The sequence below is a fragment of the Neofelis nebulosa genome, chromosome X, assembly GCF_028018385.1.
Source record: "Neofelis nebulosa isolate mNeoNeb1 chromosome X, mNeoNeb1.pri, whole genome shotgun sequence".
NCBI classification, from domain to species: Eukaryota; Metazoa; Chordata; class Mammalia; order Carnivora; family Felidae; genus Neofelis; species Neofelis nebulosa.
The window spans coordinates 53,804,786-53,876,874 of NC_080800.1; the positions used below are offsets into that span (position 1 = coordinate 53,804,786).

Here is a 72,089-nt window from a genome sequence, read left to right on the forward strand (position 1 = left end):
CATTGTAAACATAAGCTTTCAAGAAGTTAATGAGCTTACTGAAGGTCACACAGCAAATGTCATTGCTGACAGTTGCTAAGAATCTCTTTACTATTGATGCTCTTAGCCACTACACTATGCTATCTCCTGTATGTGATAAAGTATATGAAAACAACACAGTACCCACTAAATTATGGGCATTCAGTAATGGTGATCCTTCCCTTCTTCATTTTGAAAGTTTTCACTGCAACCCCACACAGCAATTATTTCCAGTGTACAAATGAGGAAACTGGAGGTCAGCAAGTTTGGTGACGTGCTCAAAGATGCACTGCTAATACATAAAAACAATGGATTTGAAACCAGAAACAACTGGTTCCTGAGTCAATGTCATTTCTATATGATGTACAGTTCAAAAAACATTGAACTGCACATGAGCCTATACCACATATTAGGGATTCTTGTTTAAGGATACTCTTACATCCCTATCCACAAGCAGAAAAGAATGTGTTAGAAATAGGGGCTTCTGCCTACTTCCTAAGAGGGCGCTGTGTCTTTTACAACTGTTAAACAGACTCAGTGACAGGTGGCAGAAGAGCCCGAGTCTCATCACGCTCCAGGAAAGGAACCATGGCTTTCGGCTATCACCTTTTCCCTATTTGGGATGCCCTACATGATGTAATCTCTTCCCTATTGTACCATTCCCTTTCCCCATCCTCTCCCACTTCTTCCCTAATCCCTTCATCACCCTTCTACTCTTCTTCCTCATTACCTTCCTCCTTCCTCTTTCTTCCTCATTACCTTCCTCCTTCTTTTTCCTCCCCCTCTTTGTCCTCTCAGGAAGTCCCTCATAATCATTATTTTCTTCCTCATAGCTACCATTTACTGAATGCTTCTCAGATGCTATTCTAGGCACTTTACATGTATTAGCACATTTAGTCTTAACAATGTTATCAAGAGAGGGCTACCACTGCTCCTGCCCCACATTTGAGAAAATGGAGGCCAATAGAGGGTTAGTAACTAAGCTAGGTGAACCTGGACCTGAGTTAACAGACTTCCCAGAATTTATCTTGAGACATGTTGATCATTCCAAATATGCTCATAGCTGACGGCACAGTAGTAATAGGGGACTTTGAGAGATTTGCTAAAATTGCCTGGTCTTCTCCTGTAGAGTGAGCTCCTATTTTCAGCATAAAAGTAACCTCTGGCACAAAGCATGCAAAAAATTCATTCCCACTGTGTCAAACATGTAAAGAGGTCCCCAGATAGGGTTATTCCAAGATTGGAAGGCCTGAGTTCTAGTTGTGCCTTTAGTTCCTCTTAACTTGCTATATGACTTTGTGTAAGCAAGTTTCCCTCTCTGGGCCTCATTTATAAAATTTGAATGATAATAATATATTCTCTACCAACAGTACAGTGTTATTAGCATTATCATAAGATGAGAAGGTTGAAACAGGTGCTTTCATTGTAAAGGATTTTACCAATATAACAATTAACTTCCTTTATTCTCCTCCATCTTTTCTCTCTCTTTAATCTCCATTATCTTCTTCTTTCACTGTATTTTTATTCCTTCTCTTCCCTTATTCATTCTCCTTTAAGCAGGTCTTGGACTTACTTGCAGCACTGCACTTAGGCAGAAGGAACACAGGCTTCAGAGGCAGATGAACCTAGGTCTGACCTCTGGTTCTGCCTTTTTCCTAGTTGTTGGGCAATTACTTTATCATTTTGAGCCACAGTTTTATCATGTATAAAGTGGACAGACATCACACCTTCTTTGCAAGGTTGTTGCTGGAAGATGTGGTAGATTGTGTGTAAATATGGCCAATAATTCCTCCTATCTCTGACATGCATGCAGTTCTTCCCATCAGGATATGGAGTCCCTTTTCCTCACTCTTTAAACCTGGGCTTCCTGTGTTAGTTCAGCTGGGCTTGCTTAGACCAGTAGAGTATAGCAGCAGTGTTGCTGTATCATTTCTGGTCTTATGCCACAAAAGGCCTTGAAGCTCTGTTTTTTACCTTTTTGGAATCTGCTATCAGGTTAAAAATGTCTGACTACTCAACTTGGAATAGAGGCCATAGAGGATAAAATACTAACAAAGGAGTTGGGAGGCCCAGACAGCCCATAGCTCTTCCAGCCACCCCAGCTGAGGTGCCAGATCAAGAGTGCCGACATCTTGGATCCTCCAGCCCTAGCCAAGCTGTTTGAGTCAACACCACATGGAATAGAAATAAGCTATTCCCTGAAAGTCTTGCTCAAATTGAAGATCATGAGTAATGGTTGTTTTAAGCCACTAAGTTTTGAGGCAATTCGTTTCACAATAAATAAACCAGAAAAACTAAATGAGGTAGTAGCACCCCAACCAGTGGCTAGCAGGTGTAGGTGCTCAACACGTGACTGTTCCCTTCCCATTCAGAAGTGTCCCTGGGAAATGACTGACCTAGTGGCGCTACAACTGAATTTTATAATTGACAAATCTGAACTCCGGTGTGTCAAGGATGCAGAGCAATAACCACTCCTCATATACTTCCAGGACCTACTGAGGCCTATACAGGTTATACTCAAAGTCACATAGCTCAGTGTGCTCTTTTTGCCCACAATGAGCCTGCGACACCTCAAAAGCAGGCCTGTAGATGAAAAAAATCTTGGGTAAGGAAGTAATGTTAGGTTTGACAAACAGTATTTCTTTTGACTAGTCATTCAATCTACCTGAAGGAAATTAACACGTATTGAGTGCTTACTATGTACATAGCATTGTTTACAATAGTCCTGGAAGTGGGTACTATTATTTTACCCATTTTCCAGGTGAGGACACTAAGGCACAGAGAAATTTTTGTCAGCTACTTGGTTACTGGGAAACACTAGGACAGTTTAATGTACAAGATGTTAATTATGGAACCCTTGGGATCAACACTTGTAGAAGAGAAGCATTAGAGGAAGCAGTGTTGAACAGAGGGAGCTGTTGAGTTGAAAGTCTTTTCTTTATTTTTTAAGTTTACCTGTTTATTTTGAGAGAGAAAGAGAGCACAAGCAGGGGAGGGTCAGAGGGAAGGAGAGACATAATCCTAAGCAGGTTCCGCATCCATCAGTACAGAGCCCGATGTGGGGCTTGAACTCACAGTGAAATCATGACCTGAGCCAAGGCAAGATAAAGAGTCAGACGCTTAACTGCACCACCCAGGCACCCCTAACTGCAACACAGTGTTAATGGAAACCTTAGTCCACCCTATGGGGAGCTCTGAAACTAGATGGTTTTTCACTGTTGTTCCCTATTGTATCGCTGTATGGAAGGAGTCCTTTGTATTCCTGTATCAGTCACTGGATTCCTAGGCCCTATTTTCTAGTTTAGAGTTATTTCAACTACTCCTATCATCAAACCATCCCCAAAGGGAGAAAGGCTTAAAGAAAAAATAATAATTATAGAGAAAAAGTAGGGAAAAACAGGCTCTAGAACCAAATCTGGGTTCACATCTTAAAATTTCTCTTACCAGTTGTTTAACTCAGGACAAGTTATTTAACTTGTCTGAACTTTGGTTTATTTTTTGGAAAATGGTAATAAAAGTACTTAGCTTGAAACATTTTTGGGCACCTGGATGGCTCAGTGAGTTAAGCATCTGACTCTTGATTTCAGCTCAGCTCATTATCTCAGGGTTGTGAGATAGAGCACTGCATTACGCTCTGTGCACTGGGTGTGGAGCCTGCTTAAGATTCTCTCTCTCCCTTTCCTTCTACCCCTCCCCCACTTCCTCCTTCTCTCTCTCTCAAAAAAAACATTAAAATTAGAAAGATTGTTTTGAAAATCAAATACAATTATGTACATACAGCATCTTGCATAGAGACCTGGCACAGAGTGGGTAGAGAATAAATGGAAATTATAATAATAGGGTAAATTATTGTGCAGTGGTTTATTCAGTTTCCTTATTTATAGGGTGGAGACAATGAAAGGGAAGAAGAGCTGCCCAGAACAGGAAAAGGCACGTCTTTTATATTACTTGGTACTTAGAAGCATTCAGTCAGCATTCACTCCAATGAACAAATGTTTATTTAAAAGAATTTGTACAGACATAACACTCTACCTTCAAAGAGCAGAGGAACTTTTTATATTATGAACACATGAACACCAGCAACTTAAAACTACAGTTAAAGAAGGAAGAAAATATCCCCCTTTCCCCAGCCAGGGACTGAGATTGGAGTTAAAACTTTCTCACTCAGCCAACTCCCATCTCTGTCTTTAAGTATAAGAATAACTTGACTAGACATCTGATTTTGGTAGAGAGGAGAGATACAGGGTCTGGGGAGCCTACTGCTTTTTCTTTTGTAAGGGAAGGACACCTGGAGAATCTATAGGAAAGGGGTGGCCAGCAGTTGACCTGAGCTGAGGCCTCCTTACAGAAGAGGGCAGACCCAAGAGAGGGATGGATGGATGGAAGTCCCACCCTCTTGTCTGTGTAAAATGGTTATCACTCACTTGATTCTCATATATATCACTATGTAAGTGCCAGAATAATAGTTTTGAACAAAAATGGTTTTGTTCAAAATGTTTTTGAACATTTGGCAACACAGATGTCAGCATAGGGTCCCTCTCAACATAAGGCAGCTCCTACATTAGAGCCCAATGATTTAGGCAGCAAGTTATAAAGGACTTGTGGAGTGGGTGTGGCTCCCTAATTTCACCGTGGGGAACTTCTGCCACTGATTTGAAAAGCTAAGGTTATGGGAGAAAAACCCGTAAGTCTCAGAATCTCTAGACACACAGCCTGGTACCTGAGAACTTTAGTATATCTGGGAGACTAGGGTGAGAATGAACTCCAAAAGGAGGCCTTGTCCAAGTTACTTCTGGACTTTGATTAGATGAGATGAGATGAGGGTGGCAGTGGGGGAGAAATATACACCAAAGATACTGGAAAGTCCTGCAAGAAGACTATTGTCCTTTCAGAGCCTAAGGCAAAAGTACAAGGAGAGGGCACACTGGAGCCTTTACCTGAAGGAAGGGCCTCCTCCAACCCTCAGCCCTTAGGCCCCAGGCGTCAGACATAAGAGAATCACATCTGGGCTTTCTGTCCTTCCAACTTCAAACAAGGGCAAGGGTTGAAATGTGGATGGGAGAGAAGGGATCATCGGACACACTGTCGTTAGCACCTTCTTAAATCAGAAACTCCAAGAGAAAAAAGAAATAAGAGCAAAGTGAGAGTGGTTGTGTTTCCATCACATTAAATAGGAAACTTGGCAGAGGTAGGGGAGGGTGGTCTCAAATCAGGACATTAATCACTCTGGCCAAGGGGAAGGGTTATGAGCAGCAGAGCTCTATGTATTCACCATCTCTTCATTCATCCTGCTTCCGTTTTGGCTTTTTGGGGTTCCGGGACCGACTCTTGGCTTTGCACAGAGGACATATAGGTGCATTCCGATGAATTTGCTGATGACATGACAAGCAGGCCTAGTGAAAGGACACAGGACAAAGAAAGTTAGTAATCAGATTCTTTTAGCCTATAGTTCAGGCTTCTGATCCCCAGAAAGCAGTTGTGATTTTCCAACAGAAAGGAGTAGTAATCAATGACTGAGACTCAAGTAGAGAGATCGGTGCCAGATGTAACAGATGCAAGGGTTATAAAGGAAGGAGGGTCAAAGAAGGGTACTGAGGAAAAATATCCAAAGTTGGGAAATAACACAAAATGAGAATTATATATACATTTAATATTATGTTAAAGCATGGACCAACAGGCTGTGTCAAGGATTATTCAATTCTCTAGGACACATATTAGTAAACTTTCTCTACAAACGCCAAGAGAATAAATATTTTAGACTTTTTAGGTCACATGGTGGTAGTTAAAACTACTCAACTATAACTGCTATACATGAAAGAAGCTACAGAGAATACATAAACAAACAAGCATACATGTGCGCCAGTAAAACTTTATTTACAAAAACTGGGAGCAAATCAGACTTGGCCTGTGGGTTCTAGTTTGCTGACCCCTGCTCTAGGAGAATGTTCCTTTATTTGATTATTTACTATTGATCAGGGCCCAGCTCTGTGATTTATGGTAATAAGCAACAAATAGTTTTTGCCCAGTAGAGATGCAGATTATTTCTGTTCCAAAGGAAAGATAATTAAAGGTTATAGTTCATCAACCAGTCCTGTATTTAATTTTCCAAACTTATTTCAGCATTCCTTTCATTCCTTTACTATATATGTGTGTTTCTAAAATGCTTTTTGAACCGGCTTTGTAATCCTGTTGAATTCCTCATTAACAACACATGCTCACTATATATTTGCACAAGTTTTGTTTCTAACTTTTTAAAAATTATGCTTTGGCAGAGCCTGTTAATCTCCCTGCATTGTAGCCCCTCTGGGAATGTGAGGCTATAAAATCAGCTGGTATGCCACATAAACAAATGCTCAACACTAATCATCTTCAGAGAAATACAAATCAAAACCACAATAAGATCACACCTGTCAGAATGGCTAAAATTAACAACTTAGGAAACCACAGATGTTGACAAGGATGCAGAGAAAGGGCAACCATTTTTGCACTGTTGATGTGAATGGAAACTGGTGCAGCCACTCTGGAAAACAGTATGGGGCTTCCTCAAAAAAAATGAAAAACAGAACTACCCTATGACTCAGCAATTACACTACTAGGAATTTATCCAAAGGATACAAAAACGCAGATTCAAAGGGGGTGCATGGACCCCAATGTTTATAGCAGCACTATCAACAATAGGCAAATTATGGAAAGAGCACAAATGTCCATTGGCTGATGAATGGATAAAGATGTGTGTGTGTTTATATATATATATATATATATATATATATATATATATATATAGGAATACTACTCGACAATGAAAAAGAATGAAATCTTGTCATTTGCAATAATGTGGATGGAAGTAAAGGGTAGTATGCTAAGTGAAATGAGTCAGAGAAAGACAAATATCCTATGATTTAACTCATAGGTGGAATTTGAGAAACTCAACAGATGAACATAGGAGAAAGGAAGGAAAAATAAGATAAAAACAGAGAGGGAGGCAAACAATAAGAGATTGTTAAATACAGAGCACAAACTGAGGGTTGCTGCAGGTGAGGTGGATGGTGGGATGGGTTAAATGGATGATAGGCATTAAGGAGGTCACTTGTTGGGATAAGTACTGGGTGTCATATGTAAGAGATGAATCACTGGGTTCTACTCCTGAAGCCAAGACTACACTGTATGTTAACTAATTTGAATTAAAAAAAGTTAAAAATAGTTGGCCATACTTTTGTGGGTCCAGTTCTGGAGTCTCTATTCTATTCCATTGGTCTATGTGTCTGTTTTTGTGCCAATACCATGCTGTCTTAATGATTACAGCTTTGTAGTAGAGGCTAACGTCTGGGATTGTGATGCCTCCCACTTTGATCTTCTTCATCAATACTACTTGGGCTATTCAGGGTCTTTTGTGGTTCCATACAAATTTTAGGATTGCTTGTTCTAGCTTTGAGAAGAATGCTGGTGCTATTTTGATTGGGATTGCATTGAATGTGTAGATTGCTTTGGGTAGTATTGACATTTTAACAATATTTATTCTTCCAATCCACAAGCACGGCATGTTTTTCCATTTCTTTGTATCTTCTTCAATTTCCTTCATAAACTTTCCATAGTTTTTAGCATACAGATCTTTTACATCTTTGGTTAGGTTTATTCCTAGGTATTTTATGCTTCTTGGTGCAATTGTGAATGGGATCAGTTTCTTTATTTGTCTTTCTGTTGCTTCATTATTAGTGTATAAGAACGCAACTGATTTCTGTACATTAATTTTGTATTCTGCGACTTTGCTGAATTCATGTATCAGTTCTAGCAGACTTTTGGTGGAGCCTATTGAGTTTTCCATGTATAATATCATGTCATCTGCAAAAAGTGAAAGCTTGACTTCATCTTTGTCAATTTTGATGCCTTTGATTTCCTTTTGTTGTCTGATTGCTGATGCTACAACTTGCAACACTATGTGAAACAACAGAAGTGAGAGTGGACATCCCTGTCGTGTTCCTGATCTCAGGGGGAAAACTCTCAGTTTTTTCCCATTGAGGATGATATTAGCTGTGTGCTTTTCATAAATGGCTTTTATGATGTTTAAGTATGTTCCTTCTATCCCGAGTTTCTCGAGGGTTTTTATTAAGAAAGAATGCTGAATTTTTTCAATTGCTTTTTCTGCATCGATTGACAGGATCATTTGGTTCTTATCTTTTCTTTTATTAATGTGATGTATCACATTGATTGATTTGTGAATGTTGAACCAGCCCCGCAGCCCAGGAATGAATCCCACTTGATCATGGTGAATAATTCTTTTTATATGCTGTTGAATTTGATTTGCTAGCATCTTACTGAGAATTTTTGCATCCATATTCATCAGGGATAAACTACCTGATGATCCAGCAATTGCACTACTAGGTTATTTACCCCAAGGTTACAAAAATACTGATTCGAAGGGGTGCATGCACCACAATGTTTGTAGCAGCATTATCAACAATAGGCAAATTGTGGAAAGAGCCAAAATGTCCATCGACTGATGAATGGATAAAGAAGATGTAGTATATATATACAATGGAACATTACTCAGTCATCACAAAGTATGAAATCTTGCCATTTGCAACAACATGGATGGAACAAGTGTGTTATGCTGAGCGATATAGGTCAGTGAGAGAAAGACAAATACCATATGATTTCACTCATATGTGGAATTTAAGAAACAACAGATAAACATAGGGTAAAAGAATGAAATAAAATAAGATAAAACCAGAGAGGGAAGGATACAAACCATAAGAGATTCTTAAATACAGAGAACAAACTGAAGGTTGCTGGAAGGGAGGTAGGTGGGGGATGGGCTAAATGAGTGATGGGAATTAAGGAGGGCTCTTGTTATGATGAGGACTGGGAGTTACATGCACGTGATGAATCACTAAATTCTACTCCTAAAACAAATACTACATTATATGTTAACTAACTTACATTTAAATAAAATCTTGAAAGAAAAAAAAACAGTTGGTCTGCTACAGCACATATAAAACACCCCTTCTTCTGTGCCCTAAGCAAAGGCTGTTTTAAGAAGGCACCAAATAGGTAATTCCAAAGCCCCCGTCCCAGCCTTCCATGAGGTTGCTTGAAGACACCTTTCTTCCTCCACAACCCCTTCCCAGCTCACTTACTTTCATAGGTGGGGGCTGTTGCCTGAAGGTGGCTGTCTGTCGAGTGTCCTGCTTTCTAGCCACCTGGAGTTGTTGGGCAGCAGCGGCTGCAGCGGCCAGGGACTCAGGGATGGGGGGCTCCTGAGGCTCCGTCTGCCACTCTGCTTTCTGCTTCTCAAAGTAACTTTGGAGATGAAAGACATTAGCTGGATCATTCTGAAAGCAAGGAGAACCTTGCCCCTCTTAGAGACTCCATGCCACAGAACCAGTATGGCTCAGTATAGAAAGTTCCTACACCCTCCCCAGCACAAGGTTCCCCTTGGGTACCTGGCTCATTGTCTGCTGGGAAGGGTAATCCTTCTCCTCTCTGGCTCTGATAGACCCAGAAAATCAAGAATCCCAGGGCTATCAAAGTCCTTAAAGGGCATTTGCCTATTGTTTACCCCATGTACCTTTGCAATATTCCCATTAAGTATCCTCAGGCCTAAGCTGACATGCTTTTCAGAGTAAGAAGCTCAACATCCACAGGCAGCCTGCTCTACCTTATGGAAGTCTGCTTCCTTCTACTGAACTGAACTGTCTCTGTAAGGTGAGTGTAGTTCTTAATTCTGGGTCTTAAACAGAAGTTCCAAGGCTAGCCCCTAGAGACCATGAAAGCCCAGCCTTCTATATTTTCAAAGGTTTCTAGACATTCCTTCTGGACCTTGACTTGGGAAGTAACCTTGTAAGAGTCACAGACACACACACACACACACACACACACAAAGAGTCACAGACACAGTCACGTGTTACCAAAATTACACAAAGAATTTTAAAAGCCACCTAGAAATACTAGTCTAACTGTCCTTGTTTTGGTGCACAGAGACTTGCCCAAGGTCATACAATGAGTCAACCACTGACAGTCCTGGGGCTAGGACTGGGTACCATGACTTTTAAACCAGATTTTATGTTTGTATATGTGCCGCTACATGTGTGTGTCAGTATGTATGTGCTGTGTGTGTGTATGTTGCAAGGACAGGGAGCAAGCAGCTTACTCCAAGGACAGCTTCTCCTCCTCTTCACATAGGTCAGGGAGCCTCTGCAGGCCTAGAGTCATGCGCAGGGCATCCACATGTTCCTTCAGTGGCTTATACTCATCATGCAGCCGCCGTGTAGACTCTAGCAGCTTGTTTAGGTCATTCTCAGATTGTTTGATGGTGTTTTCCATCTGAAACATAGAGTGAGGTACGTACCAAGAAAAGACACCAACATTCTCCACAAGGGTCTATAGCTGAGTGGATAAAATAGCACAGGCTCCAGAGCCAGGCCAATCTATAGTCATGTCCTTAATTCACCATGTAGTCTATGTGACTCTCTTCAAGCCTCAGTTTTTTTCATCTGTATAATGGTGATAATAATAGTTCCTACCTCATATAATCTTAGGAAAATTCAGTGATTGAGTGCATATAAGCTTTAAGTACAGGGACTACCACAGAGTAAAGGGTCAATTAATGGTAGTTATTATTCAAATATAGCACCTTAAAGCTAGAATGGACCTTAGAGCTCATTTAGTCTGCCCCACCAACAATTTAGAGATCAGATAATTGAGACTCAGGAAGAAAAAAAAAACTTCCTCAGAGAAATACTTCTCAGGGGCAAAACCTAGACAAAAATTCAGGACTTCTGCTTCCCAGGCTAGTGGCTTTTCTCTTAGATCAGTGGTTTTCAAAATGTGGTCACCAAATCAGCAGCATTAGCACCACCTGAGAACTCATTAGGAATCCAAATTCTCAGACACCACCCCAGACATATAAAATCAGAAATTCTGGTGTGGAGTCCAATAATCTATGTTTTAAGAGCCTCTTCCATGTGACTTTGATGTATGTTTAAGTTTGAGATCCACTGGGTTAGATTCTCAGCCCCAGCTAATATTTTCTTAACTGAATTGACTTTGTATCCTTGGTTAGCTGGCAGCAGAAATGCCAACTCCTCATAAGACCCTGGAATCCTGTGATCTTGTGACACAAAAAATACCATTACTACTGTCTAAGTCACATCTATATTTCCTTTAAGGTTTTTGGCTTGGCAATATCAGGAAATAAGTATTGTCATAAAAATGAGTTTCCCAAGAATAGAAACTTAACTCCTTCAAATGTAATTTAAAAAATACTTTTTATTGTCATAAGCTCTAAGGATTAGAAAGGACATTATAAGTCAGCACCTCCAATTTTCCTCCTGGTGCAGGAATATCAATACTGCAGCTCAGACAGGTGATCATTCAGACCATATTTGAATAACTCCAAAAAGTGGGAAACTTATCACCTTAGCTGACAGTTTATTCTCCATGTTCCAAGTATCTCCAAAAGAGAGACTCTAATGAGGGAGCCTCACTTTAGTAGGCTGGCAGATATTATTTGTTTAGCCTACTTGGAAGCCTTGGAACCCTTTGAGCTAGACCCAAGAGGCAGTTGTCTGCTCTGCTTTACCCTAAGGCTAACTCTCAACTCCCAGAATGAGAGCACATCAGTGCTGAAAGAGACGTTAGAGGTGACTGACTCCCTGTCATAGTAAAGAGAAGGAAAATAGGGCCTAGCAGAAAAAGGGACTTGTCCAGTGATATACAATCAGTGACAGAGCCAAGACTAGATCTCAGAACTCCTGGATTCTTCCATTCCACTACAGCCTGATGCTTACTCTCCCAAGTTGGTTGGCCAAAGCCACATCACAAGAGGCCATGGTACTCACTACTGTCTATTTCTCAGAGGGCCTAGAGGTAGGCTTCTGGCCATCAGCTACATACCACATTGATATCAGCATGGATCAGTCGGAGTTCCTCCACATGGGCCATCTTCTCCTGTAGCAACAGGTCCATCTCTTGCTTGTATTCTTTCAGGTGCCTCTCCTCTGATTCAAGGGCCTCAAACTCAGCCTTCAAACGTGCCTTGATCTTCTCCATCTGCAGGGTCTTGTTCCTGCAATTACCAAAAAGCAAGAAACAGACCAGTAGGAGAAGGGAGAAAAATGGGAATAGAGTGCAGTTAGGCCCTGAACCAGGGTTATTTTTCTAAGCCACCTTTCTAAGCTTTTCTTTCTCCAGGCATAGCCAACCTAAAGCCAGGCACAAAAAGTTAGGAGATTCTCTATTCTAAGATAGAAGCTTCATGGGTCTCAAAGGGGATAGTTTTATTCTATTGTGGGACATTTGTAAATGTGGAAGACTTTTTGTTATTAGACTGATCCAAGAGAGAACACTACTGGCATGTAGTGAACATGGGCCAAAGATGCTAAACAGCCTCTCAAAGCACAGTAAAATCCCATACCACAAATAATTCCCAATCGAAATGCCAACCATGACCTTTTGAGACATTCTTAAAGGAGCACTGTCCATTAACTTTTGTACAATGATGGAAATGTTCTGTCTCTATGCTTTCCAATACACTAGCCACCAGGCATGTGTAGCTACTGGGTACTTGAAATGTTGGTAGTGCAACTGATGAACTGAATTTTGAATTTTATTTAATTTTGATTAATTTATCTTTAATTGAAACCACACATGTGGCTAATTGGAAAGCACAGCTCTACAGGGTCAACTACTCAGTTCCAGAAGAGGAAGAGGACTAGAAGAACTATAGCTCATTTCTTTTCCTAAAAAAATAAAACCTGTTATTGGTTGTTAAATCCCAATTGTATACTCTCTGGTTAAGTAATCCCACCCTTGTGAATTTATTCTAAGGAAATAATTAAAGAAAACAAAAGGTTAATACACAAGACTGTTCATTATGGATTATGGGCAAAATTGTAATATTTAGAATCCATTAAAATGAATCATTATGAAGACTTGTGACATGAAAAGTACTGAAGATATGATACTCAATAAAATGTATATGCACTCAGATTGCATTTTTCAAAATATACATGCACAAAATGGAAGGAGGCCCCTCTGCAGCACACTTTTGTCCTTCCCCTGGCTCTCTACTCTCTGGTTCTGAGGTACTTCCTAGCTGTTATCCATCACTAGCTGGGCTTGAAAAAAGCACAGAAGACACGAAGGAGTCCCTTATCTCAGGGACAAAAGAGCTTAAAATCATTCAGGCCAAAGTGAAAATACAATAGCTGAGATGCAAAATGGACTGATGCAATGAACACAAGGATGTTAGAAGTAGAGGAAAAATAAGTGAAAGAGAAGATAGAATAATGGAAAATAATGAAGCTGATCAAAAGAGGGAAAGAAAACTCTTGGATCATGAAAGTATACTTGGGAAATCAGTGACTCCATGAAATATAATAGCATTTGTATCATAGGAGTCCCAGAAGAAGAAGAGAGGGAAAAGAGAGCAGAAGGTTTATTTGAGGAAAATATAGCCGAAAAATTTTCTAATCTGAGGGAGGAAACAGACTACCAAAACCAGGAAGCTCAAAGAACTCCCACCAAAATCAAGAAAAGCAGGGAAACACCAGGGATATTGTACTTAAATTTGCCAAATATACAGATAAAGAAAAAAATCCTAAAAACATCAAGAGAAAAAAAATCCTAACTTACAAGGGAAGACAAATACGGTTAGCATCATCAGATCTCTCCACAGAAATGGCAGGGCAGAATGAAGTGGAATGATATACTCAATATGCTGAGTAGAAAAAACCTACAGCCAAGAATACCCTATCTAGCAAGCCTATCATTCAGAATAGAAAGAGAGGTAAAGAGTTTCCCAGACAAACAAAACCTGAAGGACTTTGACCATTAAAACAACCTTGCAAGGAATATTAAAGGGGACTCTTTGGGAAAAAGACTAGAAAGGAAATGAGAAAATCTCTGGAAATAAAGACAACAAGCAATAAGATGGCACTAAATTCATAACTATCAACATTTACTCAGAATATAAATGTACTAAATAGTCCATTCAAAAGAATGGGTGTTGGGGTGCCTGGGTTCCTCAGTTCATTGAGTGTCCAACTTTGGCTAAGGACATGATCACATGGTTCGTAAGTTCGAGCCCCACATTGGGCTCACTGCTATCAGCTCAGAGCATGCTTTGGATCCTCTGTCCCCCACCCCACCCCCCCGTCCTTCCAATGCTCGCTCTCTCTCTCTCTCTCTCAAAAATAAACATGAATAAACAAGAATAGGTGATGGGTATTTAGGACACTTGTTGGGATGAGCACTGGGTGTTGTATGTAAATGTTGATTCATGGGAATCTACCCCCAAAATCAAGAGGACACCATATACACTGTATATTAGCTAATTTGACAATAAGTTATATATATATATATATATATATATATATATATATATATACACACACACACACACATATAAAGAATGGGTGTCAAAATGAATAAAAAAAGAGAAAGATCTATCTACATGCTGCCTACCAGAGATTCATTTTAAACCTAAAAATGTCTGCAGATTGAAAGTGAGGGGATGGGGAAATATTTATCATGCTAATGGACATCAAAAGAAAGCTGAATACCCATACTTATATTAGACAAACTACCTTTTAAACAAAAGACTGTAAGAGATGAAGAAGGACACTATATCATAATGAGGGGGTCTAACAAGAAAATCTAAAAAAATGTAAACAGATATGTCCCCAACTTGGAGGAACCCAAATATATAAAATAATTAATAACAAGCATAATGGAACCCAATGATAATAATACAATCGTAGTAGGGCATTTTGACATCCCACTTACATCAATGGACAGATCATATAAGCAGAAAATCAGCAAGGAAACTATGAATGACACATTGAACCAGATGGAATTAGCAGCAGAATACACTTTCTTGTGAAGTGCACATGGGTGCACTTCTCAGTATAGATCACATACTAGGTCACAAATCAGGCCTCAACAAGTACAAAAAGATCGAGATCATACCATTACATATTTTCAGACCACAACACTATGAAACTTAACCCCCCACACACACACATGTGGAAAGAAAACAAATAAATGTCAATTAAATGGGTCAACCAGAAAATTAAAGAAGAAATAAAAAAAATACATGGAAACAAATGGTAATGAAAACATGATGATCCACATCTTTGGGATGCAGCAAAAGCAGTCATAAGAGGAAAGTATATAGCAATACAGGCCTATCTCAATAAGTAAAGAAAAATGTCAATTACACAACCTGAACTTACACCAAAAGGAGCTAAAAGAAGAACAACAAATGAAACCTGAAGCCAGCAGAAGGGAAATAAAGATTAGAGAGAAATTAATAATATAGAAACAAGAAAAAACATAACACAACAATAAAATCAGGAGTTGGTTCTTTAAAAAAAATAATAATAAAATTGATAAATCCCCAGTCAGACCTATCAAAAAGAAAAGAGAAAGGACCCAAATAAATAAAATCATGAATGAGAGAGGAGAGTTGACAATACCACAGAAATACAAACAATTATAAAAGAACACTATGCAAAAAACGTGTGTCAACAAATTGGACAATGTGGAAGAAATGGATAAAATACTTGAAACATATAAAGTACCAACACTGAAACAGGAAGAAATATAAAACTTGAACAGGCCTATAACCAGCAAGAAAATTGAATGAGTAATCAAAAAACTCCCAACAAACAAAATTCCAGGGCCAGATGGCGTCACAGGAGAATTCTCCAACACATTTGAAGAAGAGTTACTACTAATTCTTCTCAAACTGTTCCAAAAATAAAAATGGAATGAAATCTTGCAAACTTATTCTATGAAGGCAGCATTGTCTTGATTCCAAAAGAAAATACTCCATTAAAATGGAGAATTATATGCTAATATCCTTCATGAAGGTGAATGTAAAAATTCTCAACAAGATAATAGGAAATCAAACAAAACACCACAATCAAGAATTATTCACCACAATAAAGTAGGATTTATTCCTGGGCTGCAATGGTGGTTCAGTATTTGCAAATCAAGGAATCTGATACACCACATTAATAAAATAAAGGATAAGAACCATATGATTCTTGGGGAACCCAGGTGGCTCAGTCCATTGAGTGTCTGAATCTTGATTTCAGCTCAGGTCGTGATCTCAGGGTCATGGGATCAAGCACCATGTTGGGCTCCACACTAAGCATGGAGCCTACTTGGGATTCTTTCTCTCTCTCTCTGTCTCTCTCTCTCTCTCTGTCTCTCTTTCTGTCTTTCTCTCTCTCTCTCTCTCCCTCCCCTGCCCCTGTCTCCTGCTTGTGTGCTCTTTCTTTCCCTTTATCTCTAAAATAAAAGAAAATTTTACAATAACCATATGATTTTCTCAACAGATGCAGAAAATGCATTTGAAAAAGTCCAGTATCCATTTTTTTTTAAATAAAAGCCCTCAACAAAGTAGGGATAGAGGGAACATAAATGAACATCATAAAGGCCATATATGAAATATCCACAGGTGATATCATCCTCAATGGGTAAAAACTGTGAACTTCTCCTCTACAGTCAGGAATAAGACAGGGATGCCCATTCTCACCATTGTGATTTAACTTAGCACTGGAAGTCCTAGCCTCAGCATCAGACAACAGAAAGACATGAAAGGCATTCATATTGGCAAGGAAGAAGTCAAACTTTCAATATTTGCAGGTAACATGATAATATATGTAGAAAAGCTGAAAGACTCCACCAGAAAAGTGTTAGAACTGATACACGAATTCAGTAAAGTTGCAGGATGCAAAATAAACAAACAAAAATCTATTGAATTTCTATACATCAATAATGAAACAGTAGAAAAAGAAATCAAGGAACTGATTCCATTTACAATTGCACCAAAATCCATAAAATACCTAGGAGTAAAAATAACCAAAGAGGTAAAAGATCTCTACTCCAAATCTTTAGAACACTTATGAAAGAAATTGAAAAGAGCACAAATATTTGGAAAAATATTCATGTTCATGAATTACAGGAAGAAACACTGTTAAAATGTCTATACTACCCGAAGCAATCTACACATTTAATGCAATCCCTACCAAAATACCACCAGCATTTTTCAGAGCTAGAACAAACAACCCTAAATTTGTATGGAACCACGAAAGACCTCAAAGAGCAAAAGTGATCCTGAAAAGGAAGGAAAACAAAGCTGTAGACATCATAATTAAGGACCTGAAGCTATATTACAAAGTTGTAGTCATCAAGACAATACGGTACTGGCACAAAAAAAGACACATAGATCAACGAACAGAATAGAAAACCCAGAAATGGACACACAACCAAATGGTCAACTAATCTTTGAAAAAGCAGGAAAGAACATCCAATGGGGAGAAAAACAGTTTCTTCAATAAATTTTGGGAAAACTGGACAGCCACATGCAGAAGAATGAAACTGGACCACTTTCTTATACCAAACATAAAAATAAATTCAAAATAGATGAAAGACCTAAATGTGAGACAGGAAACAATCAAAATCCTAGAGGAAAACATAGACAGCAACCTCTTTGATTTTGGCTGCAGCAACTTCTTACTAGACACATCTCCAAAGGCAAGGGGAACAAAAGTAAAAATGAACTATTGGGACTTCATCAAGATAAAAAGCTTCTGCTCAGGGAAGGAAACAATCAATGAAACTAAAAGATGACTTATGGAATGGGAGAAAATATGTGCAAATGACATGTCTGATAAAGAGTTAGTATCCAAAAGCATAAAAAAATCTTATCAAAGTCCATACCCAAAAAAACAAGTAATCCAGTTAAGAAATGGCAGAACACAGGGTGCCTGGGAGTGTTAGTTGGATAAGCATGTGACTTTTGATTTCAGCTGAAGTCATGATCTCAAGATTCATGGGATCGAGCTTCGTGCCAGGCTCTGTGCAGTCAGTACAGAGTCTGCTTGAGATACTTTCACTCTACTTCTCTCTCTGCCCCTCTCCCTTCAAAATAAGTAAACAAATAAAAATTTTTTAAAAAGAAATGGGCAGAAGACATAAATAGACATTTTTCCCAAGAAGACATACAAACAGCTTACAGACAAATGAAAAGATGCTCGATATCACTCATCATCAGGGAAATACAAATCAAAACCACGATGAGATATCACTTCACACCTTTCAGAATGATAAAATTAACAACACAGGAAGCAACAGATATTGGTGAGGATAAGGAGAATGGGGAACACTCTTATACTCTTGGTCTGAATGCAAAGTGGTGAAGCCACTCTGGAAAACAATACGAAGGTTCCTTAAAAAGTTAAAAATAGAACTACCCTATGACCCAGAAATTATTATATTGACCCAAAGGATAAAAAAACACAGATTTTAAGGGACACATGCACACCCAATGTTTATAGCAGAATTATCAACAATACCCAACCTATGGAAAGAGCCCAAATGTCCATTGAGTGATGAATGGATAAAGAAGAGTGGTGTGTATGTATACATACACACACACACATACACACACACACACACACACACTAGAATATTACTCAGCCATAAAAAGAAGTGAAATTTTGCCATTAGCAAGGACATGGATGAAGCTCTAGCTTTCTTATGCTAATTATGTATTTATGTAATTATGTAATAATCAGCGTATTATGCTATGCAAAATAAGCCAGCCAGAGAAAGACAAATACCATATTATTTCCCTTACATGCGGAATTTAAGAAACAAAACAAATGAACATGGGGGAAGGGGAAAAAAGGAAGGGAAGGAAATTATAAGAGACTTCTAATATAGAGAACAAACTGCGGGCTTATGGAGAGAAGTGGGTGGAAGATAGGCTAAGTGGGTGATGGGCATTAAGGAGGGCACTTATTTTGATGAGTGCTGGCTGATATGTTGGCTGTGAACCACTAAATCTACACCTGAAACCAATTTTACCATATATTTTAACTAACTAGGATTTTTTTTAAATTGAAATAAAAATAATAAAACATTAAAAAAATTGCACAGTGAAGAAAACAATCAAAAAACTAAAAGGCAACCTTCTGAATGGGAAAAGATACTTTCAAATGGCATATATGATAAATAGTTACTATCCAAAATCTATAACAAACTTATCAAACTAAACACACAAAACAAATAACCCAGTTAACAAATGGGCAGAAGACATGAAGAGACATTTTTCCCATGAAGACATTCAGATGTCCAATAGACGTATGAAAAGATGCTGAACATCACTCATCATCAGGGAAACATGAATCAAAACTGCAATGAGATACAACTTCACATTGTCAGAATGGCTAAAACTAACAACACAGGAAACATGAATATAGGGGGGAAAGAGAGGAAATCTGTAAAACCTACTACTCTTAACTATAAAGAACAATCTGAGGGTTGCTGGAGATGAAGTGGACGGAGGATGTGTTAAATGTGTGATGGGTATTAAGGAGGGCAGTTGTGATGAGCAATGAGTGTTGTATGTAAGTGATGAATCTCTAAATCCTACACCTGAGACTAATATTAGAGTATATGTGAAGTAATTGGAAGTTTAATAAAAACTTGAAACTACAAAATATATATATATATATATATATATATATATATATAGACTCAACCATAGAGGCCAACCTGATGGTTACCAGAGGGGAGGCAGGTGGGGGGGGGTGTGTTCAATAAGTGATGGGGATAAAGAGTGCACTTGTGATGAGCACTGGTTGTATCAAGTGCTGAATATTGTATGAAGTGCTGAATATTGTACACCTAAAACTAATGTTATATACTTTATGTTTACTGACTGGAATTTGAATAAAAATTTAAAAACAAAACATATTTCCATGCAAAGACTTATACAATCCTATTCAGAGAAACATTATTCCTAGAAACTGAAAGGTGGACACAACCAAAATGTTTATTAATATGTCAGTGAATAAACAAAATGTGGTGTATCCATACAATGAAAAACCATTTGTCAATAAAAAAGGAAACAGTAGCATATGATACAGTGTGTGTGAACCTCAGAAACAATATGCTAAGATTTATGCAATGTTCTGAAAATGCAAATCTATAAAGACAGGAAGTACATTCCTGGTTGCCTGGGGCTGTGGGTGGGAATGGAAGTCAACTGAAATTGGGCATAAGGGTTCTTTATGGGGTGATGGAAATGTTCTAAAATTGTATTGTGATGATAGTTGTATAATTGCAAATTTACTAAAAGCTATTGAATTGTTCACTTATAATGGATGTTTTCTACAGTATATAAATTGCAAGTCAATAGAGCTGTTGAACATATATCCTCCAATGGATTCTTAACACACCTAGAATTAAATCTAAACTTACAACACTGTCAGAACTGAAATTCTAAGGTCTTTCTATTCCTCTGTCCCTGTTTCTCTTGGAAAATAAATGAATCGTCAAAAAGCTTGTGTGTAGGAAAATAGATTTTTTTTTCTTTTTTTAATATGAAATTTATTGTCAAATTGGTTTCCATACAACATCCAGTGCTCATCCCAACAGGTGCTCTCCTCAATACCCATCACCCACCCTCCGCTCCCTCCCACCCCCATCAACCCTCAGTTTGTTCTGTTTTTAAGAGTCTCTTAGATTTTTAATGAAGTTGGTCAACTGAAGTACCCAGGAAGACTAGGGAGGGGGTTAATGATGAAAACCAAAATGGAGACATTACCCTTGTGGTCAACTGCCTTTACTATGCTCTTCGGGCTTAGTATCTAGTGACCAACCTTCCATGCTCTGTCTAGTAAATGGGTAGTTTGAGCTTAAGATCAAATTTAAGTAAAATGTCCTCCCTTTCTCAAATCTAGAGTGAGCATCATGCTAGCTCCTTCTCTTTAAATTTTCTATCAATCAAGTGGACAAAGAAAGTTTATTAAGTAAATACCATTTACTCCAACAGTGTGCTGGATCCTGTGGGTGACTGAGGAGAAGATCCCTTCCTTCAAATAAAATAATTGTGATCCAATACAGAAAATAGAACAAAATGTAACTGTTATGGTTGAAGTGGAAGTGGGACCCCCAGAGTCCTTATTCTTTCTTCAAATCCAACTCTGCCTGACTGTATTAGAGTGACCCTTGATATACCTTTCTGGAACTCCCAGGGCTCCTCAGAACGTTATTTCAAAGCTACCAATCAAATCCATCCTCTTCGTTTCAGACATGAAGAAACAAATGTCCAGACTGGGAACAGAACTAGCCCAAGACCACACAGCTATGGTCCTCTGGGTCCTCTATGTGTATAGACTTACATATGAAGCAATTTAAAATCCAGATAATATACATACAAGAGCCTTCTAGAGACTGGCACAATTCCATAGTTCTCTCTGTAAATCCCACATCATCTATAACACTGCTTTCACCATAAGCAGGGCTCAGAAATTACATTTGGAGTGACAAAATGAATGCAAATATGTAGTAAGTTTAGGGTATTGAATGTAATTTCAGTAGCCTAAGAGAAAGAAAAACATTACCACAGGTGGGGAGGATTTGATTAATTCAGTCAACATTTATTAAGAATTCATAAGTGCCAGGAACTGGGAAGAAGAAACTGGGTATTCACAAGGTTCTGTTTATTTTTTATATTTTAATTCATTTCTTTATTTTTGAGAGAAAGTACATGCACACAAGAGTGGGGGAAGGCCAGAGGGAAAAGGAGAGAGAGAATCTTAAGCAGGATCCACACCCAGCATGGCATCTGACATGGGGCTCAATCTCATGACCATAAGATTATGACCTGAGCCAAAACCATGAGTCAGACACTTAACCGACTGAACCACCCAGATGCCCCCAGAAAGGTTCTGTTTAATAATAGTTATTTGTGTGTGTGTGTGTGTGTGTGTGTGTCTAGTATGTTCCTGCAATTGTTAGCTGTTTTATATGTCATCTAATTTAATCATTATCACCAGCATATAAATAGGTGTGTTTAGCTTCATTTTTGAAAAATCTGAGGCTGAGAGAAGTAAAGTGGCTTGTCAAAGCTCACAAACCAGGAGACAGAGAATTCATTGTGCTGAGCCTAATCAACCTTTGCACCATACCAAGGAACTTTCCTCATATGATATATTTCAAGTGACAGAAAACAAGCCAATGGGGGTGAATTCTTGTCCTAGTGCAGTCACCGATTTTTAGGGTGAAATAGGGCATATCCTGGAACCTCCTGTAACCATGGAAATTCTACCTGAGAAGTAGAATTCAGTGTAGACTTCCACAGAGGTCTTGGATGACTCCATGAAGTAGAATCTGTGTCACGTTTGGCTCAACAAGTGAGGAAAGCATTCAAGTCATTAAAGATGTTATTTTATGTAGAAAAATTACTAATGAAATCCTCCCAAGAGGCTAAAGTGCAGCTGGTATGGCCACAGAATTGCAAGAAAACCACCGGATACTTCCTTAGGGTTTCTCACAGTCACTGGGGCCACAGTGTTACTTAACTGTTAAACAAGGATACCTGACCTCCATAGGCCATAGCCTATCCAGACAGAATCCCAAGTCAAAATAAAAACATTCAGCTGGCTGACTTCTTTCCAATGGCTTTTTGCTGGCTAATGTGGAAGAAGAAGGGTAGAAAGAACGAGAGGTTCTAAGGCAATGGAACATCCATTCTTGGACCAGATGTGACAGGCTCATCCAACTTCGGAGGTTGCTTAGCCTCAACACTCACACAACAAGCAGGGTAGGACATCTGGGACCTGTAGGACTTGAGGATGGGCAGATCAAGTAAAGATATTGGCTAGTGAAGATGGATTAAAAAAAAGCTGCACAGATTTATTGATAAGGAAATGGTAAAAAATGGACAGATCCAGAATATATTATATACGTATAGCCCACCAGGTCTTACTTATGCAGTGATTTTTAAAGTGTGATCCCTGGACCAGCAGTAACAATATTGCCTAGGAACTTGTGAGAAATGCAAATGCTCAGGCTCCACCCCAGATCTACTTAATCAGACTCTGGAGACAGGACCCAGCAATCTGTTTCAAGGGTCCAGCAGGTAGAGCCTGATGCATAACCGGTATGCTAATGTTTAATAGTCACTGAACTAATGCTTCAGATGTAGGGAGTCGGAGAGGGAGGAATAAAAAATGATTCCAGATTTTGGGTTGGGGTGACATTTACTGATGGGGCAGACTAGGAAAGGGGGATATTTGGGATGGGGGTGGAATTGAAAGTTCTGTTGGGGCCTGTTTGAGATGCCAGTGGCACATTCAGTGGGGTTGGTTAAGTGGGAAGTTGGATATGTGAGTCTGGAACTCAGGAGACAGATCAGAGCTATTCATCTTGATTCTAAGATCCTTGAGAGAAGGTCTAATTTATCTTAATAGTTCCCACAGAATATCCCAGCCTGGTGTATAACACAGATCAGGCGGTTGGTAAATGTCACTTAATGAAGAAAAAAGAGCCAGCTTTTCTGGCTTACTCTAGTCTAGCTAGAACACTCCGTAAATACTGAGTGTTCTTCCATTTTATATTTATTTGCTAATCTGGGAAAACAGCTACTGTCAGAAAAGCAGGTATCTTAGAACAGTTCAGTTTGAAGACTTCATTACAGCTATCAAATGTCAACTCCTCTCCATTCTCTCTCCTGTGATGGGCATTGTTTGGCTTGACTTGCCCATTCCTAAATCACAGAGGTACCAGATCTCCTGTGATGAACTGTTGAGTGAGCACTGGGGATGTGTCAGTTCTCAAGCCAGGTGACAGAAGAACCTGCTGAAGCTGCCACAGCAATGACTGAATGAAGTAAGGAAAAGGAGATGTCAATTCAAAACTTTATCAAAAGGCAGAATAACTTGAGTGGAATAATAAATTTCTGTAAGTTTCCTTGTGGGAGCCCAAAAAGTTAGTGATCCATTTGGACTGGGGAATGTGGAAGGTTTTGAATAAGAGGCAGGGTTTGTTCTGGGTCTTCCCTGAAAAAAAAGAGTAGGACCTACAGGCTTAGAATGAGGGAAGGGAATTCAAGAATGAGGGACTGACACTGGCAAAGGCCTACAGGAATGAAAATTTGTGAGAGAGCAAGGAACATTCATGTAGATAAAGGATAGGTTGAATGAAAAGGAGTAGTAGCAGATAAGATTGGAAAGATGGGCCTGGGCCAGCCTTGGGGGGGGGGCATGAATATAACAATTGTAGGCAAATAGCGGTCCAGTAGACATACAGTAAGAAATGACCTACAGCAAGAAATGATTTTCATATTGTGACTCAATACACACATAGACAGATAAAAACTTGAAAACAAAAGTTTGTGAGAAGAACACCTACCATTTCTTATGTAATGTATGTTTTTATTTTCTATCTTATTTTATTATTTTTTAATTTTTTTAATGTTTATTTATTTTTGAGAGAGAGACAGAGACAGAGACAGAATGTGAGCTGGGGAAGGGACAGAGAGAGGGAGACACAGAATCCAAAGCAGGCTCCAGGCTCTGAGCTGCCAGCACAGAGCCTGATGCGGGGCTCAAACTCACAAGCGCGAGATCATGACCTGAGATGAAGACAGACGCTTAACCTACTGAGCCACCCAGGCCCCCCTTTATTTTACTTTTAAAAAAGGTTTTATAAATGTTACTGGAAACTGACTAATTTATTTCATGAAACATATGGCTCATGACCTGTGTTTTGAAAAAAAGAATTGCTATAGGCAATGGGAAGTCAGTAAATGTGTTTGAAGGATAACACAGTAACACCAGCACTTTAGGAAGGCAGTTCTTATAGCAATGTGGATGGCACTGAAGACAGGGAAGGAGAATGAAGACAGGAAAGTAATTCTGTAGGTACAAATGGATAAAACATTACAAAAACGCAGGACAGTCATGATGAAGGCATAATGGGGCAGTAAGTGTGGAAATGGAGAATGGGGCAGGAATTTGAGCCATATGGCAAATGTAGAAACAATAGGACTTACTAAGACATCAGAGATGAGTTATAAAAAAAAAAATGTAAGCAACACTGACATTTAGGTTTCAATCTGAGGTAACTATTCAGAAAATAATGGCACTAAACCTTTAGGGTAAGTACCTGGACTGGGGTAGGGGGAAACAAAGTCATAAGATTTGGCCAATGTAAGCATCATATGTGGAACAACCAGGTGGACAAGTCCAGGAGGCTGTGGGATGTATTGGGCTGAAGCTTGGAAGGATGCTAGGGGGTAGAGACTGGGGATTTGAAAGTAATATTTCAAGCCATAGGAGTATAGCTGGATGAAAGAAAGAAAAAAAGAGGACCCAGAGCAGAAACTTATACTTAAGAGAATCTCCTTCACACCACAAAACAGGCATGATTCTGACATATTATGGGTTCTGATTCAGACCACTGCAATACAATGAATATTACAATAATAAAAGCCAAATATTTTTTGTTTCCTAGTACATAAAAAGCTATGTTTACACTGTACTGTAGTCTATTAAGTATGCAATAACATTATGTCTAAAAAAGATGTACATACATTAAAAATATTTTATTGCTAAAAACAGCTAAACATCATGTGACATTTCAATGAATGATAATCTTTTTGCTAGTGGAGGGTCTTGCCTTGATGTTGATGTCTGCTGACTGATCAGGGTGATGGTTGGTGAAATGTGGGGTTGCTGTGGCAATTTCTTAAAACAAGACAATGAAGTTTGCTATATTAACTGACTCTTTACACGAACGATATCTCTGTAGCATGTGATGCTGTTTGGTGACATTTTATCCCAGAAGTTCTTTTAAAATTGCAGTTAATCCTCTCAAACACTGTTGCTTTATCAACTAATATTTATGTAATATCCTAAATCTTTTGTTGTCATTTCAACAATCTTCATGGCATCTTCACCAGGAGTATATTCCATCCCAAGAAACCACTTTCTTTGCTCATCCATAGGAAGCAACTCCTCATCTGTTAAAGTTTTATCATGAGATTGCAGCAATCCAGTCACATCTTCAGGTTCCACTTCTAATTCCAGTTTTCTTGCTATTTGCACCATATCTGCAGTTAGTTCCTCCAATGAAGTTTTAAATCCTTTAAAGTCATCCATAAGGGTGCAATTATTTCTTCTAAACTCCTGTCACTTTTGATATTTTGATCACTTCCCATGAACCATGAGTGTTCTTAATGACATCTAGAGTGGTTAACCTTTTCCAGAAGGTTTTCAATTTGCTTTACCCAGATCCACCAGAGGAATCACTATCTATGACAGCTATAGCCTTACAAAACGTATTTATTTTAAAAAAAATTTTTTGACATTTATGTATTATTTTTGAGAGACAGAAACAGAGCACGAATGGGGGAGGGGCAGAGAGAGAGAGGGGGAGACACAGAATCTGAAGCAGGCTCCAGGCTCTATCAGCACAGAGCCCAACATGGGGCTTGAACTCGCAAACTGTGAGATCATGACCTGAGCTGAAATTGGGTGCTTAACTGACTGAGCCACTCAGGTGCCCCACAAAATGTGTTTCTTAAGGGTGAAATTACTCCTTGATCCATGGGCTACAGATGGATGCTGTGTTAGCAAGTACAGAAACAACATTAATCTAGTTGTTCATTTCTATCAGATCTCTTGGGTGACCAGGTGCATTGTCAGTGAGCAGTAATATTTTGAAAGGACTTTTTTTTTCTCAACAGTAGCCTCAGTGGTAGGCTTAAAATATTCAGTAAACCATACTGTAAACAGATGTGCTTTCATCCAGGCTTTGTTGTTCTGTTTATAGAGCATAGGCAGAGTGGCTTTAGGATAATTCTTAAGGGCACTAGGATTTTCAGAATGGTAAATGAGCCCTGGCTTCAACCTACATTAGCCCATAACAAGGGAGTCAGCCTGTCTTTTGAAGCTTTGAAACTAGGAATTGACTTCTCCTCTTTAGCTATGAAAGTTCTAGATGGCATCTACTTCCAATATAAGGCTGTTACATCAACACTGCAAATCTATTGTTTAGTGTAGCCACCCTCATTAATGATCTTAGCAACATTTCTGGATAACTTGGTGAAGCTTTTACATCAGTACTTATTGCTTCACCTTGTACTTCTGTGTTATGGAGAATGCTTCTTTCCTTAAACCTCATGAACCAACCTCTGCTAGTTTCAAACTTTTCTTCTGCAGCTTTCTCACTTCTCTCAGTCTTCAAACAATTAAAAGTTTTTGGGCCTTGCTTTGGATTAGGCTTTGACTTAAGGGAGTGTTGTGGCTTGTTTTATCTTCTATCCAGACCACTAAAACTTTCCCAATATCAGCAACAAGGCTGTTTTCCTTTCTTATTGCTCACGTGTTTATTGGAACAACACTTTCAACTTCCATCAGGAAATTTTCCTTTGCATTCACAACTTAGCTAACTGGCACAACAAGCCTAGCTTTTGGCCTGTCTCATCTTTTGACTTACCTTCCTCAGTAAGCTTAATAATTTCTAGCTTTTGATTTAAAGTGAGAAATGTGTTTCTTTCAATTGAACACTTAGCGATCATTGTAGGTTTATTAATTGGTCTAATGTCAACATTGATGTATCTCATTTTATAGGGAGGCACAAGGATATGGGGAGAGATGGCAAAACATCTGGGCAGTGGAGAAGTCAGAATGGACACCATTTACTCATTAAGTCCACTATTTTATATGGCTGCAGTTCATGGCACCCTGAAACAATTACAATAATACATCACAGATCACTGACCACAGATCACCATAAGACATATAATAATAGTGAAAATTTTGAAATTTTACAAGAATTACCAAAATATGACATGGGAACATGAAGTGAGCAAATGATATGGGAATAATGGTACCCAAAATCTTGCTTGATGCAGGGGTGATACAAACCTTGAATTTGTAAAAAATGCACTATCTGCAAAGCACAAAATGAGGTATACCTGTATATACTTCCAAAATGTGTTTTCCCTTTTTAAGTGGGGAAAGCTCATTGTGTATAGATATGTGTGCATGGGTGAGTATAATGTGTGTGCATGAATGGAATGGGCATGTCAAAGAGGTACTAGTGTGCTCTGGTTCATCTAGTGGTGGCTGCATTCACTTTGCCTCATAATTTCTTTTATTCCCTTTTCCATCTCCCTTTTTTGTTCTATTCTCCTCTTCCCCTTTCTACATATCTGTGTGCTCTTTCACCACCACTTGAAAGCTTAATGATTGGGTGAGCAAAATAGACCAGTGTGAGATTTGGGGTCTGTGATCTGGAGCACAGTGTTGCTGTGTGGTTGGGATTGTGAGGAAAGACAAGGCTGGACACATGGTCAGAGTCACGAGTGAGAAATGGTCTGTGGTGGAAGAATCTATTCCTGAGGCATTTCCTATTTCAAATTCTGCTGTTGGTATACATGAGCACTGAGTATGAATGTACTTTTTGCTGGGCCTCCACCTGGGGAGTCTGTCTAGTTTCCAGCTTGTCTTAATCAGGTTTTTTGTTGATGTTGCTTGCCATCATCACTGCTACTTCAGCTTAGAAACAACATTATTGTTAGTTTTTAATCAAAATAGGCTGCTCTGCTCATACCTTCAAGGGATTTGAGAATAGTTAAAGAACTGCATAATGGTTAATCAGATTATCAGCATTTTTTTAAATGCATATGCCATGTGAATAGGATATATTCTCTCCCTTTGTTAGCTGTATGACCATAGATATGTTACCTAACCTCTCCGAGCCTCAGTATCCTTACTGTAAAGTGGGGAAAATAATTCCTACCAGATTTCCACTAGGAAGATTGAATATTAAATGACCCAAGAGCTTTGAAATTAGGTGATCAACAGATATGCTACCTCCTTTCTCCAGTTCTTTCTTCCCTTTCCTTTGTTCCCTCCTTCTCTTCACCTCCCATACATGTTTACCTATGTGTGAACATCAAATATTTGTAGTACTCTCCCCACTTTAAATTCTTAAACCAAGTGATGTAACCTTTGTATATTACTGTAAAGTTGTCAAAAGCAAGCTAATTTAAATGATTTGGGGGACAGACACACCTAGAATTATTATATCTTCTTGGTGGCTTGGCCCTTTCTTATTATGTAATATCCCACTCTGTTCCTGGGATTTGTCTTTGCTCTGAAATCTGCTTTATCTGACATTAACACAGCCATGCCTGGTTTCTTTAATTCAAGTTTCCATGGTATCTTTTCCCCTCCTTTTACTGTCAGCATATCTATATTATTATATTTGAAGTGCATTTTTTATAGATAGCATATGCTTGTATCATTTTTTAAATCCATTTTTAATTGGTGTGTTTAGACCACTTATATGCACATGATTATTGGTATGTTAAGCCGCAGGCTGCCATTTTATTTTGTGCTGTTTGTTCTCTCTGGTTTTAGTTTTTGTTTTTTCTTCTTTGTCCTGCTTTCCTATGGGTGACTTGCACATTTTTTTAATGTTTATTTTTGAGAGCGAGAGAGAGAGAGTGCGAGCAGGGTAGGGGCAGAGAGAGGGAGATAGAGAATCTGAAGCAGGCTCCAGGCTCTGAACTGTCACCACAGAGAACAACATGGGACTTAAACCCACAAACTGCAAGACTATGACCTGAGCTTAAGTCGACAACACAGGGCTTGAACCCACGAACAGTGAGACCATGACCTGAGCTGAAGTCAGATGCTTAACCAACTGATTCACCCAGGAGCCCCTTGAACATTTTTTTAAAATTCCACTTTGATTTATCTATGTTTTTGAGTGCATCTCTTTGTATAGCTTTTTTAGTGTTTCCTCTCATTATTACAGTATGTATGCATAATTTATCTCAGTCATCTGATGCCATCATTGTTATCAGCTCAAGTGAAATATACAAACATCATCCCACTTTTACATCCCTTTACACTCCCCTATTTATGACATGAATGTCTTAAACATTTCCTCTATGTACACGGAGAACTACATGAGACAGGGAGATAAATTTTGATCCAATCATCAAACATAATTCAGACAACTCAAGAGAAAAAAACTTTTCTTGTATTTACCCATGTTTTAGCTCACTGTGTTCTTCCTTGCAAGAGTCCTTTTACTGTTTATTTTGTGTTCAAATAACCTACTTTAGTCATTAGTCATTCTTATAAGGTAGACTTCCTACTGATAAATTCCCTGTTTCAATTCATTTTAGAATGTCTTACTCAATTAATCATTTTATTCATGTAGGATATTATCACTGGACATAAGATTTTGGGTTTCATCCAGGATTTCTTTCAGGGTTCATGATTCTCTTCCTTCAGCACTTGGAAAATGTTGTGCCAGTTCCCGCTAGGGTCTGGTCAATGTCTGATGAGAAATCTGTTGTCTTCTAATTTTTTCCCCCTGAATGTATAGGTAAGGTGTTGTTTGGTTGCTTTGGTCTTTGGTTGCTTCCTAGATCTTTTCTTTGCCTTTTGTTTTCAGAAGGTTGATTATAATGTATCTTGGTGTGAATTTCTTCACATTTATCCTGATGGTGTTTGCTTAGCTTGATGATTCTGGAGGTTCAAGTCCTTTGCTCAATTTGGGAAGTTTTAGCCAGTATTTCTTCAAGTACTTTCATAGTCCTCATTTCTCCTCAATTCCTGAGATTCTGTTGACATAGATGTTAGATCTTTTTTATAGTCCCACAGGTCTGGAGGCTGTGCTTAAGTCTTTCTTTTATCTTATTTTTTTGGAATCTAATTTTCCTTTGTTTGGATTTTGATTTCTATAGTTTGATGTTTAAATTGTCTGATTTGTTCCTCTGTCTTCCCCATCTTGCTGTGGAGCCCATCCACTCAGTGTGTGTGTGTGTGTGTGTGTGTGTGTGTGTGTATTTGTATATATGTATACAATTTAAAGTTGATTTTTAAAAATGATCAAACCATATGCTGTGTATTAAAAATGTACTTCAAATATAATGATAAAGGTAGGACGAGAGTAAAAAGAAATGATAACATGGAAGCTTGAATTAAAAGAATCCAGAAGTGACTATGTTAATATCAGATAAAGCAGATTTCAGAGCAAAGGAACAGAGTAGGATATTACATAATAAGAGAGGTGAGGCCACCAAGAAAATATAACAATTCTAGACGTGTATGCCCCCAATATGTATGTATGTATGTGGTATGTGTGCATGTGAGTGTGTGTGTGTGTGTGTGTGTGTACACATACATAATAATTTTCAGTTCATAAATTTCTGTTTAGTTCTCCTTTATGTTTTATATATCCTTGCTGGGACTTTCTATCTATATGCTGAGATATTCAATTTAATCATTTAAGTGTGGTGTAATCGCTTAGTGTATCATTTTTATGATAGCTGCTTTAAAATCCTTGTTGGGATGAGCACTGGGTATTGTATAAAAGCCAATTTGACAACAAATTATATTTTAAAAAATCCTTGCAAGATAATTCTAACATCTGTGTCATCTCAATGTTGGCATGTGTTTACTTTCTCTTGTCATTTAAGTTGATAATCTTGGTATGGCAAGTGATTTATCTAAAAATTAAATTTGGACAATAGATCTCTTTTAAATCTTTTGGTTTTGCAGACCTGACATGTGTTTTGTTTTGTTTTGTTTTGTTTTGTTTGTTTTGTAGGAAGTGATCAGTATAAGTCCAGGTTCTCCACTGGGCCCCTGGTTAACTGTCAGGTTTGCAAGGGGCTCCTTGCTACTGCTGGTTGCTGGTGGGACTTCAGCCCTTTCTGTAGGCCTCTGATGTACCCATCCCAGCTAGTGGTAAGAATGCCTGGTTTATACTGGTAAGGGTAGAGGTTCCCCATGTATTCTCCACTGGTAGGAGTTACTTCCCTTGCTCTCAATTGTACCTTCTTTTGGGGTTGGGCAGAGGTTTCTTTAAAGTCCAGTAAAAGTCTAGGTCTCCCACTTTCAGACCTAAGCTTCTTATTAGCTGTTATTAGCTTATTGTTATTATGATAGCTGGCCTTCTGACACACCAAAGTATCTCACTCCCTATCTTCTTATAATTTTGCAGAAAAATATTGCAACATAACCCCCCTCTCCAGCCTTTCCCATGGACCCTCCATGGGATACAGTGGGAAAACCAGAGCCTCTGCACACAAATTGACTGGGTTCCTGTCAAAATCTGGCATTTTCAAGCTGTTTGGCTCTGGGAAAGCTACTTAAATGTTCCGAGCTTCCATTTTCCCAGTTGTAAAAGAGATGTAGGAAGCTCTCCAGACTCTTGCTGAAATAAGCAATAGTGGGTCAGTGAGCTTGGCACACCAGGTGCTCAATAAATAATAGTTCCCTTCCCTTTAAACCCCTGTGGAAGAGATGCAGACCGTCCAAAGGATAAAAAAAGCTCAAGTGCTTCCCTACACTGCCTATATGCGTGAGTCTCACCTAAGGCATTCACTCCAAGGGTTAAATCTTTTGGTCCAATGTCTTATTTCTTAAAGGGACATACTTGCTATCCACTCTCCCCCACTGCTGCTTTTCCCCAGGTTCTGTGAAAACACTCAAGGGAGACTGCCCAACCCAGGCCAAGCTGGAGTGGGCGAAGGGGTGTGGTTCTGGCAAAGCATAGTAGGTGCAGGAAAGCCCAAGAAGTCCACTTGCCAGATGATACTGTGTTCTGAGCAAGGACAACATCATTGCCTTGCTAATGCTGCTCCTGGAGAGAAAGGGTCAGGACACAGGCAACTCCAACTTTGCTTGCCTACCTTACACCTCTGGAGTCTTAGAACTGCAGTTGAGTTCCCACTTTCTGGCACAGCCACCACTTCCCCAGTCTCCATTGATCCCATCCTCCTTACGGAGCACCGGGTAGGAGAGGAAGAAGATGGTGAGTGTGTGAATGCAAAAATGACACACTCTGGAGTGCTTGAGTGCTTGCCATCCTCCCAGTCCCAGCCTGCTGGATACTGCTGCACCCCCAACTCTCAGTCCCTGGCAGCCACCACCAGCCCCAATGCACTGGACTTTTCTCTCAAAAGGCTAGCCTGAGTTCCAGGTCCTGAGGTTGATCAGGAGACTGAAAACAAAACAAAACAAACAAACAAACAAACAAACAACATCTTGACTCTTAAAAAGCAAGGAGCCAAATACACCTTGGAGCCAACAAACACTAAAAAAATAATGGATTTTAGAATGCTGTCCCCCAACTCCCATCCCAAGATGAAAAAGGCTGTCTTGGAACCAACAACCCCCCCAACCCCCCTGTGTCTCCATCTGGCTTTTCTATGACACTGGCAAGAGAGACGTCTCTGTTGGTCATTCTCTCTGCTAGTCTCAGTTCCGACACTTTCCAGCCTCCCTTCCATCCTTGAATTCCGTGCATGGGTTCCTTTACAGCCCCTCTCCACAAGTAGCTTAACAATAGATACTTTCCATAGGTAACTCAGCTCCCTCCCGCAGCGGGGGATTTTGGGGGCTTCGAGGGGGTCTGGGAGGCGCTGCAACGTTCCACTTACCTGATCTCTTTAATGCTTTCCAATTTGCACATGATTTCTTGTTCATCTGTCATGCTTTTCACTCTCAATTTCTCGTCCTGAGAAATGTACAAACACACAAGTCCAGCGATACAATAGACACAACGTAACCACCTCCTCCGGGCAGGGGATCTGAGCCTGTGCGGTAGGGATTCTGAGCAGGCCTGGGAGCTGTAGTTCTTAGCTCCAAGAGAAGCCAGGCAGCGCAAGGACCAGCGAGACTACAACTCCCAGAAGGTCTAGCGAGACATGCCTATTTCGCTTCCTGCAGCCACATTTTAAATCAATTTGTCACAGATAATTATGTCAAAGGTTATGAGGTATTCTAGTGAACGGGGATATTCCTCTAGCCCCTGCGGAAAGAATGGGAAAAAAATACCCCGGAAGGCAACTGGAGAGATAAAAGACATACTCACTCACACCCCTCCAGGGGCCCTTACGCCCACTCATCCCCAAAAGGTAACCAGGAGTCAGTCGCTAATTAGTGGGCGCTTTGGGGCTGGAGAGAAACCCTGCAGAATTCTCTTTTGGGATGTTGAGTGTTCCGGTGGCAGCTAGGGGAATTAGTGGTTTTGGCATTCAGATGGAGATGCGGGAGGGCGGGGTTGGAGAAGAGGCAGGGGAGGAGGGAGTAGCTGCTAAAGCTGGGGGAGTGACCTAGTTCCTTCCAGCCTTCAATCCATTCTGAGCTCAGATTGTGCCAGTCAATGAAGGAGGCAAAAATGAATAAAAATAGGTCCTTGGCTTTGAGGAGCAGGAGAGCCTGTAAGGTGACCCATTAATTACAGTGCAGTGTTCTATCATAATACAGGAATGGATAAGGTGTAACCTGACCAGAAAAGATGTAAATAGGTCTCAAAAGGTGACGGAGAATTTGCCAGACCATTGGGGAAGATAGACTTTCCAGGAGAAGGCACAACACATATATATAAAGGAAAGGACAAGTGGACCACGGTGTCTGAAGTATAAGGTTCATATATGGGCTGTGGAGGTGGGAAAGAGAAGTGGGAAAAGTATGTAGAAAGCTGGGTTGGAGCCAGAATATGAAAGACCTTGAATATCACACTAAAAAGTTTAGACTTAATCATATAGGCACACATTTATTCAATTTACATTTATTAAGTGCTTACTATGTGCCAAATAATACCAAATTATTTTATGTTTCAAAGCATGGGAGTGATAAGATTGGAGGGATGTCTTAGGGAGGTAACTCTAGAGGCCAAGTGGAAAATGATTTGGAGGAGATGAGAGCTTGTAAGAAATAGTTACTTCCAAAGCACAGACTGGACCAGAGAGCTGGACTTTACAAAAAGAAGACTTTGGCTCACTCTCAACTAAAGGTGAATCAGAGTCTCTCTGAATGAGCTTTCCCTTTCTTTTTCTGGGCCTCAGTTTCCTTATTTGAAAAATGAACCTATTTAGCCCCACTTCAAAGGCTTGTTATAAGTATTCAATGAGATCATCCCAATGGTACTGAATACGGGCTTGGTAATTTTTAGGTGCTAGAGAAAAGTTAGTAGAATATATATCTCAGGACATTGTGGATGTCCACATTGATTTTTTAGAGGTTCTCTAGGGAAAAACGAAGTCCCTCTCTTCTTTGGATCCCAGAAATACCTTTCACAACCAGGAAATTCTCCATGGTGTCTAGCTCAATACTTTCTTGATGGTCTTTAAGATCCCTGTCATATAGTTCCACTAGTAAGCATTTGAAGACTATTGAGTTAACTTGTCACAAAGACTATGGGTCTGAGCTACCCTACCATAGAGTCCAGAGGCAAGAATTGGGCCAAGCTGTGTCCTGTAAGAGGAGGGCAAAGGGTACAAGTCTGTGTAAGTGCCTGGCACATATCAGCTACTGTGCTGAGAGCTGCATGTACAGTCCCTCATTTCATCCTCACAACCACTATGAAGGTGGTAAGTAGGTTCATCTCCTTTTACCAGGAAAAGAACGGACTCATATAGAGAAAGTGGCTTGGCCCAGTGGCCCAAGGCCAGCAATTCTTAGCTTCTATGAGTTTATCTTGGCTTCTTGACCTCTTCAATAACAGGTATCTCACCTGCTCTTTACTGAGTTGTAAGAAACCAGGGTAGTTAGGATAGGAAGGAAAATGTTATAGATAAACAAAGAGAAATAGAAATTATAGCCTTCTGCCCCTTTTCCTGAAGCAGTACTTAAAACAATATTCAAGCCAAACTGATAGTCTTCTTATAGTAAGTGTTCAATAACTCTCAATTGATTAGAAGTTTGTAATGGATGAGAGAATATTTAGGAGCTGTGCTAGCAGTGAGTTCTAATGCATTATTTTTTAACGTTTATTTATTTTTGAGACAGAGAGAGACAGAGCATGAACAGGGGAGGGTCAGAGAGAGAGGGAGACACAGACAGAATCTGAAATAGGCTCCGGGCTCTGAGCTGTCAGCACAGAGCCCGACGCAGGGCTCAAACTCACGGACCGCGAGATCATGACCTGAGCCGAAGTCGGACGCTCAACTGACTGAGCCACCTAGGCGCCCCTCTAATGCATTATTTTATTAGAAAAACTGATTGCTTTGAAGCGGTGGGAAAAAATCTTAGTCCTATCAGGACCAGCATTGTCTTCATTGCTATGAAACAGGTAAGGAGGGCAAGGAATGTTGGGGTGAATACCAGTAAAACACAAGGAATTAGTAAAGAAGAAGCCAGCCAGTTGCTTGTGGGCATGATACTTTCATGAAATAGATCAAGATTTAAAGAGTAGAGGCCAAACTGTTTGAATTTGTGTATCTTTTCCTGTATTTCAATAGTGAACTGAACACTAAGAGAGGAGGCAGAGATGCAATTGCCTTTCAAAACGTGCTGCAAAGTACTTATTAAATTTCTCAAACCATGTTTCTTTTTTTAAAAAAATTAATGTTTATTTATTTTTGAGACAGAGAGAGACAGAGCATGAACAGGGGAGGGTCAGAGAGAGGGAGACACAGAATCTGAAACAGGCTCCAGGCTCCGAGCTGTCAGCACAGGGTGCGACACGGGGCTCGAACTCACGGACCGCAAGATCGTGACCTGAGCCGAAGTCAGCCGCTCAACCGACTGAGCCACCCAGGCACCCCTCAAACAATGTTTCTTAATTAGAATTCCTAAGAGAAAAATTAGCCAAAGTTCTGGGGTCACTCAGCTAAAAACTATTCATTGTGTACCTTTTATGTCAGGCACTATGTTCTGCAGCAGAGGTCCCATAGTAGATAAAATAAGCTCTGCCCTCAGCAAGCTTGCAGTTTATTTGACCAGTTATATTACAAAGATCATACACAAATATATAGCTATACCCAGCAATTAAGGATTGGAAGAAGTCTGGGTTCTGTGAGTACACATAACAGGAAAATAAACTTAGTCCTGGGCAGAGGGCAAGGTTATAGTCAAAGAAAACCTTCCCAAAGGAAACTAAGCAGAAAAGGAGGGAAGGAACAGGAGGCATCAAGGATTAATTCATATAATCAGCTTTCAAATATTTCTTGGGCACCTACTACATGCCAGACACTCTTCTAGGTGCTGGGGATATAGTGCTTTGAATGTATTAATTCAGATTAATTTTTGCAACAACTCAAAGAAGTATTTCTGTTATTATCCCCATTTTATAGAAAAGGAAGCTAGAAGGCATAGAGAAGTTAGATAATTTTACCAGAGTCACTCAACTAATAAGTGGCAGAACTGAGATCCGAATTTAGATTGTCTGTCTCTGGAGGCCATGCCCCTAACCAGTATGTTCTGTTACTTTCCTAAGATTCCTGGCCCCATGAAATTTGCGTTATAGTGAGAGGAGCCAGACAATAATCATGGAAAAGAAAAAACAATTAAATATGATAATTTTAGGTGAAGATTAAGCCAATAAACAAACTAAAAGAGAGTAATGGAATTACAGTAGTGGCAGAAGAGAGGATATTTTAGATAGGGTGGCCAGGGAAGTCTCTACATTGGAGTAGAGACCTGAAAAGGAATCAGTCATGCAATGATCTGGAGAAAGAGTGTTCCAGGAAGAGGGAACAGCCAGTGTAATGGTCCTGAGGCAGAAACATGCTTGATCTATGAAAGAAAGTAGGTAGGATTCTGGCTGATTGAGGGGAACAGTAGTAGATTGAGGAGATGGGCAGAGACAATGTCTTGTAAACCCTAGTGAGAAATTTGGATTTTATTCTAATTACAATGGCATCCATTGAGGGTTTAAAGTAATGGAGTAACATGATCTAGTTTTTTTAATAAAAATTTTAATGTTTATTTATTTTTGAGAGAGAGAGAGAGACAAAGTGCGAACAAGGGAGGGGCACAGAGAGAGGGAGACATAATCTGAAGCAGGTTCCAGGTTCTGAGCTGTCAGCACAAAGCCTGATACAGGGCTCGAGCCCATGAACCATGAGATCATAACCTGAGCCAGTTGGACTCTTAACTGACCTAGCCACCCAGGCACCATGATCTAATTTTTAAAGATCACTCTGACTGCTATGAGAATAACAGATTGTACTGGGTCAAGAGTAGAAGCAGGAAGCTAGTGAAGGGCTATTGCAGTTATCCAGGAAATAGATGATGGTGGCTTGGATTGGGTTAGTAACAGTGGATATGAAGAAAAACAGACTAACTGGAAACATATTATTGGATCCAGAACTGGTATGATTTGCTCACTGGTTGGATAAAGAAGTATGGAGGAAAAGATAGGGCATCTAAAATGATGCCTGGAGTTTTAGACTGGATGATAGGGTAGTGCCAAGAACGGAAGAGAACTATAGGGTGTTAGTTAGAAGGGCTCCTACATGTGGCATATGGAAAATCTGAAGATCAGAAATGGTAATTCACCTGCCTGTGGTCAACCAGTAACTTGGGAGCAGAGATAAGCAGTCCGATTTTCACAGTCTTCCAGAAATTTTTATATTCTTCATCTCTTCAATTAATCTGGCCTAATAATTCTTATAATGTGTGTGGGGGTTAGAAATTGAAGACTTATTCAAGATTCCCTTAGGAGATGGGAACTGTGGGTGATTAGCATATAATTTGCATCTGCCTACATGGATTATGCTAGGTATTTTCAGGCCATGTTTCATCTGAGATTCTTGCTATGTTTTTTTTTTTTTTAGTTTTTTAACGTTTATTCATTTTTGAGAGAGAGAGAGAGAGCGAGCGAGCAAGCACAAATGGGGGAACGGCAGAGAGAGAGAGAGGAAGACGCAGAATATGAAGCAGGCTCCAAGCTCCAAGCTGTCAGCACAGAGCCAGATGCAGAGCTTGAACCCATGAACCGGGAGATCATGACCTGAGATGAAGTCGGACTGTTAACCGACTGAGCCACCCAGGTGCCCTGATTCTTGCTATTTTTGATGGCTTTGTGTCATTAAATATCTTGCTCCTCTACCCTTTCTCACCTACCCAATGTCACTGACCTAAATCCCCCAAATGAAAGCGCAGGGTATAAAGAAATGTTGTCAGAGTAGGGAAGGCCCACTCCAAATCTATAAACCATATTGTGAAAAAACCCTATTATAAAAGTAGCCTAGTGTACATCTACTGAATTTTCTTAGTAAACATTCATCAGCTTCCTCCAGAACTCAAGAGAGAAGGTACATTGACTGCTGAGTCTATGACTTTGGATTCAAAGTCCTTTCCCCTACTAGGTCTCAGTCTTCACATCTCTAAAATGATAAGATGGCACTAATATACCCAGGAACTTAAAAGAAAATATCTAACAGAGGATAGATGCTTAAAAGCCCCATTTTCTAAGCCCAACAAGATGTGAATCTAGGGCCCTCTCTTGTTTATTTCCCTGTGTTATCCATCCCCCCAACTCCCAGTAGATGTGAGTCATTTAAGCCATCTGCCCTTGCTCTTTCCTGTTTATCCTGTTCTAAAAGATGCAGTCATTCTCTCATTTCCTTGAACTTTCTTCTTATGTACTTGTTCGCACAGCACTTGCATTCTGACCAGGAGAGGCAAAAAATCATGTGAACAATTGCTTTTGTTGTATTTATTTCTGTAATGTATGCAGGGTTTCTAAATCTGTATGGATCAGCTTCCATGAAGAGGCAGGCTAAGGAAGCAGGGGAGCTGTGTTGAGGGACTGGCTGTACCACTTACCAGCCAAGCCCTTTCTGAGTCTCAGTTTCCTCATTTGTAAAATATCATCACACTAGATGAAGAATTCCAGGGCCTGCTCTGGTACTGATGTTCCGAGATTCTATTTTCTACCACATATACTTTTAAAAATTCATCAATTTAACTGGGAATATTTGCCACTAATTCTTTCCTCATTAGTTTCTCATTTACTCAGAACCACACAAATGAGAAAAGGAGGCAGGAGACCTGGCTTCTCTGCCCAGCTTTTCCATTCACTCTCGGTGTGACCTATGCAGGTCTGTTTCGTCTCTGTGCTTCCATTCCAACATTTTTAACACAAAGGGGTTAGGCTTTGTGTCTGGTATTCTAGGTCGGTTACTCTGGGATTCTACAATGTTATAATTGAGTATCTTTAAGGATTAATAGGTAGACAAAAATAACTGGATAACTATATTTGTAACTTTTCTGACTCCTTAGATATCCCCCTGAACACATAAGCTGATAATGGTCAGGACTTTCCAAGATGTGTGTTCACCTGTGTGTTAATATATTTGCTATTCTACTAAATGCTTTCATCTGTATGTTTCATTTTTGCTGAAACCTGTTCCAGTGTTCATTTAGCTCCTATGGTAGCAGAACAGAAGGCTTGTTGCTGGGCTCTATCTGTTGTTGCTTCCCAGAGAGATGGTCAGAGCCATGTTCTCAGAGTGATATCATACTGCAATGGCCTTCCTTGCTTTGGCTTTCAAGCCACAGCACTGCTTTTACTGCCTTTTTATTTGAGTGCATTTCTCCTCCTTTGCTTCTTTTCTTCCTCCTTACTTCAAAATAGAAGCTATCCCCAAGGTATTGACATCAAATTTCTTTTTTTTTCTTCTGCTTTCTCCATCAGAGAACTGATAACACCCCTCCCACTTCCTTCAATTCTTACCTCTTTGAGGAAGACCAAACTGTATGTCTAGTTCAAATGACCTTCAGGCTCCCATTACTAAGTGTCTGCTTTATATCTCAAGGGCCAAGTATGGAGCTGGGCTTGTAGAAGGGCTGAATCACATTTTTCCCAGTTTGGGGTATCTTGCAAGCATCCATAGGCTCCTCCTCCTCCTCCTCATACAGATGTTTAAGGATTAAATGAAAAAAGATAAGGTATGAAAAAGCACCCTGTACAATGACTGAAATATTGTAGGCATTCAGTACCTGTTAATACCTTTTACTGTCCTCTCCACTTCTCCAAATTCTCAGAGTTGCTTTGTTTCCCCAAATTTGGAGAGAATTTAGTGAACAGAAATAGGAGCAGAGCATAAAAAATGATAAATAGTTTTTCTTAATTTATGCATAAGAAAACAATGATAGAGGTTTATTTAGAGATGTCAAAATGGACAGGGCAGCATATGATGTGAAGGTTAGAGTCATTGTCTCCCCCTTAATATAGGGCCAAAAAAACACCACCTTTAATTATAGTAGAGCCTCAGAGGGATGATAACTCGTAAAGCCACCATGGCAAGAAAAATAACCCCGAAGGAAAATATGGACAGATTTAACTATATAAAGATTGAAGCTATATAATGCAAAGTTATATGCATAAAATACAAATAAAAACAGACTAGGAAAATAAAAATAACTCCTAATTCTTAGTGTTACCTCACCCAGGGGTTGGTTGCATTATGAACAGCAGACCAAATCTTAAGTGAAAGGAATGAATCTCAATAAATGAAACCTCAGGCATCTTTAAGTGAATAGTTTGGGAGATAAGTGAAAAGGCAAATATCTTTTCCTGAGTTTTCAAAATCCCCCTGCATAGACCCCATATAATTGCCCAACCTGACTGCCCCATATATCCTTTCCATTCTTAGCCCAGTAGTAGTATGCACGGTGGTGAGTCACCCAGACTCTGCAGTTAGGCTGCATGTCTGTGCTCCAATATGTTTAGCTGTTTGACTTATGGACAAATCACTTAGTTTATCTGAATTTTGTTTTTCTCATCTGGTATGATGGTCATTATAACTACCTTTCAGAGTTGCAATGAGAATTAACTTGAGTTAATATTTGGAACTGGCTTAAAACCAGTAAGCAATATAGAAATATTTGCTATTATATTAAGATGGATATTTTTCAATGAACTTTTCACCTTTTTATTTACCACCATTGACAACCTAGCTCCCCCACCAGTCAGGTTCCCATTATCCTCCAAATACGAAGTATTGAAAGGAATGATTGTGCCTATCTGCTTAGGAATGAAAATGCCAAATAAGTACATTAATGATGTGATCACCAATCTGTCATAAAATTGAAGATACAAAATATTTAAATTTCTGAGATTATTTTAAAATATGGAAATTATAGGGGCACCTGGGTGGCTCAGTCAGTTAACCATCTGACTCTTGATTTTGGCTCAGGTCATGACCTCACAATTTGTGAAATTGAGCCCTGCAATGGGCTCTGTGCTGACAGTACGGAGCCTGCTTGGGGTTTTCTCTCTCCCTCTCCCTCTCCCCGCCTCTCCCTCCCTCCCTCTCTTTTTCTCTCAAAAATAAATAAACTTTTAAAAAAAGTAGGGCAATTTTGTTCCTGGTCTTATAAAATGGCCATTAATATGCTATACACATTGATTATATGATCTACTATTTGGTATTGATCTATTATTTGGTATTAACCAAATAATGTTAGATAAACCCTACATATAGCACATTGGCACACAAAAATGCATCTCAACTTTATCATAAATCAGATTAAAAATCAATATTCTAACTCTATGGAAGACTAAATAATTAATATAGTTTGCTTTCTTTAAATTTAGACAAAATTTCTGCAGAATGATTTGGATGATTTGGGTTTCTTGGGGGGGGAAAGGTATTCAAGGATGGAACAAAAGCATTCAAGAAACACTTTTTTTTCTTGATCCAACATTTCACTTCAACAAATGTTTATTGAATAACCTCTCCATTTTGGGTGTTATTCTAAGGGCTGGAGGTCTAGAGAAATAAGACAGTTCCTACTTTCAGGAAGTTCATAGCCTAATTTGAGATGGGCTGGTAAACAAACAATGGTAATACATTGTTATTTGTGTTATAAGGGAGAAATTGATACCATGCTCTGGGTTCATATAGAAAGGACTAAGGAACTCCAAATGGGAGAACCACGAGGGTTTTCCCAGACAAGTATTATCAGAGCTAGGTCTTTTTCAGGCACTGGAAGAAAGCTTGAATCAATATCCTTCTGGCAGGCAAAGACATGCATGTTCCTAGAACCCACACCCCTCTAAACCAGCACATCTTGAATAAAGAATGACTCAACATTTCTACCCCTCTTGATCCTCATATTCCCTTGGTTTATTTAAGACACAAAGCCTTCTTTAATCATCAAGACAGCATGGTATTGGCACAAAAACAGACACATAGACCAATGTAATAGAATAGAGACTCCAGAATTGGACCCACAAATGTATGGCCAACTAATCTTCGACAAAGGAGGAAAGAGTATCCAGTGGAACAAAGACACTCTCTTTAACCAATGGTGCTCAGAAAACTGGACAGCAACATGCAGACAAATGAAACTAGACCACTTTCTTACACTATACCCAAAAATAAACTCAAAATAGATGTAGGACCTGAATGTGAGACAGGAAGCCATCAAAACCCTAGAGGAGAAAGCAGGAAAAAACCTCTCTGACCTCAGCTGCAGTAATTTCTTACTTGACACATCTCCAAAGGCAAGGGAATTAAAAGCAAAAATGAACTATTGGGACCTCATGAAGATAAAAAAACTTCTGAACTTCAAAGAAAACAATCAACAAAACTAAAAGGCAACTGACAGAATGGGAAAAGATATTTGCAAATGGCATATCAGATAAAGGGCTAGTATCCAAAATCTGCAAAGAACTCACCATACTCCACACCCAAAAAAACAAATAATCCAATTTGACAATAAATTTCATATTAAAGAAAAACACACAAAGGCTAGTGAATATCAGTTCTCCAAAAGCTTCTCAGAAATCAGCTAGATCAATGGTTTTCAAATTGGGTTTGAGAGAGCCCTAAAACTTAGAGTAAAGGGGAGCCACTGTACTCCTTGTTAAACTAGAGCTCAGCTGGTATTGTTTTCATTTTGGGGGTTTCATGAAAGAGATTTTTCAACATAGTGCTCTGTTGCTTAAAAATTACTGGATTTTGTAAAACAGTAATTTAGTCTTATTTGTCTTTATTTTAAATATAGGGAAACTGAGGATCAGAGTAAGCAGGACCTGGCTGAAGACCAAAGAAATGCAACAAGTAAAAAGTGCTATTAAGATAAGCATGCTTATCTTTAACTTGCCAAAAACAGCTTTGCCAAAGGGCCTTTTTAGACTATAAATCCTCCAGTCCCAAGCTACAAGCCCTGCCTAGTGTGGCCCTGTTAGGAGTGGAGGGTCAGGTAAGGCTGAAAAGGTCCAGAAACCAGGACCAAGAATTCTCCCCATTCACCTGATACCACATATTCACAAAGGTGTTAGATGGGTGTTTGGGGAAGACTCAGGCCCTACATAAAAAGCTGAACTTGTAACATTGACAAGCCACAGACCAGAGAGCTCATTGGAATGTGACATGAATTAACAGGAGTATCCCAAAAGGCAGGAGATGCAGAGCAAGAAGTCTCCAACAGAGTGCATATTTGGAAGATCCCAGAAGACAGCTACCTCCAGGATGGTGTGTCCATAGAGACAAGGGCTCCAGCCACCAGATTTCAGTTAGCTCTGATATGGAAGCAATGGAGGAAGGTAGATACAGACATTTATGTGAGATAAAAGCAGGTCTCTGTTGTAGAGGGATTGGTGACCTGGACAGCAAATTAAGCATAAAGGACAAGACAAGAGCCTAAAGATCAACACTGGGACAAAATGCTGATTCTTTCCAAATTGATTCATAAGTTTAATGTATTTGATACCAAACTACAGAAAAAAAAATTGGGTAGAGACAAGATAATTCTAAAATTGGAATGGGAAAGCAAAGGAACAGGAATAGCTAAAGTAATTTTGAAAGAGAATACTAAAGTGAAATAAATCACTTTAACCTCTTTCAATACTTATTAGATAGCTACAGTAATTAACACTGATTGGTGGAGGGATAAACACAGAAATCAATAGAATAGAATAGAATAGAATAGAAAGCCTAGAAATTGACCCACACAAATATACCAAACTTATTTTTGGCAAAAGTACAAAAGCATTTCAGTGGAAGAAGAATGGTCTTTTCCATAAATTATGCTGTACTAAGTGGATATCTGTTGGAAAAAAAAATAATCTTGACCTAAACCTCACATCTTATGCAAAAATTAACTCAAAATTGATGGTGGACTTAAATGTAAAATGTAAAACTAGAAAATTTACGAAAGGAAAACAGGAGAAAATCCTTGGAATCTAGGGCCAGGCAAATAATTCTTAGATTTACAACAAAAGCATAATCTATAAAAGGAGAAATTGATAAATTGGACTTTATCAGGATTTAAAACTTCTGTTGAATGAAGATTAAAAAACAAGCTATAAACTGTAAGAAAATATTTGAAAGCCGCATAGTCAACAAAGAACTAGCATCTAGAATATATAAAGAACCCTCAAAATTTAACAGGAAAAAAAAACACCCAATCTGATTAGAAAATGGGCAAAAGATATGATGAAGGAACATGTTATAGAAGAGGATATACAGATGGCAATTAAGTACACAAAAAGATATTCAACATCATTAGCCACTTGGGAAGTACAAATTAAGACCACAATGAGATATTGCTGCATACTGATCATAAAGTCTAACATAAAAAAAAATTGTGATAACACCAAATGCTGGCAAGGATTCAGAGAAACTGGATCATATTGGTGAGCATGTAAAATGGTATGGCCACTCTGGCAAACAGTTTGTAAATTTCTTTTTAAAAAAGGAAACATATAACTATCATACAACCCAGTAAATGCACTCTTAGGCATTAATCTTACAAAAAAGAAAACTTATGTTTATACCAGATCCATATATTTATAGCCATTTTATTTTTAATAGCCAAGAACTGGAAATAAGCCAGATGTTTTCAACATATGAATGTTTGAACAAGTTGTGGCACACTCATACCATGGAGTACTACTCAGCACTGAAAACATAATTATGCTGAATGAAAGCCAATCTCCAAAAGTTACTATATGATTATGTAACATTCTTGAAATTATAAAACTGTGTAAGTAGAGAACAAATTAATGGCTGTCAAGGTTTAGAAAGAGGATGGTGGTAAGAGGGAAGTAGGTGTAGCTATAAAAGAGCAATGTGAGGGAGCCTTGCAGTGGTGAAAATGTTCTGTATCTTGACTGTATCATTGTCAATATCCTCTTTGGGATATTTTACTATATTTTTGCAAGAATTACCATTGGGGAAACACAGTAAAGGGTGCACAGGATCTATCTGTATTATTTTGGCAACTGCATATGAATCTACAATTTTCTGAAAACAAAAATCAATAAAACTTTTGTTTATCTTGATTACTGTTTTTTTTTTTTTTTGGATCCCCTTAAAATTCTTCCCAAGGCAAATACCTCACTCATCTTACCTTAGTGCCAGACTTTCTCCTTCTCTTCTGTATCTCAGGGCCTAGCATAGACCAGGCCTTCAAAGGATTCACACTCTACAGATGAGGAGTGGATATCTCCCTTCAGATAAGTCATTCCCAATCATGCTACCTTCACAGGAAAAAAAAAAAACACAGCATTCCTTGTAACCTTCTGTCCATGTTTATTTCTTTTCCCTTTGGCATAAAGATCAACTTTCAACATTGTTGAGGCAATCAGGATTTAGTTTATGAGCCCAAACATACCAGTGATCTTCCACTTTTTCCAGAGGTGTTATAGGGCACAGACTTCAGTGAAAAGGAGCCTAGGCCAGGTGTCTAAAGCCTTAGCATCTAATGCAAGATCAGCAACTCATTGACTTCAGGACATTTGACAAGTCACATTACCACTTGGAGCCTCAGTTTCCTCATGTACCAAATGGGAATAGTAATGCTTTCCTGTCAAAAAAGATTTGTAGCCTGGAAAATACAGTGTATCTGAAAGACATATAAAGATACATTTTGCACCTCCCTATCTTCATAAACTGAATAGAAATAAGAAGAAAGGGGTGGGGAGAAGGGAAGGGCACATTTAATAGTTATTGCATAAGGCATCATTTGGGGGTGGCACTATATTGGGATAGTTCTTTCCATTGGAACTTGAAGATCATCCCAGTAGTCAATACTGGTTAAGGTTAGGACTTCTCAGTGGTGAGGAATCTCAGATTATTTCCAATTTTGAAGGTTCTTGGGAATATTATAAAGTAAAAGTTGATAGGTCCTCAGTAAGTTAAGTTACCATGTGACCCATTAATTCCACAACGAGGTATATACCCAAGAGAAACGAAAACCTATGTCCACACAAAAACTTGTACATGAATAGTCATAGCAGCATTATTAATAAAACCCAAAAAGGTAGAAATAAGCACCCAAAGTCCATCAACTGACAAATGGATAATCAAAATATAATTTATCCTTACAATGAAATATTATCTATCCATAAAAGAATGAAATTCTGATAACCTGCTAAAACATGGATGAACCTTAAAAATATTAGACCATATAGAAGGGCCACATATTGTATGATTCCATTTATATGTAATATTCAGAATAGGGAAATCCATAGAAAGTAGCTTTGTTGTTGCCAGGGGCTGGGTCAGTGTGTGTGTGTGTGGGGGGCAGTGAGTTATATAGAGTGACTTCTTAATGGGTATTGGTTTTCTTTTGGTGGTTATGAAAATATTTCAGAATTAGGCAGTGGAAATGGTTGCCACAACATTCTGAATGTAATAAAAGCCACCAAATTGTACATTTAAAAAAGTAACTGTACATTTTAAAACGAGTGAAATTTATGCTATATGGGCTATATCTCTGAAAATATTAAATAATGTCTTATATCAGTGGCAGTATTTAAACTCATCTGTAATGTCAAGGCCTCAAATTAAGACCTAACATGAATGTGACTTTCAGACCAAATGTGTTTCCTCATCCCTCATACTCCCTGACCCCACCCTTTTGATAGGCTGCGATTACCATCCACATGTGTGTTAAAAATGTAGCTGAATCCACTAATGCCACTATTCAGGCTCAGATCTGCCCATGTCTGAACACTTGGCAAGACATATAGTAACTCTGCACACTGATTTGTGGGGTTTAGAATTTACTTGCATTCTCAAGTTTGAGGTTGGGTGTCCCTTCACAATAGCTGAACTCCCCAAGCCTTCCTCCTCCCAGGCATACCCAGGATTCAGTGGTCTCAGAGACCAGGCCTGGTCATGTCAGTGATTTCATTCCCTAACTCTCAAACTTGCCTGCTCTGCCCCACTTGTGCTCAAGTCTGCAGAGCTAGGTTTCTGCTACTTTCCCATTTTGGTGTTGATGGTTACTGTGGTTGATATTGCCAAGTTTCACTCCCTCTTTTCTTCCCACAGATACATAATACTACAATGGTTTATCATTCTCCACCTTGCTTTTATTGCTTGCCAGTACCTTTACTTGGGACAGATCTGGCCCCCACACTTCCTAGTCACTGATTATGTTCTATATACTATTCTAGAACCCCAGATTCTATCTCCCTGCTGATTCCCGAGTATTTTGCAAGAGTCTGGATACATGGCTGTCTAATCCACCCAACACAAGGCTTAACTTAGTGCTGCCACCTCAAGAATTGGGTGTTGGTTCTAGACCACGTAATTGTGCAGTCCTTAGCTAACCTCTGCAAATGGGGCCATTGTATCCAACCCTCCAAATAGGATTACTAGATTTAGCAAATAAAGTACAGGATACCCAGTCAGATTTAAATTTCAGATAAACAATATTTATTTAGTATGTCTCATGCAATATCTCAGCCATACTAACTTTTGTGGTTTAACTGAGATTCAAGTTTAGCTGATCATCTTGCATTTTATTTGGCAACTCTGTCACCATGGGAGTTGGCATCAACTTAGTCACCCCATCCCTTTAAGCTCCTTATCTTAGTGTCCTCCTCCTCCATTCATGTACTGCCTGATTGAGTTATTTAGTTCTTAATCTCAGCCCTTGTTATTGTTATGGGTTCTTTTCTCCACCACTCTGCTAAAGCCTCCTTTCTTCTCTATTTTATTTATTTTTATATTTTTATTTATATTTATATTTTTTTGAGAGACTGTGAGCGGGCAAGAGGGACAGAGAGAGAGAGAATCTTAAGCAGGCTCCATGTTCAGCAAGGACCCTGATGCAGTGCTCAATCCCATGACCCTGAGATCATGACCTGAGACAAAATCAAGAGTCAAACGTTCGGGGCGCCTGGGTGGCGCAGTCGGTTAAGCGTCCGACTTCAGCCAGGTCACGATCTCGCGGTCCGTGAGTTCGAGCCCCGCGTCAGGCTCTGGACTGATGGCTCGGAGCCTGGAGCCTGTTTCCGATTCTGTGTCTCCCTCTCTCTCTGCCCCTCCCCCGTTCATGCTCTGTCTCTCTCTGTCCCAAAAATAAATAAAAAACGTTGAAAAAAAATTTAAAAAAAAAAAAAAAAAAAAAGAGTCAAACGTTCAACTGGCTGAGCCATCCAGGTGCCCCTCAACTCTATTTCAAATATGCCCATTCTTTATCCAGAATAATAAGAGCCACTTGATTGCTTATGTGTCAAGCATTGTGCTGGGTACTTTCATTTCATCCTCAAAGCAGTTATTATTTCAACACCCATTTTATAGATGAGGAATCTCAGGTGCAAATATGTGAAATAAATTTACCAAAAGCCACTTACTAAATGGCAAAGCCAGGATCTTATTCATATTTATTTTCATGATTCTAAGATAATTATTTCCCATTAAAAAGCGTTTATATAAGAATTGTTTAAATTTTGTTTTAATTTTAAAATTAACTCAAGTTTTTCATTTGCCAGTTATAGAAACACAACTTCACATTTTCCATGATGTTTCATCATTGAATAATAACATTTACTGAGTACTTACTATATTTTAGGTACTATGTTAAGCCATTACATGGATAAATTAATTTATTCTTAAAAGCACTTTATGAATTAGGCATTGCCATTATTCTCGTGTTAAAGCTGCAGAAACAGAGTCAGAGAGAGGTAATATAACTACCCCAAGGTCACTTAGTTAATAAGTGACATGCCTAGGATAAAACCTAGGGAAACTGGTTGGAGAGCTCATGTATTTAACACTATGCAATACTCTATGAATAAGATAAAGAAAATTTTGGTTTATTATGTCTGTGTTAATTAAATCAGAGTGTTCTTAGGGATCCAAAACAAATTTTTCTTTATATTAGTCAATGTCTAGAAACTTTGTACTATTTTGTATTGCTGAGTTGTTGCAGAAGCCTTAATCTTTTTCAGTTTATAGACTTCATAGTTGAAAAGCAGGTTCAAGAACTCATTTCACCATTATAAATTATTAGTTGTGATATGCTTTTTATGATCTTCTTGGCTTTTTCCCCCCACTGAATCAATGATATAGTGTTAAAGCAACAAGATTTCAACACATATTTACGAAGAATTCTTTCCCAGTTATAAGGTGGCCAGGTAGTAAGTGAAAATATTGGAATTTAATCATATTCTTTTCTTTATATCTCACCTCCTTCCATCAAAAGAATTTCATGCAGGGGCGCCTGGGTGGCTCAGTCGGTTGAGCGTCCGACTTCGGCTCAGGTCATGATCTCACAGTTCGTGAGTTCGAGCCCCGCATCGGGCTCTAGTGCTGACAGCTCAGAGCCTGGAGCCTGCCTCACATTCTGTGTCTCCCTCTCTCTCTGCTCCTTCCCTGCTCATGCTGTGTCTGTCTCTGTCTCAAAAATAAATAAACATTAAAAAAAATTTAAAAAAAAGAATTGCATGCAGTTTACAGAGATACACACATTATAAAAAAATATAGTGAAAAAGAAAACAGGAACAAATGGGAAATAAATGCATAAAATAAGATAAAGGTAGAGGTAAAGACAAGAAAGAAAGTCTTGCATAATTGCTAGTGGTAGCCACAATCTATCTCTGAGTTTATTAGCAGCCAAGGTCAGAATGAAATTACAAAATTAATCATGCTTTCCAGAGGATTCACTGGAGAAAAAAAGCAAATTAGTTTCTCAGGACTCCCTTTTCTTTAAAAGACAGATTCTAGGTGACAACAGGAAAATGGTGGAGCAGGCAGCTCCATTCCCATCCTAATAACAAAACAATGAAAAATGGGCAAAAATATTGTTAGAACCAACTTTGTTAGAATTGTGGAAAGCAAATGTTTACAGCAATCAAGACAATTTTAATCAATACATTCTTGTGGAAAATTATTGTACAAAAGTTTGTGGTGTTTCTATTTGTCATTGTCCCACCCTCTACTCAGGTTGGCGACGGTCTTGAAAAAGGCAATTGCATTTGTAGAGTGAGACTTTGGTACCAGCTTCCATAAGAAGCACAATAGACCTCATTTACAAATTATTACATAGGTCTATTCTAACCTATCTGTGGAATAACTTAAGGACTGATGCAAGACATTCATGTCTGTTTTGCCTAACTTGTAGTATACTCAGGCCATTAAACTAGTGGGTGTTGCTTGAAAACATTGTAAGGCAAAGCAGACAAAGCACACACTACTGGGGCAAAAGACTACTGTTTACATATGCAGTATTCCTCCTGAGGCCTGGGAGAAAAAGCTGGAGGAAAGTTTCCTTGGGAAATTAAGGCATTCAAAAGTACCTGTGTATATGAAGGAATTTAGGAAGCCTTGTATGTACACAGGGCAAGATGCATCCTCGCAAAAGGCCATGAAGACCTTAAGCTTTCACTTTGGACTGATTCTTAGGCTTGATGCTTAAAGGTAAGGCTCAAGCTAAGTGTCAAAGAAAGGCCCATCACACAACCAATATGCAAAGACAGGGAGAGGTGGGGTTTTGTTTGTTTCCTTAGGCCCTGACATTTATAGAAACATGTTCACACAAGGGGGGCACCAGATAAGAAACAAAAACTTCAGGGCACCTGGGTGGCTCAGTCGGTTAAGCGGCCGACTTCAGCTCAGGTCATGATCTCGCGGTCTGTGAGTTCGAGTCCCGTGTCAGGCTCTGTGCTGACAGCTCAGAGCCTGGAGCCTGTTTCAGATTCTGTGTCTCCCTCTCTCTGACCCTCCCCCGTTCATGCTTTGTCTCTCTCTGTCTCAAAAACAAATAAACGTTAAAAACATTTAAAAGAAACAAAAACTTCAAGAACCACACACAATAAGAAATACAGTTTCTGCAAGGTAATCAAAGTCACTAGACAGACTATTACAGCTTTAAAAAAATGTAACATTAAACCTGGGGGAAGAATGATAACCATATTTCCAGAGTTATCGCACTATAATATTCAAATGTTGTTTACAACAACAATCACAAGGCATACAAAAAAAACACACATGAAGAAGTGCCTCTTCATAAAAAAATAAATTCACATAAACCATCTCAGAGCATGCCCAGACACTGAACTAACTAAAAAAAGACATTAAGACAACTGCCTTAAATGAGAAAGAATGAAATATGGCCTTTTATAGCAACATGGATGGAAGTGGAGAGTGTTATGCTAAGTGAAATAAGTCATACAGAGAAAGACAGGTACCATGTGTTTTCACTCTTATGTAGATCCTGAGAAACTTAACAGAAGACCATGGGGGAGGGGAAGGAAAAAAAAAGTTAGAGGGAGGTAGGCAAACCATAAGAGACTCTTAAAAACTGAGAATAAACTGAAGGTTGAAGGGAGTGGGAGGGAGAAGAGGGTGCATGATGGGCATTGAGGAGGTCACCTGTTGGGATGAGCACTGGGTGTTGTATGGAAACCAATTTGACAATAAATTTCATATTAAAAAAAAAGATTTAAAAAATTTTAAAAAGACAACTGGCTTAAATATGCCAAAATAACTCAACAGAACAATGGATAAAGAACTAAAAGGCATTGATGAGGAATGTAATATATGAATACTATGAAAATATAGAGATAGAAATTATAAAAAGCCAGAGATGTTTATAAGACCTCAGTTTTGGTGGAGGTGATGACAGGTGTCATTTCACAAGCAGATGAGAGCACACCTAGTAAAAACTTGCCATATTCAAGCCAGGGACCAAACAGTGCACACAAAAGTCAAGGAGAACCTCTGCAGATGACTGGCCCAAAGGATAGAGCAGCCAAACCACAACAGTAGAGTGCACGTAGCACACACCAGAGACACTCCATGAAGCACCAGGCCCTGGGAACTACATGGTCTCTTCTTCATAAAGATTATTTTCAGGAGCATAATTGGATTTTCTAACCCAAGAAAGCAAGGGCAGACAAAATGCCAAGATGGAGAAATTTATCGAAAATAAAAGAACAAGATAAGGCTACAGCCAGAGAGTTAAGTGAAACAAATATAACATGTCTGATGGAGAATTTAAAGGAACAGTTATAAAGATACTCACTGGGCTAGAATAAAGAAGGGGAAGAAATCACTGAGGACCTTACTACAGAAATAAAAGAGTTAAAAAAGAATCAATCAGAGATGAATACAATAAACGAGATTGGAAATAAGATTAATGCAGTGAACAACAGGAAGGAAAAAGCAGAGGAATGAATTAGGAGTCACAGAAGAAGAGAGAAAAAAAGGCAGAAAATTTATTTGAAGAAATAATAGCTGAAAACATCCCTAATCTGGGGAAGGCAATAGACATCAACATCAAGGAGGCACAGAGGAATCCCATCAAACTCAACAAAAGCAAGCCAACACCATGACATATTGTAATTAAATTTAGTGCAAAATATAGTGATAAAGAAAAAAAAGTCTTAAAAGCAGCAAGACAAAACAAGCAATTAACTTACAAGGGAAGACCTATAAGACTAGCTAGGGAGTTCTAACAGAAACTTGGCAAAGCAGAAGGAACTGGAAGGAATATTCAACGTGCTGAATGGGAAAAAATCTTCAGTCAAGAATACCCTATATATGGGCGCCTGGGTGGCTCAGTTGGTTAGGCATCCAACTTCAACTCAGGTCATGACCTCATGTTCTGTGGGCTTGAGCCCCATGTCGGTCTCTGTGCTGACAGCTCAGAGCCTGGAGCCTGCTTTGGATTCTGTATTCTTTCTCTCTGTCCCTCCCCCACTCATGCTATGTCTCTCTCTCAAAAATAAACATTAAAAAATTAAAAAAAAGAATACCCTATATAGCAAGGCTATCATTCAGAATAGAAGGAGAGATAAAGAATTTCCCAGAAAAAAGAAAACAAACCAACAAAAATGAGTTCATGACCACTAAACCAGCCTTTCAAGAAATATTAAGGGGGGCTCTTTGAGTGCAAAACAGATACCAAAAGTGACAAAGACAAGAAAGGATGAGAGAAAAATCTCTGGATACAAGGATAAAAGAAGTAATAAAATGACACTTAGTACATATCTATCAATAATTACTTTGAGGGGCGCCTGGTTGGCTCAGTCGGTTAAGCGGCTGACTTCAGTTCAGGTCATGATCTCGCGGTCCGTGAGTTCGAGCCCCGAGTCAGGCTCTGTGCTGACAGCTCAGAGCCTCGAGCCTGTTTCAGATTCTGTGTCTCCCTCTCTCTACCCTCCCCCGTTTATGCTCTGTCTCTGTCTCAAAAATAAATAAACGTTAAAAAAATTAAAAAAAAATAATAATTACTTTGAATGTAAATGGACTAAACACTCCAAACAAAAGACATAGAGTGTCAGAATGGATAAAAACTCAAGACTTCTCTATATGGTGACTATAAGAGACTCACTTTAGACCTAAAGACACCTGCAGATTTTAGGTAGGGGGTTGAGAAATATTTATCACACAATTGGATGTCAAAAGAAAGCTAGAGTAGCAATAATTATATCAGACAAACTAGACATTAAAACAAAGACTGTAACAAGAGATGAAGAAGAGCACTATATCATAATAAAGGGGACAATCCAACAGGAAGATATAACATTTGTAAATATTTATGCCCCTAACATGAAATAACACAAATATATAAAACAATTAATAACAAACATGGAGGAATTTATTGATGATAATACAATGATACTAGGAGACTTTAACACCCAATTTACATCAGTGGACAGACCATCTAAAGAAAAAAAAAAAACAAGGAAATAGCTTTGAATGATAAACTGGACCAGATGGACTTAATAGATATATTCAGAATGGTTCACCCTAAAGCAGTAGAATGCACATTTTTTTCAAGTGCTCATGGGACATTCTCTGGAATAGATCACATACTGTGTCACAAATCAGGCCTCATCAAGTACGAAAAGATTAAAATCATATCATCAACCTTTTCTGACCACAATGCTATGAAATTGGAAATCAACCACAAGGAAAAATTTGGAAATCCCACAAATACAGGGAGCTTACACAGCATGTTATTAAACAATGTATGGGTCAACCAAGAAATCAAAGAAGAAATTCAAAATATGTATATGGAAATAAATGAAAAAGAAAATACAGTGGTCCAAAACTTTTGGGATGTAGCAAAAGTAACCTTAAGAGAGAAGTACAGAGCAATACAGGCATACATCCAGAAGCAAGAAAAATCTCAACAATCCTAGATTTCAAACTATACTACAAAGCTGTAATCATCAAGACAGCATGGTACTGGCACAAGAACAGACACTCAGATCAATGGAACAGAACAGAGAACCCAGAAATGGACCCACAAACGTATGGCCAACTAATCTTTGATAAAGCAGGAAAGAATATCCAATGGAATAAAGACAGTCTCTTCAGCAAGTGGTGCTGGGAAAATTGGACAGCGACATGCAGAAAATGAACCTGGACCACTTTCTTACACCATACACAAAAATAAACTCAAAATGGATGAAAGACCTCAATGTAAGACAGCAAGCCATAAAAATCGTCAAGGAAAAAGCAGGCAAAAACCTCTTTGATCTTGCCCCCAGCAATTTCTTACTCAACACATCTCCCGAGGCAAGGGAAACAAAAGCAAAAATGAACTACTGGGACCTCATCAAAATAAAAAGCTTCTGCACAGCACAGGAAACAATCAGCAAAACTAAAAGGCAACTGAAAGAATGGGAGAAGAAATTTGCAAATGACATATCAGATAAAGGGTTAGTATCCAAAATCTATAAAGACCTTATCAAACTCAACACCCAAACAAAAAATAATCCAGTGAAGAAAGGGGCAAAAGACATAAATAGACACTTCTCCAAGGAAGACATCCAGATGACCTGCAGACACATGAAAAAATGCTCAACATCACTCATCATCAGGGAAAGACAAATCAAAACCACAATGAGATACCACCTCACACCTGTCAGAATGGCTAACATTAACAACTCAGGCAACAACAGATGTTGGTGAGGATGCGGAAAAAGAAGATCTCTTTTGCATTGTTGGTGGCAATGCAAGCTGGTTCAGCCACTCTGTAAAACAGTATGGAGGTTCCTCAAAAAACTAAAAATAGAATTACCCTATGACCCAGCAATTGCACTAGTAGGCATTTATCCATGGGATACAGGTGTGCTGTTTTGAAGGGAACATGCACCCCCATGTTTATAGCAGCACTATCCACAATAGCCAAAGTATGGAAAGAGCCCAAATGTCCCTTGATGGATGAATGGATAAAGAAGATGTGGTATATATATACAATGGAGTATTACTCGGCAATCAAAAAGAGTGAAATCTTGCCTGTTGCAACTACGTGGATGAAACTGGAGGGTATTATGCTAAGTGAAATTAGTCAGTCAGAGAAAGACAAAAATCATATGACTTCACTCATATGAGGACTTTAAGAGACAAAACCGATGAACATAAGGGAAGGGAAACAAAAATAATATAAAAACAGGGAGGGGGACAAAACAGAAGAGACTCATAAATATGGAGAACAAACTGAGGGCTGATGGAGGGGTTGTGGTAGGGGGTATGGGCTAAATTGGTAAGGGACATTAAGGAATCTACTCCTGAAATCATTGTTTCACTATATGCTAACTAATTTGGATGTAAATTTAAAACAATAAAAAAATAAAATTAAAAAAAAGAAGCAAGAAAAATCTGAAATAAGCACCCTCAACTTACAAAAAACAATATAGAAAAAGAAAGTCAAATAAAGCCTAAAGCCAGCAGAAGGAAGTAAGTAATAAATATTGGAATAGACATAAATGATATATAAGGATGCCTGGGTGGTGCAGTCAGTTAAGTGTCCAACTCTTGATTTCAGCTGAGATCATGTTCTTGAAGTTCATGACTTTGAGCTTGGCATCAGGCTCCATGCTGACAGTGAAGAGCCTACTTGGGATTCTCTCTCTCTCCCTCTGCCCCTTCCCCACTCATTCTCTCTCTCTATGTCTCTGTCCCTGTCTCTGTCTCTGTTTCTCTCCCTCTCAAATAAATGAACATTAAAAATTGTTTAAAAAATATATGATATAAAAACTAAAAAATCAGTAGAACATATCAATGAAACCAGGCGCTGGTTCTTTGAAAAAATTAATAAAATTGATAAACCCCTAGCCAGAGTTATCAAAAAGACAAGTGAAAGGGCCCAAATAACTAAAGGCACAAATAAGAAAGAGAAGTAACAACGAACAACACAGATATACAATTTTAAGAGAATATTATGAAAAATTATATGGCAACAAATTGTAAAACATGGAAGAAATAAATTCCTAGAAACATATAAACTACCAAAACTGAAACATGGAGAAATAGAAAACTTGAATGGACCAATAACCAACAAAGAAATTGAATCAGCAATCAAAGAACTCCCAATAAACAAAAGTCCAGGACCAGGTGGTTTCACAAGTGACTTCTACCAAACACTTAAAGAAGAGTTAATACCTATACTTCTAAAACTATTCCAATAGAAATAGAAATGGAAGGAAAACTTCCAAACTCATTTTATCAGACCAGCATTAACATGATACCAAAATCAGATAAAGACTCCACTGAAAAAGAGAACTACCAATATTATTGATAGCCATAGATGCAAAAATTCTCAATAAAATAATAGCAAAATGAATCCAACAATATATTAAAAGAATCATTCACTATGATCTAGTAATATTTATTCCTAGGCTGCAAGGGTGATTCAATATTTGCAAATCAATCAACATGATACACGACATTAAAAATAAAAAAGAATAAGAACCATATGATTCTCTCAATAGATACAGTAAAAGCATTTTACAAAGTACAATATCCATTCATGATAAAAACTCTCAACGAAGTAGAATTAGAGGGAACATACCCCAAGATAATAAAGGCTATTGACTAAAAACCAAGAGCTAATATCGTCCTCAATGGGGAAAAACAGAGCTTTTCCTCTGTGGTCAAGAACAAGACAGGGCTGTCCACACTCACCACTTATTTAACATAGTACTCGATGTAGTAGCCACAGCAATCAGAAATAAAAGTCATCCAAATCATCAAGGAAAAAGTATAACTTTCACTATTTGCAGATGGCATGGTACAATATATGGAAAACCCAAAAGACTCCACCAAAAAATTGCTAGGAATGATAAACAAATCCAGTAGTATCGTAGGAGAAAATATCAATATACATAAATCTGTTGCATTTCTCTACACCAATAATGAAGCATCAGAAAGAGAATTCAAGGGGCGCTGGGTGGCTCAGTCGGTTGGGCGGCCGACTTCGGCTCAGGTCATGATCTCGCACTCCATGAGTTCGAGCCCCGCGTCGGGCTCTGTGCTGACAGCTCAGAGCCTGGAGCCTGTTTCAGATTCTGTGTCTCCCTCTCTCTGACCCTCCCCCATTCATGCTCTGTCTCTCTCTGTCTCAAAAATAAATAAATGTTAAAAAAAAAAAGAAAGAGAATTCAAGAAATCAAATCCATTTACAATTGCACAAAAAAAACACATAATATACCTAGGAATAAAAGGTGAAAGACCTGTACTCTGAAAACCATAAAACACTTACAAAAGATATTGAAGACGATACAAAGAAATAGAAAGACATTCCATACTCATCGATTGGAAGAACAAACATTGTGAAAATGTTTATACTATCCAAAGCAATCTACACATTTAATGCAATTTCTATCAAAATAACAACAGCATTTTCCACAGAGCTAGAATAAACAAACCTAAACTTGTATGGAATATAGAAGATCCCAATAAGCAAAAGCAACCTGGAAAATGAAAAGGAAAGCTGGAAGCATCAACATTCCGGACTTAAATTATATTACAAAGCTGTAGTAATCAAAACAGTTTAGTGGTGACACAGCGATAGACAGATCAATAGAACAGAATAGAAAATGCAGAAATGATACCACAACTATCTGCTCAATTAATATTCAAAATGCAGAAAAGCATATCCAATGGGGGGAAAAATAAGTCTCTTCAACAATTGCTATTTGGAAAACTGGACAGCAACATACAAAAGAATGAAACCCGATCACTTTCTTACCCTATACCCAAGAAACATTCAAAATGGATTAAATTTTTAATATGAAACCTGAAACCGTAAAAATTCTACAGGAGAGCACAGGCAGTAACCTCTTTGACATCAGCCAAAACAACTTATTTCTAGATCTGCCCCTGAGGCAAGGGAAATAAAAGCAAAAATAAACTATTGGGACTTCATCAAAATTAAAAATCTTCTGCACAGCAAAGGAACAATCAACAAAAAGCCTACCTATGAAATGGTAGAAGATACTTGCAAATGACATATCTCATAAAGGGTTAGTATCCAAAATCTATAAAGAATTTCTAAAACTCAACACCCAAAAAATAAAATAATCCAGTTAACAAATGGGCAGAATATATACATAGACATTTTTCCAAAGAAGACATACAGATGGCCAACATATAGAGGAGAAGATGCTCAAAATCACTGATCATCAGTGAAATAAAAATAAAAACTACAATTAGATCTCACCTCACACCTGTCAGAATGGCTGATATCAACAACACAAGAAACAACATGTCTTGACGAGGATGTAGAGAATGGGGAACCATCTTGGACTGTTGGTGGGAACGCAAACTGATGCAGTCACTCTGGAAAACAGTACGGAGGTGCTTCAAAAAGAGAAAAATAGAACTGTCCTACAATCCAACAATTTCACTACTAGGTATTTACCCAAAGAACACAAAATTATAGTGTTATCTACAATAGCCAAATTATAGAAAGAACCCAATGTCCATCAACCGATGAATGGATAAAGAAAATGTGGTTTACAATGGAATACTGCTCACCCATAAAAAGAATGAAATCTTGCCATTTACAATGATGTGGATGGAGCTAAAGAGTATTATGGAGAGCAAAATGTCAGAAAAAGACAAATATAATATTATTTCACTCACATGTGAAATTAAGAAAGAAAACAAAGGAGCAAGGGGGTAGAGAGAGAGAGAGAGAGAGAGGCAAACTGAGAAACAGAATGTCAACCATAGAGAACAAACTGATGGGTTACCAGAGAGGAAGTAGGTGCAGGGAATGGGTTAAATAGGTGATTATGATTAAGGAGTGCAGTTGTTCTCATTGGCATCAGGTGTTGTATGTCAATGTTGAATCACTAAATTCTACTTCTGATATCAATATTACACTGTATGTTATCTAACTGGAATTTAAATAAAACGATGGTGGAACTAAGTTGGCAGAGTAGTAGAAGGACCCTAGGATTGTCTTTTCCCACAAACACAGCTAGATAAATATCAACTCATTCTGAACTCCCAAGAAATCAATCTGAAGACTGATAGAACTAATTGCACAACTAAGAAGGAGAGAAGAGGCCACATCATAGAAGGCAGCAGGTATGTAGATGTGATTTGGTGGATAAAAGGATCGTGGGTGCTACAGAAGGTCAGGAGCCCTGATCTTGGAGAGAGAGACAGACAGACAGACAGACAGGCAAAGGATAACATAAGGAAAACACTTCCCCAAAGCCATTGATTTGGAAAACTAAAGGGGCTGATTATCATGGTTTTTACAACAAGGGGAGCTCAAAGACTGGAGTTTTAGACCCTGGAGTTTTAGGGTCATGGAGGTATGGGTCCCAGCGGGCACTGCAGTGTTCTTGTGGAGTAGGAGGGCAGATAGCCCTGAAGTGGTGGTGCAATCTACGGATCCCCTAGGATATATTGAGAGAGACAGTTCCCCCTACTTGGAGTGCATCTGGGAGAGGTGGCATTGTCTCTCCAGGGACAAAAGAGCCTGCAGACACTATTATGCTCCCCTGCTCCATGGCATAGGTGCAGAGGCATCTGTTGAGGGTGACTAACCCGGACACTGACGTTTTGCTGCACCTTACTCAAAACCACAGTCTCCTAGGAGTTGGTGCGACTTCCCTTGTTGAACAAAGTGGCACCCACCCCAGCATAGTGAGACCCACTTCCCAGAGCACCATACCATGTCACTAAAGTTTGGGTTTTAAAACTCAGCTGGCCTGCCTGGGATAAAATACAGGTGTGCTGCACTCCCGGGTGAGCAGATGTCCTGGACACAGACAGGGTGAAGGCACAGATTGGTGGGATGCGTGGGACAGACAAGGGGAGTTTGTTTGTTCATGTGTGAGGTATTCCTAGACAGCTGCAGGTGGGTAATACCCTCACGCAGGATGAGGGAGAGGGCTGGGGCCACTTCCCTTCCTGCCCCTCAACATAAACTAACTTTAGTAAGCAGCACATTGCCAATAATGCCAGCCAAAACTGATTATACCAAGTCCTTCACCCAGTTCTATGCATGGTGCTAATTCACTAGGGCAAGTGGGTGAGAACCAGAGAAGTCGCCCCTCCCTCAGAAGACTAGCATAAACCCCCAACATGTACCACATCTACTGACCAGAGTGCTGCAAGGCTTTAGCTCTTGTGGAAATAACATCAGGCCTCTTGTAACAAGCAGGCCAGATCACACCTAGTTAAAACTCACCACACTCTGGCCAAGGACAAAACATTCCTCACTGCAGGCAAGGAGAAACTCTGCAGAGGACTGACCCGAGGGAAATGGCAGCTAAAACACAGCAGCAGATTTTACAGAGCACACACCAGAAACACTTCCTGAAGCATCAGGCCCTGGACAATATATGACCCTTCTTCATAAAGCTATTACTCTCAGGACAAGGAAACATAACAGGGTTTCCTATGACAGAAGAAAATGCCAAATTGGAGGGATTCATTCCAAAAGAAAGAGCAAGAAAATGTAATAGCCAGGGATCTAATAGAAACAGATATAAGTAATAGGCTTAATCCATAATTTAAACCGATTATCATAAGCATACTAGCTGGGCTTGAGAAAAGCATTGAAGACACCAGGGAGTCCGTTATCACAGAGATAAAAGACATAAAAAGTACTCAACCCAAAATTAAAAAAAAATGGTATAACCAATATCATATTCCTGATCAACACAAATGCAAAAATTCTGAACATGATACTAGCAAATCCAATCCAACAGTACATTGAAAGAATAATTCACACACACACACACACACACACACACAAAATCATTCACCATGATCAAGTGGAATTTATGCTTCAGGTACAAGGGTGGTTCAATATTCACAAATGAATCAACATGATAAAATAAATTAAGGAAAGAAAGGTAAAACACCATATGATCCTCACAACAGATGCAGAAAAAGCATTTGACAAAGTACCTCATCCATTCTGGATAAAAGCCTTCAACAAAGTATAGAAAAAGGGAACATACCAAACCTAATATTATCTTCAATGGGGAAAAACTCAGAGATATTCTTCTACGGTCAGAAACAAGGCAGGGATGTCCACACTCAACATTGTTATTTTATATAGTACTGGAAACACTAGCCTCAGCAATCAGACAACAAAATGAAATAAAATGGATCAATTCAACAAGGAAAAAGTCAAATTTTCACTAATCTCAGATGACATGATATTCTACCCAAAAAACCTGAAAGACTCCACCCAAAACTGCTAGAACTGATACACAAATTCATGAAAGTCGCAGTATACAAAATCAATGTATAGATATCTACTGTATTTCTATATACTAATAATTAAGCAGCAGAAAGAGAAATCAAGGACTCAATCCCATTTATAATTTCACCAAAATTCATATACCCAGAAAGAAACCTAACCAAAAGAGGTAAAAGATGTGTACTCTGAAAACAATAGAACACTTGTGACAGAAATTGAAGACAACACCAAAAAAAAGGGGGGGGTGGAGATTTCATGCTCATGGATTGGAAGAATGTTATTAAAATGTCAATACTACCCAAAGCAATCTACGTATTTAATGCAATCTCTATCAAAAATCCACCATCATTTTTCACAAAGCTAGAGAAAAACAATTCTAAAATTTGTACTGAATCACAAAAGACCCCAAATATCCAAAGCATCTTGAAAAAGGAAAGCAGAAGACTAAGATGGTGGAGAAGTAGGAGGACCATGGGCTTTCTTAGTCCCTCTAACACAGCTGTATTGAGGTCAAATCACTTGGAACACCCAGAAAATCGATTTGCAGACTGGCAGAAGTATCTCCATGGTTGGAGGGAGACAGCATGGCAGGTGTGAAGTGTGTGAAAGTGAATTGGGGAGAGAAAAATGGCGGTGCCATGGAGGGGAGGGAAACCTTTCTTTGGAGAGACAAAAAAAGGAAGAGAAAGAGAGAGGGGTTGAGAGAGTGTGGCATCGGGTTTGCACAAGAGGAAAATCTCTTTGGACTATGCACTGGGGAGTGAGGAATACTGAGTGTAGCAGTATTGTTTGTTTGTTTGTTTGTTTGTTTGTTTGTTTGTTTTACAAACAGCATTTGAAATTCAAACTCTGAGATTTTGGAAGTGCATGACTTTTTCCAGAGTGGGGCTGTGGCTGGCACTCCTGGGGAGGTTGGAGCTGGCTCTGGAGTGCTTAGTCCTGTCCTGACTAGAGATCTCTGGGGCATTTTGGAAGAGAACATTCCCCTTCCTGGAGTACTTTTGGAAGAGTACTCCCTAAGAACAACATACCCTGCAGTCTCCAGCAAAAGGACTTTCATTAACAGGAGACAGAGACACACCCAGAGGGAATATAACCTTTGCTTCTTTTAGAAGTGCTCCACCATAGATTCTGTGCACTGCACAGGTGTGTGACTATTTTTCAGGGACAAAGGACTTCAGACACAGTGTGGAAAGTCTCTACACCTGAGGATTGGGAAGGGTTCATGGGGTCCTTTAAGACTTCCAGTCTTGAATCCCAGCAATGCGCCATGAAAAAATGCAGGAGACTTATGATACAGGGCGAGCTGATGGCCCTTGCTATTCTGTAAGGGCTACCTGAACAATAGGGGGTGTGAGATCCACTGTCCAGGGATGAGAGATTGGGGGTGGCACCATTTCCGCCCAACACCACCATGATGGGACTTTGGAGCTTCAGAGAGCATCACAGAGGCCCCCAGTGGAGGTGGGACAAGCTTACACCTAACCCCGCCCAAGGTGCCTGGCAACTTCTTATTTACTGGGACAAGACTGACTATGAGACAACACAGCAGACCTCTCCTCTAGAATACCAGCACAGCCAGCACCCCCCATGCACCAAGTGTATTGAATATCAAGTTTGTCAAAACGACACCTTCAGTTCTCATGTAAATAGGACCAGGCTTACTTTTTTTTTCTTTTTCTTTTTTCTTTTGGAATCAGCTTCATAGTTTCTTGTTTGTTTATTTCATTTCCTTTTGTCTTTTTATTTGGATCAGGCTTCTATATTTCTTTCTTTTGTCTTCATTTTTCTTTTCCTCATTTGTTCCTTTCTTTATCTTTGGAATCAGCCTTATATTTTTTGATTCTCTATATTCTTTTTTTTGTTATTGTTCTCTTTCCTTTTCTCTATTTTTGGGATAAGTGTTTTCCCCCATTTTTCCAGCCTTATTTTAACACACAAATCAAAGCACACTTACTTAAAGATCCAAACACTCTCCACTGCAAGAACAGAGAAGCTCTATACGGGACTGAGCATTGGGAAAGAGCAACCAAAACACAACAGCAGAATACACCAGGAACACTTCCTAAAGTGCCAGGTCCCGGAGAGTGTATGATCTCTTTTTAATATAGCAGTACTCTCAGGTGCAAGAAACATAACAAGAGCTTTTAAGACATGAAAAAGACAGAAACTTAGCCAAAATGACAGGACTGAGGAATTCTCCCCAGAAGAAAGATGAAGAAGAAATCACAGCCAGGGACTTGCTCAAAACAGATATATGCAATATATCTGAAAAGGAATTTAGAACAATATTCATAAGACTACTAGCAGGGCTTGAAAAAAGACACCAGAAAAACCTTTGCTGCAGAGACCAAAGACCTAAAAAATAGTCAGTATGCAATAAAAAAATGCTAGAACTGAGATGAGAAACCAATTGGATAGTCACAATGAGGACTAAAAAGGCAAAGGAGAGAAGAAAATAAAATTATGGAAAATAATGAAGCTGAAAAGAAGTGGGAAAGCAAACAATTATATCGCAAGGGTAGAATTAGAGAACCAGGTATTTCCATGAAAAGTAACAACATCTGTATCATAGGAGAGCCTGAAGAAGAAGAGCAGGAAAAAGGAGCAGAAGGCTTATTTGAAAAAAAAATAGCTGCTTTGAATGCATCTGGGGATAGAAGGAAACAGGCATTCAAGTCCAAGAGACACAGAGAACTCCCCCTCAAAATCAACAAAAATAGGGAAACACCATGACATATTATAGTGTAACTTACAAAATACAAAGATAAAGGTCCTGAACCTACAAGGGTAGATACATAGGATTAGTAGCAGATCTGTCCACTGAAACTTAACAGGTCAGAAGGGAATGGCAGGAAATATTCAATGTGATGAATGGGAAAATATGCAGCCAAAAATTCTTTAGCCAGCAAGGCTATGATTCAAAATAGAAGGAGAGATACTATCCCAGACAAACAAAAACTATAGGTATTTGTGACCACTAAACCAGCCCTGCAAGAAATTCTAAGGGGGACTCTTTGAGTAGAGAAACAAAAGAAGACCAAAGCAACAAAGATTATAAAGACCAGAGAACATCACCAGAAAAACAACTCTACAATGACACTAAATTCATACCTTTCAATATACACTCTGAAGGTATATGGACTACATGCTCCACACAAAATACATTGGGTATAAGAATGGATAAAAACAAAAACAAAAACAAAACAAGCTCCATCTATATGCTGCTTACAAGAGACTCATTTTAGTCCTAAACCTGCAGAATGAAAGTAAGGGGATGGAGAACCAGCTATCATGCTAATAGATGTTGAAAGAAAGCCACAGAAGCCATATTTATATCATAAAAATTTGATTAAAAAAGACTATAATAAGAGATGAAGAAGGGCATTATGTCAAAATTAAGGGTCTATCCATCAAGATCTAACTATTGTACTTATGCCCACAACTTGAAGCATTCCAAATATATAAATCAATTAATAACAGACATAAATTGATTGATAATAATACCGTAATAGTAGGGGATGCTAATACTCCACTTACAACAATGAACAGATCATCTAAGCAGAAAATCAACAAGGAAACAATGGCTTTGAATGACACCTTGGACCAGATTGACCTAATAGATATATTCAGAATATTTCATCCTAAAACAGCATAATACACATTCTTCTCAAGTGCACATAGAATATTCTCCAGAATAGATCACATAATGGATCACAAATCGACCCTCAACAGGGGCAAACATATTGAGATCATACTTTGCATATTTTCACATCACGACGCTACAAACCATGAAATCAACCACAAGAAAAAAATTGGAACGCCCTCAAATATATGGAGGTTAAAGAACATCCTACTACAGAATAAATGGATTAAGTAGGAAATTAAAAAAGAAATGAAAAATACATGGAAGCCAATGAAAATGAAAACACAGCAGTCCAAAATCCTTGGGTTGGAGCAACGGCAGTCCTAAGAGCAATGTATATTGCAAATCAGTCCTATCTGAAGAAGCAAGAATGTCCCAAAAATGCAATCTAACCTTATACCTAAAAGAGTCAGAAAAGGAACATCAAATAAAAACTAAAGCCAGCAGAAGAGGAATAATAAAAATTAGAGCAGAAAAAAATTATTTAGAAAAAAAACCAGTAGAACAAATCAGTGAGACTAAGAGTTGATTTCTTGAAAAAATTAACAAAATTGATAAGCCCCTAACCATACTTATCAAAACTAAAGGATGGAGGACCCAAATAAATAAAATCACAAATGAAAGAGGAGAGGATACAATAAACATCATATAAATGCAAACAATTATAAGAATACTATGAAAAATTATATGACAACAAACTGAGCAATCTGGAAGAAATAGACAAATTCCTAGAAATTCATAAACTACCAAAACTGAAACAGGAGAAAAATAGAAATTTGAACAGGATCATAACTGGCAAACAAATTGAATCAGTAATCAAAAATATCCCAACAACAAGAGTCCTGGGCCAGATGGCCCAGACATTTAAATTGTTACAAAGAAAAAATTGGCAATGGAAGGATATTCCAAACTCATTCTATGGTCATTACCATAGAATTAACATTACCTTGGTTCCAAAACCAAAGACCCCAATAAAAAGGAAAATTACAGTATCCCTGATGAACTTGGATGCAAAAATTCTTAAGATACTAGCAAATCAATCAACAGTACATTAAAATAATTGTTCCCTATGATCAAGTGGGATTTATTCCTTGGCTGCAGGGCTGGTTCAATATTTGTGAATCAATCAACATGATACAGCACATTAATAAAAGAAAAGAAGCGTATGATCCTCTCAAGACACAGAAAAAGTATTTGACAAAATACACCATCCTCTCTTTATAAAACCCTCAAGACAGTAAGACAGAAGGAACATACCTCAACATCATAAAAGCCATATATTAAAGACCTACAACAATATCATCCTCAATGGGGAAAAACTGAGAACTTTTTCCCAAAGGTCAGGAACACAACAGAAATGTCCACTGCCACCATTGTTGTTCAACACAGTACTGTACATCCCTGCCTCCGCAGACAACAAAAAGAAATAAAAGGCATCCAAAATTGGCAAGCAAGTAGTAAAGCTTTCACTCTTTGCCAATGTCATGATACTCTATGTGGAAAACCCGAAAGACACCAGAAAACTACTAGAAATGATAAATGATTTTAGCAAGTCACAGGATACAAAATCAATGTACAGAAATAAGTTGCATTTCTGTACACCAATAATGAAGGAATAATGAAAGAGAAATCAAGAAATCAATCCCACTTATCATTGCTCCAAAAACCATAAGATACCTAGGAATAAACATCACCAGAGTGGTAAAAGATTTCTACACTGAAAATTATATAAGCTTGTGAATGAAACTGAAGAAGACACAAAGAAATTGAAAAATATTCCATGTTCATGGATTGGAAGAACAAATATTGTTAAAATGTCTGTAGTACCCAACGATATCTACACACTCAATGCAATCTCTATCAAATACAAGCAACATTCTTCATTGAGCTAATTCAAACAGTAATAAAATTTTTATGGAAGCAGAAAGGATCAAGAATAAAATAATATTGAATAATAAAAATGAAGCTGAAGGCATCACAGTTATAAATTTTAAGCTGTATAACAAATCTTTAATCATCAAGGCAGTATGGAACTGGCACAAAAATAGACACATAGATCAATGCAATAGAATAGAAAACCCATAGAAAAGGACTGAAGGAAGATGGCGGCGTAGGAGGACGCTGGGCTCACCGCGCGTCCTGCTGATCACTTAGATTCCACCTACACCTGCCTAAAGAACCCAGAAAACCGCCAGAGGATTAGCAGAACGGAGTCTCTGGAGCCACGCACAGACGAGAGGCCCACGGAAGAGGGTAGGAAGGGCGGCGAGGCGGTGTGCGCTCCACGGACTGGCGGGAGGGAGCCGGGGCGGAGGGGCAGCCTGTCAGCCAAGCAGAGCCCCGAGTCTGGCTGGCAAAAGCGGAGGGGCCGGACGGACTGTATTCTGACAGCAAGCGCGACTTAGCGTCTGGGAGGTCATAAGTTAACAGCTCTGCTCAGAAAGCGGGAAGGCTGGAGGACAAGGGGAGGGAGAGCTGCTGAGCCCCTGGATGGCAGAGCTCAGCTTGGCGGGGAACAAAGGCGCTCGCCAGCGCCATCTCCCCCGCCCATCCCACAGCCAAAATCCCAAAGGGAACCAGTTCCTGCCAGGGAACTTGCTCGCTCTGCTCAAACACCCAACTCTGTGCTTCTGCGGAGCCAAACCTCTGGCAGCAGATCTGACTCCCTCCCGCTGCAACAGGGCCCCTCCTGAAGTGGATCACCTAAGGAGAAGCGAGCTAAGCCTGCCCCTCCTGCCCCGTGCACCTTGCCTACCCACCCCAGGTAATATGCCAGATCCCCAGCACCACAAGCCTGGCAGTGTGCAAGTAGCCCAGACGGGCCACGCCAACCCACAGTGAATCCCACCCCTAGGAGAGGGGAAGAGAAGGCACACACCAGTCTGACTGTGGCCCCAGTGGTGGGCTGGACGCAGATATCAGGTCTGACTGCCGCCCCACCCACCAACTCCAGTTATACACCACAGCACAGGGGAAGTGCCCTGCAGGTCCTCACCACTCCAGGGACTATCCAAAATGACCAAACGGAAGAATTCCCCTCAGAAGAATCTCCAGGAAATAACAACAGCCAATGAACTGATCAAAAAGGATTTAAATAATATAACAGAAAGTGAATTTAGAATAATAGTCATAAAATTAATCGCTGGGCTTGAAAACAGTATACAGGACAGCAGAGAATCTCTTGCCACAGAGATCAAGGGACTAAGGAACAGTCACGAGGAGCTGAAAAGCGCTTTAAATGAAATGCAAAACAAAATGGAAATGACGACAGCTCGGATTGAAGAGTCAGAGGAGAGAATAGGTGAACTAGAAGATAAAGTTATGGAGAAAGAGGAAGCTGAGAGAAAGAGAGATAAAAAAATCCAGGAGTATGAGGGGAAAATTAGAGAACTAAGTGATACACTAAAAAGAAATAATATACGCATAATTGGTATCCCAGAGGAGGAAGAGAGAGGGAAAGGTGCTGAAGGGGGACTTGAAGAAATTATAGCTGAGAACTTCCCTGAACTGGGGAAGGAAAAAGGCATTGAAATCCAAGAGGCACAGAGAACTCCCTTCAGACGTAACTTGAATCGATCTTCTGCACGACATCTCATAGTGAAACTGGCAAAATATAAGGATAAAGAGAAAATTCTGAAAGCAGCAAGGGATAAACGTGCCCTCACATATAAAGGGAGACCTATAAGACTCGTGACTGATCTCTCCTTTGAAACTTGGCAGGCCAGAAAGCCTTGGCACAATACCTTCAGTGTGCTGAACAGAAAAAAATATGCAGCCGAGAATCCTTTATCCAGCAAGTCTGTCATTTAGAATAGAAGGAGAGATAAAGGTCTTCCCAAACAAACAAAAACTGAAGGAATTTGTCACCACTAAACCAGCCCTACAAGCGATCCTAAGGGGGATCCTGTGAGACAAAGTACCAGAGACATCACTACAAGCATAAAACATACAGACATCACAATGACTCTAAACCCGTATCTTTCTTTTTTTTTTTTCATATTGTACTTTATTTTTTTTATTTATTTATTTATTTATTTTTTTAATATATGAAATTTACTGTCAAATTGGTTTCCATACAACACCCAGTGCTCATGCCAAAAGGTGCCCTCCTCAATACCCATCACCCACCCTGCCCTCCCTCCCACCCCCCATCAACCCTCAGTTTGTTCTCAGTTTTTAACAGTCTCTTATGCTTTGGCTCTCTCCCACTCTAACCTCTTTTTTTTTTTCCTTCCCCTCCCCCATGGGTTTCTGTTACGTTTCTCAGGATCCACATAAGAGTGAAACCATATGGTATCTGTCTTTCTCTGTATGGCTTATTTCACTTAGCATCACACTCTCCAGTTCCATCCACGTTGCTACAAAAGGCCATATTTCATTTTTTCTCATTGCCATGTAGTATTCCATTGTGTATATAAACCACAATTTCTTCCAAGGGATACAGGAGTACTGATGCATAGGGGCACTTGTACCCCAATGTTTATAGCAGCACTCTCAACAATAGCCAAATTATGGAAAGAGCCTAAATGTCCATCAACTGATGAATGGATAAACCCGTATCTTTCTATAATAACACTGAATGTAAATGGATTAAATGCGCCAACCTAAAGACATAGGGTATCAGAATGGATAAAAAAAACAAGACCGATCTATTTGCTGTCTACAAGAGACTCATTTTAGATCTGAGGACACCTTTAGATTGAGAGTGAGGGGATGGAGAACTATTTATCACGCTACTGGAAGCCAAAAGAAAGCTGGAGTAGCCATACTTCTATCAGGCAAACTATACTTTAAATTAAAGGCTGTAACAAGAGATGAAGAAGGGCATTATGTAATAATTACAGGGTCTATCCATCAGGAAGAGCTAACAATTATAAATGTCTATGCACCAAATACTGGAGCCCCCAGATATATAAAACAATTACTCATAAACATAAGCAACCTTATTGATAAGAATATGGTCATTGCAGGGGAGTTTAACACCCCACTTACAGAAATGGATAGATCATCTAGACACACAGCCAATAAAGAAACAAGGGCCCTGAATGATACATTGGATCAGATGGACTTGACAGATCTATTTAGAACTCTGCATCCCAAAGCAACAGAATATACTTTCTTTTCGAGTGCACATGGAACATTCTCCAAGATAGATCATATACTGGGTCACAAAACAGCCCTTCATAAGTTTACAAGAATTGAAATGATACCATGCATACTTTCAGACCACAATGCTATGAAGCTTGAAATCAACCACAGGAAAAAGTCTGGAAAACCTCCAAAAGCATGGAGGTTAAAGAACACCCTACTAACGAATGAGTAGGTCAACCAGGCAATTAGAGAAGAAATTAAAAAATATATGGAAACAAACGAAAATGAAAATACAACAATCCAAATGCTTTGGGATGCAGCGAAGGCAATCATGAGAGGAAAATACATTGCAATCCAGGCCTATCTCAAGAAACAAGAAAAATCCCAAATACAAAATCTAACAGCACACCTAAAGGAAATAGAAGCAGAGCAGCAAAGGCAGCCTAAACCCAGCAGAAGAAAAGAAATCATAAAGATCAGAGCAGAAATAAACAATATAGAATCTAAAAAAACTGTGGAGCAGATCAACGAAACCAAGAGTTGGTTTTTTGAAAAAATTAACAAAATTGATAAACCTCTAGCCAGGCTTCTCAAAAAGAAAAAGGAGATGACCCAAATAGATAAAATCATGAATGAAAATGGAATGATTACAACCAATCCCTCAGAGATACAAACAATTATCAGGGAATACTATGAAAAATTATATGCCAACAAATTGGACAACCTGGAAGAAATGGACAAATTCCTAAACACCCACACTCTTCCAAAGCTCAATCAGGAGGAAATAGAAAGCTTGAACAGACCCATAACCAGCGAAGAAATTGAATCGGTTATCAAAAATCTCCCAACAAAAAAGAGTCCAGGACCAGATGGCTTCCCAGGGGAGTTCTACCAGACGTTTAAAGCAGAGATAATACCTATCCTTCTCAAGCTATTCCAAGAAATAGAAAGGGAAGGAAAACTTCCAGACTCATTCTAGGAAGCCAGTATTACTTTGATTCCTAAACCAGACAGAGACCCAGTAAAAAAAGAGAACTACAGGCCAA

General features: G+C 39.0%; 1 protein-coding gene across 1 annotated transcript; it reads right to left on the bottom strand.

Moving 5' to 3' along the window:
* Positions 1–3,993: 3,993 nt before the first annotated feature.
* ZC4H2 (zinc finger C4H2-type containing) lies at positions 3,994–33,459 on the bottom strand. The gene is made up of 5 exons (XM_058712838.1): positions 33,296–33,459; positions 11,911–12,082; positions 10,166–10,338; positions 9,153–9,315; positions 3,994–5,411 (listed from the first exon to the last, which is right to left on the bottom strand). The coding sequence occupies exons 1-5, from the start codon at positions 33,346–33,348 to the stop codon at positions 5,298–5,300; spliced, it is 675 nt and encodes a 224-aa protein (XP_058568821.1). The 5' UTR covers positions 33,349–33,459; the 3' UTR covers positions 3,994–5,297.
* Between the last annotated feature and the right edge of the window lie 38,630 nt (positions 33,460–72,089).

What these genes read in the sequence shown, in the direction of transcription:
- ZC4H2 (XM_058712838.1), bottom strand. Translation starts at nt 33,348, where the DNA reads ATGACAGATGAACAAGAAATCATGTGCAAATTGGAAAGCATTAAAGAG. An exon ending in GAAAGCATTAAAGAGATCAG is followed by an intron (nt 12,083 to 33,295) that starts GTAAGTGGAACG and finishes TGGTAATTGCAG; the next exon opens with GAACAAGACCCTGCAGATGG. An exon ending in TCCATGCTGATATCAATGTG is followed by an intron (nt 10,339 to 11,910) that starts GTATGTAGCTGA and finishes TCTATGTTTCAG; the next exon opens with ATGGAAAACACCATCAAACA.